Source organism: Dermacentor silvarum, chromosome 3, assembly GCF_013339745.2.
Source record: "Dermacentor silvarum isolate Dsil-2018 chromosome 3, BIME_Dsil_1.4, whole genome shotgun sequence".
Lineage (NCBI taxonomy): Eukaryota > Metazoa > Arthropoda > Arachnida > Ixodida > Ixodidae > Dermacentor > Dermacentor silvarum.
Genome location: NC_051156.1, coordinates 176,720,860 through 176,791,556, shown reverse-complemented (window position 1 = coordinate 176,791,556; position 70,697 = coordinate 176,720,860). Strand labels below are relative to the sequence as shown.

The 70,697-nt window shown below is 44.7% G+C and overlaps 1 protein-coding gene across 1 annotated transcript; it reads right to left on the bottom strand.

Moving 5' to 3' along the window:
- Positions 1–17,331: 17,331 nt before the first annotated feature.
- Positions 17,332–57,384, bottom strand: LOC119446136 (uncharacterized). The gene is made up of 2 exons (XM_037710495.2): positions 56,714–57,384; positions 17,332–24,236 (listed from the first exon to the last, which is right to left on the bottom strand). Exon 2 carries the CDS (start codon positions 24,157–24,159, stop codon positions 21,649–21,651), a length of 2,511 nt encoding a protein of 836 aa, XP_037566423.1. The 5' UTR covers positions 24,160–24,236; positions 56,714–57,384; the 3' UTR covers positions 17,332–21,648.
- Positions 57,385–70,697: the final 13,313 nt, after the last annotated feature.

Genomic DNA, 70,697 nt, shown 5'->3' with positions numbered 1-70,697 from the left:
GCTCGCACTCTGCCCGGGCTTTCACCGCTTATATATCTTGTTCGCCGCTAGCAAGACGACGGCAATGGATTGCTGCTGCGAGTAATTTTGGAACGTATTTGCTGCCAGAACAATCTGGAAGAGAACGACAACTTATTTCATAGAGTTAACTATGAAGCCGATGGTCTAGCACGACATTAACTGCAGCCAGGCGCAGCAACCGCTCTTTGCTCACCTTAACGACCGTGATTTTTCGAAATATGTGACACCCACCGTGGTTGCTTAGTGGCTGTGGTGTTGCTCTGCTAAGCACGATGTCGTGGGATTGAATCCCGGCTATGGGATAGTATCACTACTGCAGCTGTTTTTTTACAACCTGGAAAGCAGAGGCATATACTTTCGTCAGGCTCTTTGATTCGAAGTGGGCAATTCAGATACTACCATGTAATGAGTCTCCAAAGATGGTCTGTCATTGGGCGCTGCCTTCAATAAAAGAAATCGCCAGAAAAAAAATTAAATGATGCTAGAGTGGATACCTTCGCATATTGGTGTCACTGCAGGGTGTAACGAAAGAGCAGATTCAATTGTCACCAAAGCGTTTTCAAGACAGCCAGCAGTGAAAGCTATGGTAGATTGTACACTCCCTAAAAAGGCAATTCACGCCACACTCCATCTCTTTGTACACGGCCACATTAGCCTTGTATTGTAAAGCGACTTAGACGCAGTGTGATACACCTGCTGTACCGAAAATAAACAGGGTCGGCGTACACACTCCGGCATTAGCTTTTAAGGTAAGGCGTGCACTCCATATTGCACTGAGTGCAACAAAGCGGGTGACAGGCGGCACTTCATCTAATGCTGCCAGGGTTGTTGCGTCGCAAGGAAGGTGCTTCTGTGCAACACGAAAAGACGAGGGTTTCCTAACGCGGGCGCCGAACAGCTTGTTTTCCCACAAGGACCGCTCATAGTGCCCCAAGATTTGTCGTGCATTTTGTTCACATTTTGCGCGATGAACTAAATTGATGGCCTCCAGTCGACCCATCGTGACACAGAAAGGGACACTCAGGTGTACTTGCCGTCCCAGTCTCACGCCGCCTGTATCAATTTTACGACCACCGCCACTGCGTAGTAAAATAATTCTTCACTGTTTTTGCAGGTGGATAGTCGGGTAATCCATCCACTTGCAGGCTACATTTATTTGCACTTCGTTTCACCATCGCGACAGATTACGAAGTGTCACTGACAATTTTTTTTTTGGTATTAAGTTTATACAGATTACTTGTTGAGCCACGACTCTTGGCGCTGAGCTCCGTCTTCTGTTATTTTTATTTTTATTTTTAGATAAACGCTTGCCCACACATCGCAAACTCGCATCAGTGCACATTATTTCGCTAGTTCTGAGCCAGCGCTGCGTGTGACGAAAGCTCCATCTGATTGCCGCAGTGTGTCTGTCGTGGTTGTTTAACGAAACTATAATCCTATGGTGACTTATGGAAACTAGATCTGTTTACCAGCTGTATCTTTGTACGGCTGTAGACAAAAATAAATAATACTTGGACGTAACTTTCGTTATCAGAAGGTCAAGTTCTCATATTTCGATAAGGACCTCAGCATCATAATTGAGTATTCTCGAGCTAGACATTCAGAACCCCTTATGTATGCGTTCTCTGGAAATTTACGTATTATCAATATATTCATAATTCCTTCATCTCCATTTTGTTCAATTGCACTACGCCAAGTCAAATGAATTTCTGATATGCTTCTGCTGCTCCTGAAGGCCAACACTCTTTTTTTATTTGCTTGAGTGCCACGCGTCAGAACTTCAATATGAAATTAAATAAAGCATGCAGGCCCATTTGATGCAGATACTACAACAGTGTCTTATATACACTGTTGTCCATAATCCGTCGTTTATAGTCTTCAGGTTGGTCACTCTTTCATTTCACACGTCTAAGTACACTTTCGTGGACTGTCTTTATCCCAGGGCACGTCCGAAGTAGATGGCGGGAATCTGCTGTAGTCGCAGGAGCGGAGCACTTCAAACACTGGACATTTATCTTCACATGGCTGACCCCTGGTGCAAGTGATGGTTTTTGCAAGAGAAAAAACCCCAGCCCGAAATCTCCGCAGAGAGATTTCCTCCACCCGAGAAAGATCAACACGCTTGAAGCTAAGTTGAAACATCGAAAAGTAAATTTTGTTAAAATATTCAAAGAAATCGGTGAACTTCTTTCCAAAGCAAAGGCTTCATTTCATTCCATTCCGCTATCTTGCTCCCGTCATTGCAAACTTGCTCGATCAGGATGTGTGCAACACACGTGACACGTGTTATAGGCTCTAAACACTCATAAACTTGAAAGCTTGCTGCACCTCGTACCTTCTTTCGCCGATCGTAGGGAAAGTATTTTCTGAACTTTCTTATTAATCCAGCCAACGGCGGCTTTAACGTTTAGTGAAGAAGTATCGCCTACTGAGGCCACAGATGGAAGAAAATGTTACGTATGGCTGAAATCCAAGAAAGCGCGCTTTTCCATATTGCGACCTGTCTATCTAGCTCGTCACTTTTGATCTTACTCGAGCCTTCACCTAGAAACAAAGTTACATTGGGCTTGCAGGGCGCACCCTCAAGACTAGCGGAATGATAGTGTTTGGAAAAGTATCTGCCACTACTAACAGAAGCAAGAACATGCTTTCTTTTTTCTCAACTGGAATTCATGCAACACCGCTTGGAAGAACCGACGTAACACCGCTTGTGCGAACTCAAGTCGTAATATTGTACTCATGCAGTAAAAACGAGATGGCGGTGAGGACGCAACGGTAGCGCTGCCCGTAAATATCGAGTGGAAACTTGAAGTTAGAAGAGCGCTGAATTTGGGGGGGGGGGGGGGGGGGCGATGAAAAGAACACAAAAGGAAAGAAAACAGATACATATAGGCAAGACGCTCACTTGCAACTGCTTTTATTGCACCTTGAAGAATCCTGCGAACGCCTATTGCGCATGCGCGTGGATCAGTTTTTGGAGTGGAAAGTTGTCATCATCTGCGCCGTCGGTTGCCAGTATAGATCTGTTTCCTAGTAGCCTCGGCAATAATAATGATTGCTGGAAAGCACAGGAAAAACGCACCACAGAAGAAAAAAAAAGCAAGGCATTCGTTATCCCTGGCATCCTTTGTCCCAGTTAATTGGATAGCCAGAAAAACCTCGGATATCGATCATTTGGTACGTAAACAACTACTTCTTCGGTTAGTGGCAACCGCAACATTTTTGTTGGCTATTGTTGTATTAATGGAAAACGGAACGATCAAGGCCCCCTGCAGTTCCCTCGTGTCACGTGCCTTTGTTTGGTGCACTTTGAAAGCACACTGAATGGATTCTCTAATGAGTGCAGGCATCCATAAATTAATTACGCGTCTGTGCTTCGGCAGTAACGCGCAGCAACGATGCACAGTGGAGTAACACGCGCAAACACCCGTAAGTCCATATGGCGCAAGCGGCGTCCAGAAAAAGAAAAGAAACTAGAGAAAGAGCCAGGCAGAAGGGGAACGAAGAAACAACGTGTGCAGACCCCAGAGGTAATAGAGTTTCTCCGAAGCAACACATTTTTTTTTTCATTGCATCACTTTTGCAATTACTTCAATAGCTCTTGGCGTCAAAGGCTTTTTAGACGCTTGCTAAAAGCTCAATGAAGAATCAAATAGTGTACGGGAGATAGGAAGGTGCTTGTGGGATATGATTTGTAATAAGTGATAGACAGGGAGCTGAAAATTTATCTTCGAGTACCATACGCGTCAACACGGACAGCTGTGCGTGTAACGTTAGTTTTTAGACAAACTATACCTTCGATCAACAAAGTAAGCACTCGTTCGTATCAGTGGATCCAATTGATCACGCGATAGGAAGAGTAAATTCAAGTGCCTAGGGCTCTCGGATGACAACAATAAACTGCTATCTCTCAACATAAGAAGAAGAAAAAGAAAGAGGCAGCCATGATGTCCGCCCGACAAATTGTTTCATCGCAGCGATTAAACGCTAGATTTCTACTAAAGCTGCGGTCGCTTTAAAAAAAAAAAGAAGAAAAAACCTGCTTTGTAGTGCTTAAAAACGACCAACTTTATTACATATGAAAGGACAACTTCTCATATGACAGCAGTGAGATGTCTAAAAGAACATCAAGGTATTCTATCTCAACGACTTTATATTCTCGATTTTCTTTATCGTCTCCAATACGGTGTCTCGAATGGTAGAATGCACGAAAAATTAGCGCTTTTGTGTAATGTACTGCGCTTTAAAAGCTCGCAACTGTTTCAACTGTGTCAAAGGGGAACTGTGTATATCGAGTTACTTGACAGAGAAGGTATGTGTTAGAGGAATAAAAGCGGTAACTTTACGATGACTTTTTCTAGGCAGGTCTGCAGGGCCTTTCTTACTCATAGGCGGTAAATTAACTAGTCGTGTTCAAGTACGATTCCACCAAATACCCGATCAGAACTTCATAATATCTGTAAATTATCGGTTCTTCTATTGAATGGAATCCAGTGTTTAAAAAATACTATTTATATTTGCATTAAAATTAATCTCTTGTTGCTTTCTTGCATACTTTAGTGCTTCTTAATTTGGAAAAGCATAGTATTAACAGAAATAGGTCGTTCTTCTTGCACTGGTTTCATTCATTCCATTCTACAGGTGCTTTTACTAAAGGCTGTCAGCCCCTCACGTGGCAAGGCGTATATGTGGGGCAGTTGTTGGCTCATCAACGCGAATATGCACATAGAACACTGGACATGGCAGTTCCTACATCGGATCTCCCTTCAAAGAAAAAGAAGAACATTACCTGCATACTTAATAATTGCTAATGAATGATGTGCTGTTACCATCAAAGTTAGCGCGCAAACATTTGTACTCCAATACCTAGATATATATATATATATATATATATATATATATATATATATATATATATTGACCCATTATAGCATGGACCATGGATGGACATTGAATTCGGAAGTGTCTCGTAACTCCATAGTCATTACATTCCTCCTTTACGTACAAAAAGCACACAAACGAGCCGGATGCGAACAAAGAAAGAAACGCATCTAATACCGTTGTAATATAATATTTGGGGCCCACATACCAACATTCTAGTTTTACATCAAGGCAGCTGCACGCTTTAGGCGGATCGATACGGTACACATCGACATACACACAACCACGCGGCTCTACGAAGTATACATACGCCACTAACGCTATCACGAAGCACGCCTGGCAGCAAGCAGTAACGACAGCGTTTTTACGACCATGCCACTATATATATGCGAGGCTGAAACGCTCCAGCCAGCGAAGCCGCATCGGAAACAGCAGCAACAGGAGGCACTCCAGCGGCCCAGAAACAAACTGCCTAACAGCGCGCGGAGGGGCGGAGTTGCTTCTCTTATTCTCAACCAAGATTGTCTGCGTGTTTACACAGCCTTATACACGGTGTATTTTTCTTCTCTTCTTGACGTCTTGATGTGGGACAACTAAAGCGTTAAATTTGCTAGTGCTAGACCACTGCAAGGAAAGGAGAAAGTCGGTGAGAAAGCAACGTGAATACTGGAGAGAGGCAGAGACGGGAAGGGGCGGTGTCATTGTTGCCGGTCGACCCGCGGGATGATTTTTTTGCACGTGCCGCGAATGTAGGTCGGTCAAGACACGGGGACGAGAAAGAAGCAACACCCTTCCTCGGCGGTCGGTGATCAATAATATCCGAGCGTGCTTTTCAGAAGAGAACTGGGGCGAACGCTTGATTTATGCCCCATTTAACGGCTTCGCCCAGACTCCTCCCTGCTTCCCTCCCCAGGCGTGGTTCTCATCACGGACACGAGCGCGGTATATCTCACGTCGCCGGCGGCAGTGTCCGTGCATTTATTTACTCCAGGAGAACGGAAACGCGAAGCACGTGTATGACGCGACAGGTCGTTCGAAGATGTCGCAGGAGAATAGGGCTTGTTTCGGGCAGCTGATTATACTGATTCCTTGCGTTACTAGGTAAGGCGACGCAAAAGAAATGCAAATGGTTGAACAAAAGACACGCGTGTTTGTTTTGCTAAGGGGGGATGTGGAATGGGGGAGGGGGGATGTGTTTAAGGGGGTTGAGGACACATAGGAAAGTAAAGCACCTGCGTGGCTGTGACGTTGTGCGTGGAGGACCGTCTCTGCCTTGTCTTAGCAGGTAGTTTTCAGGTTTCACGACATAGTGTACAAATGGTGTATTCGCGTACTTTCCTCTGAAACTAAAAATTAAGCACCAACGCTCGCATGAGCATTAGCGTGCAACGCTCTCTTGTTGCAGTCTACCAGGGAATCGTGCCTTCCTAATCGTGATTTCTTTCATCCATCCTATATTACAACGACGAACTAGAACATATAGACAGATATTTGAAAATACATGTTGTAGTAAGGCCTGCGTAGCAGAGTAGCAACGGAAAAGCGACGACGCAGTGGCAGTGTACCGTGAACGTATACAGAATACGAGCTACACTGTTGAATTGACGTGAACATTGAAAATGCTAGTGATACTGCCGTTGATGCTAAGGTAATTTATCGCTTATTGCAGTTATTGCAGAAGGCAAAAGACAAAAATCAGCATAAGGGGACAAATACGCTCTAAGTTCCAATTTCGCTCAGTACGCTTAGGCTATGAGGAGTCGTAAAAATATTGGTCTCATCGTCAGGGCAAAAATGACTTCTATCCGTACAATGACTGCGGGAAAACAGTAACTCGATCAAGAGCCAGGTAACGATCGAATAACAGCTCTTGCGGTATAATTTGCAAGCACCAAACGCCATACGCCAGTGGCACCTGTTTAGAATAGTAAAGCATAACACCACGTCCTGAAACTGGACAGCCAATGACAATTGACGAAACCTAGAACATCTGCATCATTCATTATCCTTCCGAGGAAGACAAGGTTGGCGGGTAAGCTTCCAAAATATAGACTTAGTCTTTGTCACACTGTGATCCTGTCTCCTGTTTCACCGCGTTGTTACACTGGTGGAGGGGCGGGGAGTCAATCCCTATACATCTTTGTGCTTAGTTAATATAATTCTATTGAAAGTACACTAGCGAGAGCATTGTTTCACTACAAGAGCAATTGAGCCCTCGGTTCTCGGTTTACTATCTCTCTCCATCGTCTCCGCTGCACCGTCGTTGTCACACCGTTGTCGACAGGCGACGGACCTTCACCAACAGACAACGAAGTTAAATGATGAATTCGATAGCTCGCACTGGGTATCGAATTACAGATATTCGGTAATGTGTTTTTATTGCGATAGCAATTATATGGACACTCAAAAGCAGATTTCTGCCGTCGCCGTCGCCGTGAGGTTCCGTATGACGTCATTTGGAGATGAAATCGTCGCCGCGCGCCGAACGCTGTATGTGCGAGTGAAAGGGCGCGAGGGGCGCGTCTTTCACGGGGAGTGAACGCACAGCGGAGAACAAACGCGCGTTCTGCGCCGTGCTCGCTTAAGGGCTGCAGAAGTAGGCGTCTCTTTTCTCCTTTACAATCACCATATATGTAGAGCAAACGCGCCTTCTTCAGACGCGCGAGAGGCCGTGTGGGAGGGGGAGGGAAGGGAGGCGACGTTTAGCTGCGGCACCAAGTGCCTATTTATATCAGAGGCTCCAGCAACAGTCACCAACGCCGCACGCATTTTGAGCTAACGCGGGCAAAACGCCGATGGCGTCGACAACAGTTCTGCGTGTTGTTGCTACCAAAGCCGCTCACCTTACTTCGTATGACATTGCTGTGTTGCTATCGCATTCATTGCTTCGCCCTTAGGGCGAAACTGTGACATTTTTTTTTTAATTCGGCCATACATAGCTCTCACGCAACATGCGCGATGGTAAACGGTGTAGAGTCTTGAGCGCCACATAAATTCTGAGTGCGTAGGTAACATTAAGCAGAACCGACTGTTGGGCGAATTGGTAGGTTTTTTTTTCTTCGAAACGGCGGCTTAGCGCTTATGTTCGTAGTGTCATTCCATCGTCGTGTCGTCCGGTGGCACCATTTCCAAAAAAAAAAAACACCGCATATCCACGGGGTGAATGATGATCAGTGGGCGAGGCTCCGGAGGGAATCCTCGGTAAACCGTGAATCTTCCGTGTAATTCGTCCAGTCTCGCCGCACTAAATCGAACGATTGACTTCCACCAATGACACGCGCCATATGTGACGTCATTCCTATTTTATAACAGCGCCCTTCATTATAATTGCACCATCTCCCGCTTAAAGGGACGCTAGCACAAACGCGTTAGAAACGTGCAGTACTCTCTAGTAAGGGGGAGAGGCCACAGTGTCTTGCGCAGCCGTTTACACATGCCGGAACGTGCACCGCGTTTGCCGACGCCATCACATGACTGCTGAGAGAGTATAACCCCCGTATTCATAAACGCTCCTCGACTTGAACTTGACTTGCCACCACCTTCAACGCGTTTCGAACGCGCTGCCCAAGGTGGTGGCAAGTCAAGTTCAATTCGAGGAGCGTTTATGAATACGGGGGTAAGGCGGAGAGGCCACAGCGTCTTACACCAGCTTCTTACACGGGCCGTAACGCGCTAGCACAAACGCGTTAGAAACGCGCGGTCTTTCGTTAATGTTGGGTATTTATTGTCATCGTGGTGCGTGTGTCCGTGTGCGCTTCGTGGCGTAGTGGTTAGCGCCGCGCGTTCGGAAGCGAGGGGCCCCTGGTTCGATTCCGCGCTACGGACACAACTTTCGGAATTTCTTTTTCATGAAAGTAGACGTGGCTACCTACTACTACTACATACTACAGAGGAGGGACAGACCCACAACCTAAGGAGCTTCGCCCCTAAAAATGAACGTATGTAACCTACCTATATGAGCGCAAAATTTTGAATGCCACACAGGTCGGGGTGCAGGCGGCGTCTGTGCATGGATTTCGGAGGTTACAACACGCAAAATTTTAGCGCATGAGAACGATGCTGTGCATGTAACAAAGCAGTTGTTCTCGCGACAATGACGCCGTTCGCTGTGAAAACCTGCTGGTTTTGTAGTAAATTAGTTCAGAGCTGATGAAAGACTAGTAGTAATGGCAAATAATATTGAAGCAAGAGGGACAGAGGGATGTTGCTGCTGACTACAGTGCAACTGTCTAGCTTCCTCTGGGTATACCTGAATGGTGGTCAGCAGTGGAGGGATGCGGGTGGGGGAGTAAAAGGGTAAGAGCAGGGAATAGCGGTGAGGTTGAAATAATAAAAAGAATGACTCTTTACATATGCATTAGAACGCATGTGCAACGAACTCCTATGCAATAAAATCACGTGTATCGCGAATGATACTTCATGTCCCAGCCGAATTCCTTTGTTTATTGTCTATAGATTCTGAACGCCTCTACAGCGAAGGCAAATAAAATGAATTAGCCTCTACAACTAAGGAAATTAGATGCCTCCGACAGCTGATTTGTTGCTTTGCAACGAATGCACTTAACAGCACTGCTGCTGCCATCCGCAGGCGTCACTGAGTGGCAAGGTGCCTAAGGAACGCTGATCAACAGCAGAACAAAAACCACATGGGATCATATCCAACCACTGCCCTCCTTCCAACGACACTTTCACGAGTCGTATTAGTGTGGCGTCTTTGGCAAAGAAGAGAAGATAAAAAAGGCAAGTCTAGACGGCTCGGAAAGAAGATAGACGAAATTTGCAAAGCCATCGAGGTCTGCAACAAGGCTGAGGTCGAAGAATGCAACAGGAATGAGGATCGGGCAGGAAAACCATGAAATTTTACGGCAGGAGTGGCAATAGCAGCATTCGCCGCTGCGTTGTTGGGCCGTGCGCCACTTCTGAATTTCGCTGTGGAGCTGCTGTGAACATCGATATCGTAACGTTTACAGCAGTCCCACATTTTGCAGGGCGAAGTGCGCGTAAAATAAATAGCATCGTTTTTCACCAAGTAACTGTTGCATTCATGGTAAATAAACATATTGATTTACTGAACCTGCTGTGCCTGCTATATTGCAAGCTGTACGGTGCGTAATCTTCACAACGAAGTGACGTGTACACCGAAGGACTTCAGAGGTCCCAAGCGCTTCGTTATAAAAGGATTTGACTGTATACAATAGAGCGACTAGGTAAAAGTTTATCCATAGTTCGCTTGTCAAAAACTTCCTCATGACAGATTGTCACTCAGCCCAGCACACCGGCACTGTTAGTTCAGATAGAGCAGCAGAGTGGTGAGTCGCAACTGCCCGAGGAAGTCACCATGTTTTGTGAACTGCTTCTGGCGCGCAACAGGAATCGCCTCGCCATTTAGGAAAGCCTCGGCACGGTCAAACGGAGACGGTCTCCACTTGACTTCAGTCTTGCAATTGTCCAGCGGTGAGATCGAGGTGTTGCCTGCACACTTGGGTTCATGTATACGCACCGGACACTCAACCGTAACTCCTTGCTGCCGCTAAATATTCCTCGTGGTGATCGCGGGCAGTTTCTCCCCGCGCGCTGTACGTGGTCCGGGGGCTGTTATTGGAGGTGGCGTCGGAAGGCGGGCCGCATGTCTTCGATGTTAATCGGAACGTCGACTGGTGCTAGCTGGCGTACGCTTGCCGCTGGTTCATGAATGCGCACATTGCCCGGCACCCCGCAATGGTTTGGGATCCACTGCAATCAGACCCTGACTGCCATCTGTACAAGTGCGGTAAGCGTATTACGTATTGGAATAAGTATACTGCCGCGGATATGTGCCATTGGGGACGAGGTTGAAGTAGCGCGGGTCTTTAGGTTAAGCGTGGAGACGAAGAAGACGTTGTTGGTTTTGTTGACGACTGATAAGGTGTCTTTTTGGTGCTGCTCCGCGTCCTCGTCGATCCCACGTCGTTACAGTATATCTTGCGCAATAAGGGCGAGCCGGAGCCTTACTCCTGCGATTGCGGCTGAGAGCAGCGCGCGCGCGTGGCACAGAACCGTGCCTTTCGGCGGCGGGGACCCTCCAGAGCTTTATCGCTGTGTATTACGAACCCTGCAGAAGTTATCCCGCTTTCTTGTAAGAAGCCTAAAATATTATTAGTAAGACTTTTATAAAATTGAGGATATTATGGGTGTTGTGCACGCAAAGGTCATTATCTCTGGATAAATTACGGCTCTTGGAGTAAATTATTTATGCAAGTGCTTGAAAACTTTACGTAGCCCGTATCCACACGTTATCTGCAATGTTTCTTAATGTGTATGTGCACCGGGGGGGGGGGGGGGGGGAGAATTATACTTTACAGGGACTTCACGTTTGGTGCAAATGTGGAGTATCTTAATAATAATGTTTCACCGAAATTGAAAATGTCCGTCTAATGTAATTTATTTTCAGATAATTACTAAATAACGCATATCTCCATTTATTCAGGTGTTAACGAAGCGCATAGCCTTATTCATCCATCCTTTGGAGTCATACCTACTTTTTACTTTTTAATGGAGGGGTGGCACGTTCAAACTGATTTGCGTGCAAAGTTTATTATGTTATTATGTATTGGTTAATTCCAGCATTATACACAATTGTTTTCTCTGCATACTGAGACAACGAAATGTGACACAAAGCATAGATTGATAGTGATATCCGGAGTGATATGTGCACGAAGTGATATGAGGACACAGTTTTAAACTAATATTTGTGGATTACTTACGGACAAATATAATTCTTAATGCTACTGCTCGATAAAAACAGCTTTGCTAGAAATTAGGTTGTGATGTTGCATGGTAGGACAAGTTTTCTGTGTTTATTTATCTCTCTTTTATCTAACTGTGTAGAACATCATTTCTGATGGCAAACCCGGCGAAAAGACCTTCCGTCAGCAAGCTGTCTGCTACCACCCAGAGAAGTGGACCGTAGTGAAAAGGCGCAAATGGAAACGCCCTTTATAAGCTGTTGATAAATTCGACTTAGCCCTGCCACCTGCTCGCTGCCTGGTTAGCTCAGATGGTAGAGAGGCTGCCCCGGAAAGGCGGTGGTCCCGGGTTCATGTCCCAGACCAGGGCGAATTTTTCTTCAACCGGGAGGCTTTTCTTTCGAGGAACACGTATGGGTTTCCTTTGTAGCAATTTCTACGATTGGGTGGATGTCTCATTTTCCATTTAATTGCCTCTCTCCACCCAGCGGGTTTCCGCTGAACTATTACGTCAAAAACTTGTCTTTCTTTCTAGTTGTTGATAAATTCGACTTCGCCATGCCATCTGCTAGCCGCCTGGTTAGCTCAGATGGTAGAGCGGCTGCCCCGGAAAGGCGGTGGTCCCGGGTTCGAGACCCGGACTGGCACGAATTTTTCTTCAACGGCGAGGCTTTTCTTTCGAGGAACCCGAATGGGTTTCCTTTGTAGCCATTGCTGTGATTAGGTGGATGTCTCATTTTTCATTTCCATTTATTGAAAGAAAAATTCCTTTATGAATATCAGCGATTATCGGGCCAACTTATCCTACCAAAGCCTTTGACCCTGTATTTTTAAATTGACGAGATATAAAACATGTGTTCAATGATAAAGAAAAGTCGCGACAACCTGCGAGAAAAAAAAAGTGCCACTCTGTCGAAGTAGGTACCTGGCCATCCAGAGCAGGTTCTGTAACCAAGTAATCTAGTGGATGCACGGCATTCCTGAAATGCAGATCCTCGACCTCGTAAAGAAAGTGAAAGAGAAGATAAATGCAAGTGCGGGTGGTTGAGACAGTGAATCTCAACGAGATTCCCCCCACTATTCCTGTTCCTTTTATATGGTTGTTTTATTAGGTGTAAAATCCTACACCTCTCCCCAATAGCGCGTTCAGTACTAGCTACCGAGTACGGTGGCAGCTTGTCTTGACACGTTGCCCTTCTCATCGTTATTCGTGGATACCTTTGTCCTTCTCATCCCAACACGTGAAGCTTCTTCTATCTTTTGTAAGTTAGTGTGCCTCTTCGAAGTACACGTGAGGCACTTGCCTACTCAAGCAGTAGGAAGAAAATTCATTGCTCCCTGCGTTCTTCACGCCTATCACGTGGCGACCACGGGTTCCAGAGACCTCGCTTTCGAAAGGTGCTTGGCGAGCACGTTGCCATGTCACTACCCAGTGAGCTGTTTCTGACACGCCGTCCCGTTACGCTATTTTGCTTTTTTCGAAAAAGAACTTCACGTCTTCATATTTTTTCATGGGTCATCATTTTTCAAAAGAAATTTATATGCGAATGTACAGTTCTTTTTGTGAATTGCAGATTTTTGACAGCTTGAACACGTAAAAGAAACAGTAACCGGTAGGAAGGGCTTTGCTTACTCGGGTATGTACAACTGCTGCACATCCGGTTGAATTTTTATTATAAAAACAGAAAAAGTTCGATTATTGGCAAATAACATACAGTGTCCATTCACGTAAGCATGCGAACAACGTAATTACCATACGAACGAAGAATTGAAATTTCATATCTAATTGTCCTCCTTTACTGTTTGTCTGGTGTAATTTGACAGAGCATAATGCGTTGATGCATTACAGACGAACAACAGTAAGAGAACAAAAGAATGAAATCATGCTAAATCATACAGCACATATTTTCTGATCATATAGGTTCCTCGAACACTTTGTCCATCATAAACTTACCTGTTTTTAACAACCAAAGGTTGACATTTATTCTGGTTAGGGCATTAGGGAGGTTATGACTCTAGAAATGGGAAGAATACCGTGCGTGCTATTATGTGTCATGGCCCATGAGTGGACCTTTGTCATTAATTTGAGTTTAATTAGGACAAAGTGGCGTAGAATAAAATAAAGCGTTATCTACACACCGGTCAACTCTAGTCATCATATTTCTAGACTAATGGAATAATGAATATAAGTGATTGCCAACCATGTTCCTTTTTTGTCTTTAGGGCCAATCAATTACTGTAAATTTGTTGTTCATTCCACACGACACTTCATCGAGCTCAACACCTAAGTAATCTTTGGAACAAAATCAGCGCTCAATCTAGAGGCGCCCCTGGCTCATTGGTATACTCGACCAAGCGCCGCTGGTCTGATTGAGCTACAGAAATTTGTTGAAGGAAGTCTGTCTTGGCCGTAAAGGTCTTTACCGGATGCGCATGCAGTCAGCTGGTCATAGAGGTACCCCCTACCATGTTTCCATCCCATATAGGATACACCCATCACCTCACGGTCGTTACTTGCACTCGGCACTCCATACGCCACAAAACAGCAGCACTCGTCCACTCATCTTGTTATGAAATACGCACCTCCGCACACATTTGCGAGATTTCCTCTGACGAAATTCTGGAACATTATAGAATGACAGGGTAAGGAAAGAAATATTCCGAAAATGTGTTGAGAGATTCAGAAAGCTCATTCTGTTCAAATCTGCCATGGTGATGGAGTGACTTTTAGTGTTGATTTGATTTGTAGCAATAATACATTTGTCTACTTCCTTGCTTGCAATACCGCATGGCAACAGAATTTGTTTTAGAATGTAACCTTGCAGTTTCTTGCATTTTAAGCTGAAGTTCTGATAGTTAAAGACAATGCCAGGCCTTAAGTCCTAGCATTTATTCCAAATCACCGCTATATGTCGTCTTCGACATGGAGATTTGTTCTGTCTAAAGCACTCCTTATTAAATAATTCGTTTGCTACAATGTTGTTGGAAGAAACAAAAAAAAAACAATAATGCCTTCTACGCGGCACATCGAGTTTGCAAGTAGCACGGCGTGCAAGTTGCATGCAACACACTCGCGCTCTCCATAAAATCTGGCACAGACTCGCATCACGCGGAATGGCTGCCAACAAGATTGTGCTGCTAGATTGGGAAAGCAAGCGATTTCAAAACACGAAGTTGCCATTGTAATCACGACGTGGCTTGTAATCGGCATTGCCGTTGCACATGTCTTCTGAGGGAGCACCGTTCACTCAGATGAGTGAATCCGTCTGTGCAAGAGGGTCTATTTCATTTTCTTATTTCAACTCGTGTCATGGCACCAGGAGGAAAAAAAAAAAACTGGAAAGACTGCGTTTTAAACTATAACATCTGTCCTGACGGATGCAAAAGCTACCTGGAGAAATCACATGAGCATCTCGTGGCTAAGCTTGAATCGGCTTCAGTGGCATGTGTAACGTCCTGACATTGCTCTTACCAGGGGTAACGGGGCATCGACTGCAGTATCTAACGAATGCACGTGAGTGCTCTGGCTGAGTTAAAGCGGTGTTTCAAAGCATGAGTCCGTCGTGAGAATACGCACAATTGACGGCAATATGCTCAAAGGTCAGAGTTAGGTTGGCCGGTAAGAGGGCGCCTCAGGGTAACAGTCTTGTCCAGGAAAAACATTGACTCACAGTAGAGGAAAAGAACTAGGAAGCTTACCAGCAAATATGCGACCGGTATGGTCCGCAACATGGCAACAAAGAACGTCAAATGCAAAGTGAGAGTGGCTGAGACAATCTCATGGGTGGTGGCATTGAAAAATTAACCTGCTATGACTAACTACCTCAAAGAAAAAAAACGAAATAAAGAAAAAAAAACAATTTATGATAACTCAAAGGGAAGCTCCTTACTTTTCGAAGCGAGATCAGGGTGCCTTAGAACGCGTAGTTATAAAGCGAGTTACACCAAGGACGAAGACGCATGTGCTTGCTGCGGCAAAGGTAGGAAAACAATGGAACATATTTTTTGGAATGTGAAGATATCTACCCAGCAGCCAGTTTAGGCTCCTCTGGCCTCCTTTAAGCCCTGGGGTTCATTGATAGCAGTCGGAATGTAAACATCTCCGCAGTAGAGATTAGTATGAGGCGATTGGAGGTTTGGTGGCCGAATTGTAGGGAGACCACAAACAACGGAGACATACAAAACCGAGTTCCCAGTAATGGTTCCAAAAGTTTGATGCTGGGAATTCTTTGTTTCTGTGTGTTTTCTCAAAAATTTAGGTAGGACATTAGGCAAAATAGTAACAAGAGCTTTGTGGCCAACCCACCACCCTGTTTCAAAGGGGACGCTCACAGCATCCATACATCCTCTCAGGGCTTCCATATGAGGACGGAATCTGGCAATCGTGCATTCTGAAACCATCGTCGACCACGTGCAACTTGCACATTTTCTGAATACCTTCATTGGTGTTGAACGACTTCCCAGTCTCAGATTCTGTAGTCACTAGGTTTGGTTCAGAAGTAACTTCCAAAATTACCTCATACATTTGGAGTCCCAGTTTCGCATTTCTCCACAAGATAATGTTCAGAAAAAAATTCACGCATTTCCGCCTATGCGTGGCCGCAAATCTTGTGTTTTGTCACAGCGTGTAGTCCTGATTTTGTTGAACGGCTAAATGATTTTTAAATGAATTATTTCCCTGTCTCCTTACAAAAAAAGTTGGCTAAACTTACTTTGCTTGAAGCTCATCATGGTCTTCCTACCATGCATTCTTATCAAGCTGGTGGCAACATTTTTTTTAATTTGTGTTACGTTGCCAATTTACCAACAGTAATCATGATCCGTATCACGTCCGGCTGGAATAGGCCACATGTACACGATGTCATATTAAGAATATAATGGATGATGCTCCATAAAATGACTTGTTCTACGAAGCCCTCTAAGGAATCTAGATATACGTCATTTTTTTACAGCGCTTCGTTGTTAGGTAATACAGACAATACAGCAACTACTTATGTGAGTCGCAAGTACTGAGGGGTCCAAATTTTTCAGGACGCGTTGAAAAGTTTCAGGAACACGTGTTTCTGAGTAAGGAATGGAAGTTTGTGTGGCCCTGCATATGTCTCTTGTTAGTTTTTTTGTAACGCTTGTTTGAATGAGCATTTAGTCATGCCACACAATAATGCCTGAAGTGGAAAAAGTGACTTAACAATTGTTCTGCGGATTATGCTTGTTATGATTATATTTATTTTCGTAACTACAAGATGAAATATGGAAAACATTTGTAATTTGGCCACATTTCATTAGCATTTGAACGCGCCCTATGACATACTGGAGCTCGATAATCAATTGATCAGTAGAACGGTTATAATTGCAATGCGTCGTTGAGTTTTCGTGATGCGAAAATGCTCAAGCCAAAAATAAATGTTGCCTGCCTAAAATATCATGTCTACCCGTGCAGGAGGGTACGAAACTTCCTTTTAAATAATTTGTCCACCAATTCAGATACACTAAACTGCAATATTTCACCTGCCGGAGAAGCTCAGCATGCGCAAGGTGTGGCTCTATTTTCTTTGAACGTCTAGCTTAGTCACGGGTACTTAGTGACCTTAAGCATGAATCCACTCCCATTTGGAGTGCGGAAAGAAGCGAAGGAAAGAAGAACTCATGAGTCAAGCATACATCACGGACAAATATTCAAAACAAATACATTTATTGTGTCTTTAAAACTTCAAAAAACACGTGGCATGTGTATAAACTGTAAATATTCAACTGGCACCATCTGTCGTGAAACCATTCCCAGTCCAGCACGCAAAAGAAAAAAAAAAACCACACGCGTCTTGTACGAAACGACTCCGCAATAATCAATTCAGGTTCCGGAAAAAAGATACTTATCGGGGAAGAAATGACACAGACATTGACATTCAAGATAGCTAAATACCAAAAGCAGCTCGCACTGCTTACGCAGTTTCTAAGCGAGCACATCCAAAGTAACTCAAAGAAAAACAAAGAACACAACGGGCACACGAGTGACTCAGCCTAATTATTGAGGGAGCAGTCAAGGGAATGCACACGTGTTTCACTTCTTCATAACGATGCATCAAGTCAACCTCTTTTAGGGAAGGCATGAATACAGTTCTTATCAATGCCTTTACAATTTTTGACAGCTTTCTATAAATATATTTCTTGTAAATATCTCCTTTCTTCATACTGGTACCTTGATTCGATTGTCAAAATACTATTCTCAAGAGAATAGAAATAAAATGTTGTAAATACAACAGTCAGGTCAAAGTGACATTTGTAAACACGCTCCGTATAATATCTTGCTCCAAAAACGCTGTTCTGAATATCATTACCAGGCAATAGGGAGCTGCCGTGTTCATGTGCTAACGGCGCTCATATATGAACTTGCGGTAATAACCGAGGTAAAGCAGAGGTTTCTAAGTGTAAAAAGAAATAATATACACGTACCTTTGTATGCCGCCAGCTTAAAGAATAAATCGCCAATAACAATTATATTTAGGATAGAAATGAAAAAACTACTCATGGGGTGCTTCAGTTTTATAGATTTTTTGTTTTGCATTGGAACACCCAAAACAGCAACAAAATAGCTACTATTCTTGTTACCAGTGACAATGTATCCATTGTTTTCCGTTTGAAAAACTGGCTCCCACCATGGCCTTCATAATGTAACTCGCCGCTTGCTGGAAGTCACCGAGCCATAAATTCTCTGTGTGTGCAGAAATAAACGAGTGATGTTGGATCACGCGGTCTCTCTCTTGGGTCTTTCATCCTTTCAACTATAGACAATCTTGGACGTGTACGTCGCTCTGTGCCTATCAATCACGTGTGCTAGACGAAACAAGACAAGAACGATGTGCGTTTTACAGAGATAACGGAGGTTATCTTGGTGAACAACATCTAAACAGTGAAAGGAACGAACAGCTAAAGCTCGAGAACATTGCGGCAGTGAGTGGCAAATTTGGCCCCTTCTTTGTAGAGCAGCAGCCTCACGCGCTAAATAGTGCAAGGCAGATGGCCCAAATTGAAACATTCAGTTCAACCATAGTCGCATCTGCACTTGTGCTCGTTGGTGACGTCCCTGCCGTAAATATGTTGATAGTGTGGCAAGAGCCTCGCCTCGATGTACTGTAGCAAGAAACTACAACTACACCCGGGTGTTCAGTTTCTGGGACACTTTTTTCTGCAGTTTGATTAGAGCCACGTTTGGAACATTTCCTATAACAGGGCGTTAAACTCGTGTACTGCAAGTTTAAGTTTTCAAGCATGTTTCCATTACTAGTCAGCATCGCTAACGTTCTTCAAATCAATTTTTTTCAGGCAGCTATTCAGACTTTAGCTATTTCATTAGGCAGATCTGTACTTTTCCTTTCTTGTTTTGGTGCTAGAAATAGGGAGACTTAGAAGTTTACAGAATTTACAGTTTGCAGTTTAGGTTTACAATTTAAAACGCCGGGTACAAATCTTAATAGATTTTGCAACCATTTGTCAGGCGAGTATTCAACATCGTCCTAGAGGTTTATTTCTCTCTCATTATATTTCCACGTAATGGGCCACCACTTTTCTTTAAAATATAGGCCTTCTAGCTTTCGTCGTAGTAACATAAGAAATTCGGTAATGATTATGAAATTCGGAAGCCAACAGATCGGCACTATTTGCGAGTTACATTTCTAATACCGCGCATGAGTCGCCTTGTGACAGCACGAAATAACGTATTGGGGCTATTGACTATCCAATAAATATGTGCAATCGGCTATTTCACGGAAAACGCACACACAAAACCAAGGGACACCGGCACTTCAACCACCACAACATACAAACGTCTACGTGGCAAAAACGTACACATTTGTTAGCTGCACTACTGAAGAGGGACAAAGTGTTGAATACAGATGACAGCACAAGCAAGACAAACAACGGATAAACGTTTTTACAAAACTTAATTGATAGAAGAAAAAAATTATCTTAAATCGCACAGACATAAAATCACGTCGCGCACAAGCGTGGTGAGAGTACACCTAGTAACAGTTTATCGAGTGAAAGCATTACACGCTGTTTCGATTTATGTACAATCACAGGTGCTAGAAAACAATGTGGCTCAAGCGAGTTGCAGTGGAATGCTACGAAAGACGAAAGTTCCGTTTGGCGTAACGCCACTCTCACAGTTAGTTGGCGTTTACCGTTTGATTACAGGCAAAACCCACACGCGGACAAAAGAGCCACACATAGCTAAGCTTTAAAGAGACTTGTTTGTTGTCACCCTGTTGTCCTTCAACGCATTCTCTTCTATCATATCGACAGGTTCACCAATATACACCTTGCATAACACAGGTCGGCACGAGAGGCTCAGTTCTGGTTCCACTTTAAGCAGAAGTAAAAGTTCAATGTTTCAGCAACTATACTAACAGAAAAAAAGAGTGCCGCGTAGGACACTCTCCACCTAATTATTAGTTATAACCAGAATTTTTGTAAAGTTCACCGTACTCCTCCTTCTCCCCTTCTCATCATGCTAGTTGTTCTAACAAAATGATTTAAAATTATTTTATTGAGGTATTTCCCTCTCAGATTCGATCATTGGCACAAATAAGCGTTTATGGTGATCATGGTACAGTTTTCAAGTGTTTGGCATGTGCCCTGTAGCGTACATTAAAAATACTTGTGCGCCTCAATGCAACTGTAAAATAACAGGTGTTATACGCAAAACCTCAGGTATACCCTTTCGTTTGAAATGAAAAAAAAATACTCTTTTAAATATGCAGTGGCTAGTTTGTACGTCATCGATTACTTGCAAAATGGGATTTTAAATGCAAAGTAAAACAAGGACTCTTGATCATCACGAGTTGAGCTGAATTATAAAATCAAGTTAAAAATCCGGCAAAAATATGTAATTGTTCCATGCACTATAAGGGTTCATCGACAACAACTTGTCGTTTAGTACGCGTACACACTGCAACATTAGCATTGTAGCAGCGTTAAAATATCACGCCACGTTGTTATATACCATGAGTTATGGCTGATTATGCTAGTGATTGTAAGAAACAATTTCCATCAGGGTCTGCGTTCCCTACAACATTCATAAACTTTGTAACACAGATTCACAAAATATGAACAAATATTATCAGCGTATCATTTTACACTGGGCGCTTTAGGCACGATCATCTCTTGAAATGCATCACGAGATTGTAACAGACCAAGTGAACTTTCTCTGATTTTCTGCTTGACTTCCGTACCAACACAATCAATATTTACACACAGCACTATAACACTCACGATAAGGTGAAAAAAATGTCCCGCAGTCACACAGGTGTTCTTCGGGCTTGCAGATCTGTCCGATGGATTAGTGCCAAGTTGTCGAAGTCCCGCACACACAGCCACAACACAGGTAACTCCATTCTTTGTATCTTTTCATTAGTTGTGTTACAGTTTTTCAAAACCACTCTCGCATGGCGATTGTTTGTGCCATGATATGAAGCGAAATTAAGCTTATGAATATAGTAGGCATATCCGTTCTTTGCAGCCCTGAATATGTCATAACCTTTTGCTGGACGTCTAGATAGCAGATGCAAATTCCCTACCGTCACGTGCGAACTGCTGATAATAATATCCGGCTTTTAGAATTTTGCGCGTTCTGCTCTGCTCAATATGAGAAATCTTGAGAGTATGGGAAAAATTAACTCGTTGCCTTGAACGGGTAGATAATTATTATCTGATTTACGAGAACGTATATAGCCATTTGTGTATTTAATTGTGAGCTTCTCGACGGCGGTGATTGGTGATCCCCGCAAACAAGTACAATTTGACACCTGATGTGCAGCTACCACTTCACCGGAACATAAATTCGGTTGGTCTGAAATGTGTGGCTATGCATTCACAGCGCATAGACGGTCATGTCACTTGCGTAGGCGATAGTGACCAGACGCCAGCTCAACATTCCATCTATAAAATGAGGTTTGCCTTAGTCTCAGTCCCGTAGAGCAGTCTCCAAAATTCGGCGTCCTAAACAGAAGTCTCCTTTGTATAGTAACTATACATGCTCTATAAACTTCACTGCCTTGATAGAGCCACTTTCGTTCACAATTGTTTCACAGATGTCACACCTCCCCAACATAGTGTCCTCAAAGCCAGAGTCCCTTCGATCCTGACACTCGGTGGGCAACTGGGTGTGCTGCTGCTGCTGCTGCTGAAGGGCTATTCCGCAGGGGAGAGGTGCTGAACCATAACCCTGGGCCGTTGAGTGAAGATGCGGGTGCATGAATGGCGTGGGCGGATAGTGGTATGGTGTGTTGAACGTGGGTGACATGGCGCGTGGAGACGCGATGATGGGAAGGTCTTGAGACTCCGTCGACGTCAAGGATTCCAGTGTGGTAGTAGTGGTGTCGCTGGAGCCATGCTTTGGAGAGTTCCTCGCCACGGCAAAGCGGGACTTCCTGAGTCCCCCGGACTGGGAAATCCTTTGCGGAGGAAAGGCCACACTCATTTCGTGCTCGTCAAAGGCGAAGGACCGGCCACGTTTCAGCACCGGTCGGCAAGGGTATCCAGCCGCTGTTGAAGCAGCAGACGCAGAGGATGTGCTGCCGTAGTGGTGTACCTGCGCGATGCTGGCAGAAGCAGGAGGTGCTGGGTATACTTCGACACTTTCGACTATAGCAGATACGCTACTCTGTGACTCGCGTCTAGCATTGCTTGTTCTCCTATGCTGCGAGGAGTCAATGAAGTGTCGACCCCATTCCTCCTGACTGTAGCTGCTGTTGCACGACGTGTCGCACGTTTCGGTCGACTCTTCTCGGTTGGCGAAGCGACCTCGAATGCGGAAGGACATGCTACGATCGCCGCCTGAGCCACTGGAGGACTTCACTGATGTGATTTCGGGATCCCTCTCGAGCGTGCTAGGATATCGCGCGCACAGGATCTTGGAGCTGTCAAGGGAAGCCCGTCTGTAGAAGCCGTTCCTAATGGCGGCGCCGCGTAGCCCGGGTCCGCATTTGTGCTGGTAGTAGGACTGCTCTTGCTGGAGCTGCTGTTGCTGCTGTTGTGCCATATCATCCACACACAGTGGCTGCTGCAAGATAAGGGACGACCGGCGAGAAGGGGGTCGCCTTGGGTCAGTTGTGACGCTGACGATCCTCCAGTCGCCCGACTTGTTCTGGTAGAGGGAGTGAGTCACCAAGGGCCTCTGGTAGTCGACGCTGCCGCCAGAACGCAGAGAGACTGTGCTTCCGGGCACCCTGATGTCTTCGGAGCACTTTCTCTCCTGCGGAGGACTCTGGTGACTGTAGTGGTAGCCACGTGGAGAGAAGAAGCTTGGCTTGCGCTTTAAGCAGGTGAACATCTTGCGGACATGTTTGCGCATCGCCTTGTTTCTGATTACGTACAGATACGGACTGATGAGCGAGGAACAGAAGAGGAATAACATCGAGATGGCTGGCAGATTCCTCAGCGCGGTCTTACGTGTTCGCGCATGTGGCTCCACCAAGGTCATGGAGAAGAATGGAAGGAAGCAAGCCGTGAAAGAGACCACAACCAGGACTCCCGTGCGCACGGCTTTCCACTCGTCGCCAAACAGTGAAGACGCCTGGCTCAGCGATGACGTTCGTTTGGACCAGGCCGCCCGCCTGTGCACATAGAGAGGTGGGTGGCCTCCGCCGTCCAGCCCCGCCGACGAGGGCGGACTCATCTCATTGCTACTGGTGTTTATGTTGTGGAGCCGGGCGCGAGCGCTGTTGCGTCGAGCTGCGCGAAACATGGACGCGTAGATCCACGTGATCCGGACGAAAGGCAGCAGGAAGCCCACGACGCAAATGACACATGAATAAGATATGGTAAGCAGACCGGTGTCATACCACGTGACAGTACACATGGCCCAGCTTTCTTGGTACTGGATATCGGAGACTCCTACGAGTGGTGGCAGCGAAAGGAGTACTGCGAAGACCCACGTTGAGACGATGAGCCCACTCGTGCGCTTCTTGGTGATGGTCATTGAGTAGTGCAATGGGCTATTGACGGCGCAGTTCCGATCGACGGCTATGAGCAGGATAGAGAAGACATTGGCCATGGTTAGGCACACGGACACTGTGCCATGTATCTTGCACCAAACGTCGCCGAAAATCCACTCTTGGAACATGATTGAGACGAACACGAACGGCAGCACGATGAAAGTCTGAAGTAGGTGCACTATCGCCATATTCAGGACGAACTTGTTGGACGTCATGCGCACCGACGGGCGCTGGTAGAAGAGGACGAACACGAGGCCGTTGACGGCGACGCTCGACACCATGATGATGAGAATCAGGGTGTAGTGCACTTCGAGACTGATGTAGGTGGGCGACGTCGACTGGCCACCCTCTACACCACCTATAGATGCGGAAGCGGCGGCGTCGGCTTCTGCAGACGGCACAAAGCGCAAGGTACCGGATGACTCATCCACTAGGATGGAGTTAGGGAAAGATGGAGCTTGGTTCTGGGCAGTGAGGTTGGTTCCAAGTGAACCGACGTGCGGAATTACAGCGGGAAGCTCCGGGTCAACGTGCAGCTCCATGGCCTCTCCTGGTCAGGAACGCAAGGGGCCGGCCTCGAAAAGCACTATGCGGCTTCTTGTACGCCTTCCTGAAGCACCTGTGAATGGTAAAAAAGAAATCCGCATCAGTGTTAGATAAGGCGAAGCTGAGCAACTCAGCAATTACTTGTCACTGGCAACAACTTAGAGCGTACAAAATCAATTTCTATTCTCTTGTACTTTTAAGAAAGAAGAAGTGGTTAGATGAGACCCAGCAACTTGCCTTCGTCCAAAAAGAAAAAAAAAATATTGTAGCTGAAATAAATCAACACCAACCGAAGAGCGCAAGTCAAGGAGATAAAGTGCGATATTTTTATCCGAATTTGTCGCGCTAGCCATTAGATTCAAATGTGATTTGGGCAAGCAAGAAGCACGCATTGTAACTAAATGGTACCCAAATTGCACCAATCGTTCAAATTAATGACCGTTCACGTTGATATCAATAGATCTTCAGTAATCCGCACGTACTAGCGGTTCGAAGATCTATGCATTGTCCCGAAGCGAGCCCATAGAGCGAACGTGTTTGCCTGCGCATACGCAAGCACGTATTGCCTGCACTATAGGCGGCAGCAATTGTTCTCTTGCGAAACGCTAGTTCGGCGCGTGAGCGTATTCAACGTGATTTCAACAGGAGGCGAAGGCGTCCTTTCACGGCCGCGTTGCGTACAACTGCATTGTAAATGTGTATTACGTAACGTGTAGCTCTTCAGGCTTTCTTGGGCAGCTTACGTTTTGTTAGATTAACACGTGAATAGAACCTTTGGGCCTGTTCCATAAAGACTGCTTGTAAGTGCCATTGCTAGGATTCGAATTTACGCATTACCGAAGCACAATAGCAGTCCCTTAGGTAGCGTGCCTCAAACAGCGCACAATTGTGTGTAACGGTGCAGCTTTTAATTGAGTCCTTGCGTAACTCGGTTGCATCAAAAGCTCTATGCGTTATTAGTATGGCAATAGATTTGTAAAATACTTCCTCAAACAATTATTTTCTGAATTGATGAGAATGCGGGTGCCTTATGTGACACCTCTTAAACATTGTCACTACATGCGAACTTTTCTGGAAATATTCAAATCAAGCGCTACGTTACCGGGCATTCTACAGAGAGGGCAAAGTCGTTTCTTTCTTCATTTACTAGTTATAACGCTTTTGTTTTCCATTCTCAATAATAATGCTATGCATTAGACCACCACACCCTTGAGCGGTTGCTTTAGAGGTAGCCTACCTTCAGATATTGCAATTTATCAGGACGTTAATGAAGAAGCTATGAAAAGTAACAAAAGTAATAAAAGCGTCAAAGATATACTGTGGAACTGTCAGTTACTCTGAATATCGTGTGCGTCCAATTTCTTTCAGAAATATATATTGAACGGTATCTTTTTATTAGAAATAGAACCCCCCTCCCCCTCCCCTATTATTCCAAAAAATTTATTTTTGTGCTGTTGGTCCACAATTGTTCTAAATTTACCTCCGAGTTTCAAAAAGTGACATCGCATTGTTGACAACGGTTGCAAGATACGTGCAGTCAACAAGGCGAAATTTCTTTAGTTCCAATTATCAGTAACGTGAGAAAAGTTTCAGCAAGAGCCGTAGCCAGTTTTCTCAGCTTGATGTAGACGCAACTGGAACAAAACAAGGACCCACATTTTATGATAAACAGCATTTCATTTATTATGATTTTTTGTAAAAGTCTTGAGAGAGAAAGGAATATTCTACAATGGATCACACCTATGTCATCTATCATATAATTGAGATAAATCAACTGAAAGTTAATTTTGTAAAACGCAAACAGTTCGGGCAGAGCTACTGCAACCTAGCCTTCCGTACTTTGTGATTTAAAAAACAGGGAAAATGATCAGACAGAAATAGTAATAATTGTCCCCGAGAACAGTATTGTAAGTATGAAAACTGCGTGGTTCACTTACAAATTTCAGGGACGTACCTATGGCGTTGTAAACTTTTGAAACAATGAACATAGTGTTGCTGAGCATGCATGTTATGCAATTTGTTTTTTTGTAATTCGTTTTCGTAAAGGCGCCCAGCAAGTCTATTTATTGTAGCGTGAAGAGATTGCATTAAAAGATCCAGTCTATAATTAACGAAGCATAAATGGGCACCTCAACTTCTCTGAGTGAGCAACATGCACTTTCATTCCCCCCCCCCCCCCCCCCCCCAAAAAAAAAAACTGATAAGTGAAGGACCCATAATTCTCCTTCATTGACATGTATGGGACAACAGGAGAACATCACCATAGCAGTGTGCTGCTTTTACGCCCTTTATTCCTGCAATATACCGAAGTTCACGGCAGAATAGGTTGGTGTACTTCCCCAGCTATTTTACTTTGTGTGTGTGTGTGTGTCACAAGATGGAAGTTAAGACAGCTTGTTGCCAATGCCAGGCAGATTGTCCTGGGTACACGTAAATGCGGGCGCGTAAATGCAAAAAGTTATTTTTCGCGCGCTGTTTGTGGCACCTTAGAAGACGAAAACACCACTGCCAGCAGCCGATGGAAATATATCGAGACGGGTAACTCCGTTCATCACACTAGACATAAGGCTCTCTAAAGCGCACAAAGATTAATGTTTCGCCACCAGCCGGCTAAGCAAGTGAACTGCGAGAAAGCGACGCCTTCGGTGCGAAAGAAAACAAGCCGGAAGTGTAAACACGAGGGCGAATATACTTTGAACCTCGTAGTCAGATGCAAGTGAGCAAAACAACACGAGAAAACTCCAGTACACGAAAAAAAAATAATAAACGTGAAAAATGAAAGAAAAACACGTGCAGGAATGACGTTGCCCGTGGTCCAAGGAAACGACCCTGAATCTCTCTCGCAGCTCGGGCGCTCGTGCGAGCCGGCATGTCTGAGCTCTGGTCAAAACGCTAATCCTCAGGTGGCCTTCGGAATGAGGAATAGTCCGTGTCGCTAAGGCCGAGGTTCCAGTCATACCACGTGGTCCCGCCGGCTCGTAGTGGACAGATGGAGAGAATACAGAGGGGAGACTCGGGCCGGCAGTGTAGCAGAGAAGGAGCTCTATATCGGCCTCAAGGACGGCCAGAGAACGCGTGCACACTGGTTGGGTTGGCCTTCAGCGCCGGAGGCTTTTCATATTCTCCTATAAGCTGAAGCATGTTGTGTGCGTTTTCGCGAAGACGCTTGCACGCAGCCTCCTCTTTCGCTCTTTCTTTCTCCCTCTCTCGTTCTTTCCTTTACAGCGCAGTGCATTACTGCCTCTCAATCTTTCCATGGCAGAGCTGTATACAGCGTCGATCCTTTCAGGGGCCTAAGTGGTCGCCTCTGTCTCAGCCTATGTAATCCTTCTTATCTTGCTCGCGAGGCTGATTTCCACCGTTTCGCGTTCGAGCTCTTATACGGTTGTCGTTGTGGTGACTGTTTGGTGGGGGCTGCGATGTTTATTGCGTATATTGCGGCAAGCGGTGTTGTTTGCATAATAATGAATGAAAGGACGTGGATCGCCGCATGTGTGGTGCACGAGACCATTACAGATGCTGTTCGTCCTGCTTTCCTTATTTTTACACTTCAGCGAGAGCAGTTGTATATTGATGGTGGCCAGCATAGTGGGCTTTCTTTAGTAGAATGACTTATTCAGTCATCAATGGGTGCCACTTACTTTCACCATTGCAATTAAAACATTAAATGTGGTTATACACGTGACGGCAGTGATAACTAGTATCTGACAGTCACAGTGATAGTGATAGGGATGACAGCGATAGAAGCGTTTATGACTACGAGAAAAAGAAAAAAAAATTTTGCGCTGTCAATGTTAGCGATTACCAAACATCATAAGAGGGCTATTTGAACCAGAAGGACACTTATCGGTTAAGCCTCTCATACTGTACAAGCAGCATAACCTTGCAATATCACTTTTACTGTTATTGCTAATCAAACTCATATTATTTTTGAGACACTTACAATCCTAACATAAGCCTAAAGGGTAGCTTTATAAAGTTAAACCGAGCGTTTTCTCGTTTCTATACCTAAGATCTTGTTAGCAAGCTGGAGTCGTTCGCGCCGATCTCGGAATGCGTTGACATGTTTGACATGTCTTAGTGAAAGACGGTCTCAAACAACAACTAAATGGGAGTTATGTAACGTAATTTTGCAGAATGAGAGCGAAAAACATCCTTTCTCACGCGACTTTTCGTCCGATTCACATATAACCGAAGGCCGGCCAAACGTTGCGAAGTCAGTTCGTGTGCAAAGCGGTATATCACTTCTGTTCGCAATGTCCCTTCCTTCTTTCGAATTCGGTAGACTTGTTTTCAGTTTTTGTGTCACCTTAAGTTTAATACGTTAGTTCAGTGCGCATCTTTCACGAACTGCTTGTATTGCTCTAAGCCATGTAGACGCTTGGTTACGCTGGCAAAGCATTCAGCTTCGCGCTCTGCATTTCGAAATACTAATAACTAGTTCATACAAGAAACAGGTCATGTGTCTTTCAAATTATGGACCTATGTTATTTCCTGTGTTTCAAGGAATGCATCAAAAATTTCGAAACATCACTCGAAAAAAAAAAGAAAGAATGAAAGAAGCGTTGAAATTAACGTCCAGTGTTGCGAAAGCTGCGTCGTAATTGAAGAGCAAATAGTCCACCATAGTTACACTGGGCGCTTGCTTAAAGTCCAATTAAAAAGAAAAGAAAAAAAACACCTATTAGAAAAACAAATGCGCTCTTTGTGTATGCCCGCGATTCCCTAAAGACGCTAGAAACTACTTTCGCTTTGCATAACGCAAGCCCCTTCATCACTCGAGCAAATTCCATGCCTCGTCGCGCGGTGGCAAATTACAAAATACACGACTCGTCACAGTGCACGCCACCGCAACAGCGCTAAAGCCAAGCACACGTATTATATGCTGGGCATTTACATATACGCCGTCGCCGGCGAGACTAATGCCTCAAGCAAAATCTCCATCTTCTCGCGAAAGTCTTCATGCAAGTTGCGTAACGCATGCGATGACGCCCCCATTTTCTGGGTTCCTTAACAGCCGATATTTCTTTCTTTTCTTCTTTCTTTCTCTACCTCTCTCCCTCGCTTTCTTTCTTTCTATTTGTTAGCTGTTAAGTTTTCGATTCTCAACTTCCTCACTTTACCTGTTTTCAGTTGTCTTTTTCTGCTACCTCGACGTCATGTCTTGATTTTCTAGTTGAGAGCACGACGTAGAGACCGCGCGAATAATTTCGCGCTGATTAGGCACATGCTGTTGCATTGGAGACAACGCCCCGTGACCCCTTCTTGAGAAACCAGTTGACAATGTGACAAACTTCGGCGTTATTCCGCAGTAAACTGGAACCCGCGAATGTTCGCCGCGAAATGTTATTATTACGGGGATGACCTAGAACACGAAAATAAAGCTAGGTTGAAGCAACGCGAAGACAAGACGACGGCTTTTCGTCCCTTGTACTCCAGCGTTGTCGACCTATGTGTTTCAAGAGCGACGCACATCAATCTAATTTAGTAAAGATCATGGTTCAAACAGGCCACTGTTTTTCATTTCATCGCCTTGTTGAATTTATTCTTAATACTATTATTATAACTGTATTATTATTATTATTATTATTATTATTATTATTATTATTATTATTATTATTATTATTATTATTATTATTATTATTATTATTATCATCATCATCATCATCATCATCATCATCATCACTTGATGGTACTGGCTTTTCTTCGAAGCACCAGGCACAACTTTAAAGGCACTGCGCGAAATTACTGAGGAGAAGCAAGGAACGAATAGGAATCCTTTACGTATGCAAACACACGTTATAACAAAGATGGGCGAGTTGCTGCGAAAGAAAAGAAAAATACCTATAGCAAAGAGAATTGCAGGCGGATCTTTTGTCTCCTACTATTGAAAACACCACCGGATCAAAATATGCTGCTGCGTCAAGACACGCCTACGAAGCCGTCAGCATAATATTAAGAAATAGAAGGCAAGTGAAACTGCCACGGAAGTTAAGGCTGTGCAATAGGAAGGGAAAAAAATAAATCAGGTCTCTATTGTTCTTCTTTGCCGTTATAAAGAAAGCTATTTGCTTTATTGTTTTCTTCTTTTCTTGCCCGAACGCGCTTCCGTGTACAAAGGAATGGGAAGTTTCAATCCAACCCTCTTGTGTCCCACGAGAAAACGCGTCGTGAATCTTTGCAGGCCAGAGTAGCGAGATTGCGGAAAAGCTCAGACGATAACAGGAGCGATAGTTGTGGAAGTTACATTTCATCAAGCGTTGTTCCCCGGTGTGTTTTAAGCCACTTGTAGTAACTGCTAACTGGCTGCTAACTAGACAAGATTTGAAAGTATTTGTCAAGAAAATCAAATCCCAACATAGGCCCTGCTGCCGACAGACAGCAGAGAAAATAAGAAAAACATTCGTGACTGGCTTCGCCGAAATTCAGATTATCAACCCACTCGAAAGTCTCCAACAAGCAATGGAAAATAAAGAGCCCTTGACCTGTTTCTGCATTTGTATAAAAGGCGTCTCGTGGCTTGCACAGAGCTTAAGAGAAACAAAAAAAGTCGAAGATACACGAAGTGCTGAAGTGGCGTAAGTCACGCCTTCCCTTCGACACGTTTTTGTTTCTGCGCATAAAAGAAATGCATTGAGACAATGTCGCCCCAGTTTCAGCGAATAGCCACACTCGATTCTTCTGTCCGAGGGTTTTTGGAGAGCCCCACACTAAATCATTCGCGCGCAGACCAAGGAGGTGCCATAGAGAACGCCCGCCCTGAAAGCTAGTCTGAAAGGCGAACTTTCACCGCCTAATTGATGACAGCACGGGCGCCTCCACTCTGTGGTTGGCAAGCAGGTGCAACGCTTTCACGATAAACTTCGCCCACAGCGTAAACACAATACAATAAAAAAGAAATAACCATTCATCCTTAACAAACTTGCTAGTTTCATGCTTGTCTATACACACGCGCTAACATATGCTTACTGCCTCTTCGCTATTCCTTTTTACCGAGATTAAGTTTTCTTTGGTGATAATAAAATGCATGCGTTCGTAGTATTAAATGTAACCTTAGTTCACGCACTTTCCTAAAATTTTACTTTATGTGTATGTTGAATCGGGTGAGGCAAGTGTGCTCTAGTTGGGTCAACGTTTGTGTTCGTTCAACACCACGGGTATATCGCTACAGGATTTTTACACCTTCGCTCCTTGCTTTGAATCATAGAAATTGCATTTAGTGCTGAACGTTTGTGCTAATTGTACATTACCGGCAAATTTTTTTCCCCAATTTAACCGTACGTCCGCGGCTTAAGGCGAACAGTGTCGCCAAGCGTTCTTCACAATACCTCTGCAGGTTTTTTTGGAGAATCCTCACCGTTTTTTCCATTCTTTACCCTTGGTTCACAGTTGACTATAGCCTATTTTACCCAAGCGCAGGGCGATCAACGCGGGCATTGAACTGATATACTAGACATGCTTACCGAATACTATATTCATGATCGGAGGAATGTCAAAGCTTATGCCACAAGGCAAAATACGGCATGAAAGCACTGAAGTAGCAGATTGTTTTGTTCAACTCAGTTTTTTTCGCTGCAAGAGCTTATACCTAGCCATGTATGCACGCAAAAGTACAAACATTGAATATATATATATATATATATATATATATATATATATATATATGTGTGTGTGTGTGTGTGTGTGTGTGTGTGTGTGTGTGTGTGTGTGTGTGTGTGTGTGTGTGTGTGTGTGTGTGTGTGTGTGTGTGTGTGTGTGTGCGTGTGTGTGTGTGTGTGTGTGTGTGTGTGTGTGTGTGTGTGTGTGTGTGTGTGTGTGTGTGTCTGTGTGTGTGTGTGTGTGTGTGCATGTGTGTGCTAGAGCAAAACTTATAGAAATGCTAGGCATGCTAGAGATGCAAGGTCACACCTCTTTGAGGGTGCGTGCTTTGGTCTGTGTTGCGTTGTTCACGACACCTGTAATTGTAATTCTCATCAGCATCGTGTTTTATTAGTGGTACAATAACTTCTATTCAGAAACACTGCACCGTAATATGTTACGTCTCTGGCATTACCAACGTTCTGTGACATAATTTCCACTCTCCCCTTTTTTAATTTTTATCTTCCTCACGAGCACTGAAATGAGCTCTATGAAAGGCGAAGCCTCAATAAGCTTTCCCAGTTGTCCAGAAGCGCAACGTACCATTCAACCAGCGCCGCTTCTAGCAAAAAAGTCGTCACCAGGAATTCGTTTTGAGAAGCTTCTCGGATTACCTCTAAGTATCTTTCTTATTTTACTTTTCTATATAATTACCTCTCGTAGTTGAGAGAAGCCTCTCGATTGCAGCAGGAGAAGCGCCTGCCGAGGAAATTTCTCAAGCTGAGAAGCACCAGAGAAAACAGTGTCAAGTGGAACGCGAGAATTTCTGGAAGCCGTATTGGTTGTTCGCTTTCAGCAGAATGTCGGCAAATGGCAATGAAATGCTTAAAAGAAATACGACAGCCCTGCTGCCTCGCATTCCATTTGCCAATTTCCACGAAATTTATAGGAACTCGTTTTGAGAAACGCGATGCGCGATGCGCGCTGAGGAGTTGATGCTTTTGAAGAAGCTACATTCTCGCAGAGATTCCCCCCTTTTTTGTACACTGCTCTTTCCTTTCTTCTTCTTTATTTTTTGCGCAATCATTCCTCACTCGCAAAATGGTCGGCATTAACAACGGTTTCCGAGAAAGGAAGAATTTGTCCCTAGAGAGCAATATTGGGGCCTTTATTTTTCTGACGCGTAAGCAATCTAATTTTTCCGTCACCCAAGAGTTCGCCAGTAAAATGCTGGGTACGTAGCAGAAATATAGCAGTAACTATACAGAACAACTGATGGAAAAGAAATAGCAGCACTCACTAGCACGAACTCATTATCAACCGGTAAGGGCATGATTAGAGATACCTCGAATGCCTCGAGAAAATAAAATTCCTAGCATTAAGAGGAGAAAGAGAGCGCTGCGCCACATTGACCAAGGTCGCGATTGCGCAACGCACCATCCAAATGAGAGCCGCGTTCCTAAACTGTGTACTTTTTTTTTGGTCTTAAAGTGGCCCCAATATTTTAACTCTCACTCGTGATGGTACTTGCTGCCGTACCGGGGGAGCGGTCACATATGTCACTTTGATTCATAGAATAGTTAGAACTGCAATTCACGCTTAAGATGTGGCATTAACGGACAACGTTTGTGATAGCTTATTTATATTTTTGATGAATATTTAAACGGCAAGAATTTCGGGCGGTCACGTTAAAACAGTAAACAAAGATTTTATCAATAACCGGTAGGCCAAGTAGGCTTGAATATTATCTGGAAAAATTATCAAAACATTTGCTCGTTCCTCCGGTTCTGCGCTGCTTTGCTGCACAAGGTTGCTGCTTTTTCGCTCAATGTAGTGGAACATATTTTTTTTTGCTTTCTTGTCGAAAACATGGATGTTGGTACATCCATGTACGTAAGTGATACCCTAGAGAGCGATATTGGGGCCTACCTGTATGTAAGTGATAAGGGACACGACCATTCGTGTACCCAAGTACTTGTGATATATATATATATATATATATATATATATATATTCATTTATAATATATTGATATTATTCATGATATATTTATTTTATAGATCTATTAAGTGATTAGCAATTCTGAATGATTACCAGTAGTGCTAAAAATTATTAATTTCTGTTCAGTTTCAGCGGATACAAACTTTGTATTCAGGCATCTTTTAACTACACAGACTTCGTAAATTGACTGAAGTTTGAGATGCACAGTGTTCATTTACTGAACGCCAAGCTTCAAGGAATTTGCTTTGGATCTGTGTGATCTAAAGCACAAGCAGCGTCCACACGCTGACTCATTTTAACTTTAGTATTTGGAACATCTTTCTTGTAGGTAACGCACTCACTGGGGCTCACGTGACTCAAATATATTGTTTAGGGACGCTAGCGCGATAGCTCTATTACGTTTCTCGAAAAAAAAAAAACACATTGTTGTTAGACGTCTTATTACGCATATCGGTTTTTTGTACTCTTCACATCAGGTGCGTGATCGGAATTCAATATTAGGTGGCTCAAAATACCAAGTAAGGTCAAGTCGTAGCATAGGCACGTGAGTCTGAGGTTGAGTGTTTTCGTTATCGCACGGCCTAAAACTGCAGGGTGGTTCGAAAACTGTGAAAGACAGAACCAGACAAAACTTTATTTTGAAAGAGAATTCTGTTTCCCGATGAGTAGCGTATTGGTGGGACACATTGCTATTGGCTGTGTTGCTTTTGGTATACTATCACAACTTTCGAAGTTTCTCCAATTTCATCGAATTGGAGGAAATGCATTTTCTCAGGACCATACGTTGAGGGACGGTTCGCGACTTTTCCATTTCCAGCCTTAACAATCGACTCTGCGAGTATGTTTCGCGATAAGAGAATACCATATTGATCCTACGCTGGAATATGCTGGGTCGCATCCTACTATTGCCGGATTTTCGCAGTTTCTCTGAAATGAGAAACTCGGAGGAAATTTATTCACTCTAAAACTATCCCTTTGGAGTCAACGTGCCGCTTCTCTGTATCCGACCTAGCCAGTCGGTACAGTGCTAGAGGAAACATTTCCGGCAATTGCTTGAAAAAGTAAGAGTTTCTACAAATTCTTAATGTTTTGGATGCTCTTTGGAATTCTCAAATGCACGTGCATGTGTGTTCCTCCAAGCTATAATTTGCTTACAAACGTAATAACCCAACTTCTGATGACATATCGATCCAATAATGAACCAATAGGTGATGTATTATAAAATCAATGCACCAGTTTCTCACTCAGTCTGCCACAAGATCAATAGATGCAGGGGGGTGATTTAGTGAAGTAACGATGAACCAGTAAACCGCTGAAACGATCAATCTACCACGTCGTTTACTCGTTTTACAAGGGCCATCGGCTGCCGCACGCTATGTCCGATATCGCTCAATGAGGATTTTCCTGAATAGTAAAGGATGTTGAACCACAATACAAACAGTATCGGCATTTCTTTTTGTCTGGAAACCACCATTATGTGGCACGCGGAACATGCCGGGCCCGGCGGGCACTTTCCTCTGTTCCTTAGTCTAGCGTCTTCCGTGTTTTTTTTTCTTTTTTTTCTTTTTTTATAATCGTGTTCAATAAGAATGAGCACCGACTCTCCAGGGATACATACGCAAATCAACAATGCAGGCTGTGCATCACTCCGTCCCGTATTGCAAGCGAACGCCAACTATGAACTACAATGCAATCCATAACCAATATCGACGCGGCCTTGATGGAAAGTTGTGCTCCTTTACGTGAAAAAGCAATTCCACCGTTTCTCTCCCTGCTTTATTACACGTTACGGCGCTTTCACTCTGTGGTTACCGTGGGATAACGGGATAACAGCCTGATTTAAACGACAAAAATAACAAAAAGCACACTTGAGCAAATGTTTTGTTTAACAGAAAAAATGGATATACAATCCAATAGAGGCTGTCCTTCTGGCGTGCTTGGCGGCTGGTGCAATCTGTTAAGCCTCTCGTGAGCGTTATGGTCGTCAATTGTCTTCATGTTATATTTTTGACGACTTCTCCTTACTTTCTTCTCTGAACGCGATGCGCCCAATAAACAAATAGCGTTTCAGAATTTTCACCGACACATTTTTAAACATTTCTTTCATTTGTTAATGCTTGCGCATCGAACTGCCACTGGTCTGACAAGCGAACGTGGCATTGGCCTCGTACAAGGAAGGTACGCACATGGTGGCTTTTATTTCGAGCTTTCCAAGAGCGCACCTAATTATACGAGCTGATAGGCCTAATAGGCAGCATTTGTCCCGCCAACTTCTTCGGTATTTGAAGTTTTTCGGTGTGCAGTATAATATGGATTTGTCCCGCCTCGCCTGCTTTAGGATGCTTTCGAACCTTCAATATCATCATTAGTTTTAAGAATTTTTTTTTGCCATGACAAAAAAAAAATGTGAGCAACTTGCTTGTTCTCTTCGATGCAACTCGCTCTATATAAAGGCAATAATTTGGTCTCACACACTAAAATATCTATGCTCCAAATGCATGTTTACCTGAACTTTGCATCTATTTTCACCTAGAAAAGCAAACGATGCATAAAGAAAGACTCCAGAAACTATGATAAGCATCTACAAATTGACTTTTTTTCTTTCCCATGTACCTACATATGCATCTGTGTTGTATAGATGTATGCCTTCGCATGCGCGCGGTAGTTTTGTTACAGGAAGAGAGAAATGAAGATTAAACTTCTGAAGTTGAATACCGCAGCAGAGTACCCTCAGGCATGCTCAAAACATTCATCGGCCTCTGTGTATGTTTTTGACGTTACGCTGACTGCAGTTTGAGTATGTACGCTTTTATATAAGGAAAGAACCATAATGCCTTGACGCAGTTTGAAAAATTCGTGGAACCGGAAATTTGTCAATCTAGACTGTCTCTACGTAAATTCAGCCCGACAGCTTTAGATACGTATATATATATATATATATATATAGATAGATAGATAGATAGATAGATAGATAGATAGATAGATAGATAGATAGATAGATAGATAGATAGATAGATAGATAGATAGATAGATAGATAGATAGATAGATAGATAGATAGATAGATAGATAGATAGATAGATAGATAGATAGATAGATAGATAGATAGATTTAGGTTGAGGATCAGCTGAAGTAGTTGGCAGCCCGTGCTGCCTGCTACTCCATTTCAATTATAGAAATGGGTCAAAGCTCTATCAGTGATGAAAGTTAGCAAACAAAATGTGCATTAACATGGAAATAAACAACAACAACGAAATGGTGTACATTGTAAGGTCAGACTTAAGTGCGTGGCTGAAAAAATACAAATAAATCAAATTAAAGTTTGAGCGCATCCACACTCTGTACAAAGTAAACAAAAATAAAAAAAAGTTCGGCGGCATGTCGGCTATTATTATGAGACATACTGGTGGGACTGGTTGGTTAATCATGATGGACTATAGCAGCGCACTTCAAAACAAGGACATAACACAGCGGAAAAAAAAAACACCTCTCTTGTTTGTTCACTGTGTTACGTCCTTGTTTTGGAGAGCGTTGCCATATTCCATCATGACTATCAGTACTTTGAAGCAACGTTACGGCAAAAAAAGAAAAAAAAAGATATCCGCACAACACATAATGCCCTCTTTGCAATCATTAGAGGAGGCCACGGTCCTAAAATAGTTACAATGAGAGCATACGACTCCCCATTGTTCTAAACTAGGCCCACAACTCTTGCCTTTGCTTGGCCTAAATCACGGACGTTACGTTCACTTGTGCCTCACACCACCACCTAACCGTAAACAGCTAGCCTATACGTTCGATACCTCCTCTCCAAGCTAGGCGGTGTACATGCTTCTTCGTGGAGATATCCCGTCACAAGCACTTTCTCGCAACGCAGGTGTCACTATCCGGTCCACTGGACCGCGTCCGCGAACTTCCGGGTCTATATAGCTTCGGTGTGTATATCTGTCGTTTGCGAGGACAGCACTCTGCGAGCCGAATTGATTTCCGCCACTACGCTTCACTTACTCTTTCCTGAGCGGAGTTTGTGCGCTCGCCGATAAGTACAGAAAGCTGCTGGATGTATTCGTTTTCTTGTTTTGTTTTCAACTGCTCATTCCTTTGTTTTGTGCGCAAGAGTGAACAGAAAAACATACAAAAGCAGCGCTCTCTAGCAATGACAGGGAAAGTGGGATTCGGGATTCTGCAGCTTCTCACTGTTTTCGACACCTCCTTGCTGTGGCTTCCAAAGAAGTTCAGGCAGAACTCTGTGTTGCTCAGAAAGTTACTTTCACTGTAGTGGGAATTCAAGTGGAAGCATCAAATAGTATCTGAGGGATTGTTGCAAAGCCAGCATGGGGCCCTTGCGCCATAAAACACCACACATCATCATTATCATCATCATCATCAAAGCCAGCATGTAGACACATGAACAGATGATTGTGGTAAGAGTGTTTCTTTGCTACCTACCTGAAGAATTAAGGCCATAACATACGACGCTTTCGTTCACTGCTTGTCGGCATGAAGCCTGTAAGCATCTTCTCCCAAGGAGCAGTCTTATCATGTTTAGTGCGGGCAGAAAAGAAAGGATCGGCGTGCATGCTTCCGGATAGCAACTTTGTGAGTTTTTTAAATTAGCAGTGTGTGCCTTCTTAAAATTAAGATTGACATCTTTAGCAACATGGTAACTACACGAAACATTAAGCCTATCATTTACGCACAGTGAGACTGAGAGTTATCCGAGCACAACGAGATGAGCTTGCTAGTTTTGTCGCGTGCTATACATTTGGACTGTCCACAAAGCTTGTTTGATGGAGATTAAAGGAAACTTGACATAATGGTCACGTGCCACAGAAAGACGGCTCCAAAAAGCACATTTTTGGCTATAGCTTTAGGTTATTAAAATATTGTGCTGTACTCAGCCTCATTAACCAACTTATAAAGTTACATGTTGAGCCAAGTGAAAAATAGATATTGAAAAGCCATAAAACAGGTTGAGGTGTACCAGAACTACTACTCTTACATTTTTTCTTCTTTAGGCTTTCAGTAAAGCTTCTTCAGTAAAGAAATCATACAATGTGGTCGCTCGTCTCAATTAAACTTCTTAAATACCAGTACATAGACTTTGTTCGTGTCACGGCATTTGATTCAAATGAAGCGTTATGAGATCTATCTCTTGATAGTACCTCAAATTCGGTGCGCAAAAGTAGGGGGGAGGGGGGGGCGTAACCTTTTATTATTACTCTTTGTCTAAATCAGAGTTCTAGAACTGCATCAATAATAACGGCATGGTAAGAACAATGCTCGATTTTATCATTGCATTCGTTATTTGAATGAGTGCCCAAAGTTTTGATGTCTTAGTTCAACTAAATAGGTAATTAAATTTTTTGCAAGATTGTCTCTAATTTTATTTCCTTCATTTATTTCGGCTACCCGAGAAATGACCGATCGTAAAGATGAGGTTTTGCTCCCGATCATTAGTGATAAGAAGAGGTTAACTGCAGCGCCATTTGCTTGAAGTTTATGTTTACATTTGCGCTAATATTGTTAAAAGGCTTTTTTATTACTTCGCCCAAAGATCGGTCTGTGGCTCGCTATCTTTCTCGAAGTGGTTAGTGGGATCACTATTAACCCCGGCAATTACTTGAGGGAGTCTGCGATAACTCGGCGCCGGGTAAGGAATGTACAGCAAGATCCGTTGGTTTTGATAGACAAAGCGCGCTGGTTCCACAGCGCTTATTTCGTAGCGGCCTTTGCAGTAAAGTTGTTCACTTCAGCGATAAGCCGACGAAGCGAACCCTGGCATTAGAGCGACTGCCAGTTTGCGTTATTATACCGCTCTTCTGCTTCGTTCTTCGGGGCAGCGTCGCTGACGTCAAGGGCGCGGTTTTGGCCTCTGTTAGAGTCTAGCCCTCACTGTCGGCCCCTGCTCTGTGCACCGTTGGTGTGGTTAACGCAGATCCTTTCGTTAGGCTGCAGCGCATTGTCGTTGCGACCACTGTACATTCGATGTGTCGTAACTTACCAGCATCTCGTGCCTATCGGTGTTTCCACAACGTTTTTTTTTCTGTGAATCGGGTGCAGCAATTACACGAAGCGACTAATTGGTATGGAGATTGCGACGCCGAAGGCATCACGCGGGCTTCGCCACAACTGTAAAGATAGAGAGCGTAGGCTTCCGACCGCGAGTCACTAGACGTGGTCAGGCGGTTAAACACCCTCCATGTCGCTGCCACACTGAGTCCAATCGAAGCCAGATGGAAAAGACGTTATATAAGAGAGCATCGAGACTCTAGAAATTGGAATCAACTCCCCCCGCCCCTCCTTTCCCCCTCCCCCCCCTTTTTTTTCTCTTTTGAGGCGCTGTGGTAAGAAAAGAAGGCAGTTTCTGATTCGAAGCTGATGAGTGTAGCAGAGGATACTCGGGTCTTTTTATTCTCAAGTTGCTAGATTTGATCACTTACACGCACAAGGATATCCGTTTGAGTTTTCTGTTTATCAGCTCTCTTAGGTCCAATTTTCTGGACGGCTGGACACGAATCTGATCCAGACGTCGTAAAAATGTTCACTGTCTTGAAGGGCTAACAAAACATGAATACCCGCAGTGGTTGCTTAGTGACAATAAAGAAAAAAAAGTGGTTGCTTAGTGGCTACGGTGTTGGGCTGCTAAGCACGAGGTCGCGGGATCGAATCCCGGCCACGGCGGCCGCATTTCGATAGGGGAGAAATGCGAAAACACCCGTGTACTTAGGTTTAGGTGCACGTTAAAGAACCGCAGGTGGTCGAAATTTTCCGGAGTCCCCCACTACGGCGTGCCTCATAATCAGATCATGGTTTTGGCACGTAAAACTCCATAATGTTTTTTTTTTTTCAAAACATGAAGGCCGTCCCCACGCGAAATTGCAGATTCGTGATGAAGCGAGATGCGTAGCTGCATTCGCGACAACACAAAGTGGATAGAATGCGGAAAAAGCGTGAAACAAGTGCTTTCTTGAAACCTTTAGGGCCATGTCGCAAAAGCGAATAAAGTGTGTAACATATACAACAGATGACAAAACTTAAATTACATATATGCATATATATATATATATATATATATATATGTAACAGATTTCAAGATATGTAATTATTTCAAGGTAATCGAAGGTACTGCCGCTGCTTGCGGGATCACTTCATTATAGGATGGAAATTATGTACTGCAACATTTTGACTTCTTTTATTTGCTTGCCAAAACTGATATGTTACCAAACGTTACGCCGACATTCCCCACTGACACATATCGAAACCTTGGAGCAATCACTTCGGGTCACATCACTTAGGGCCGGCTTGCGCAAAATATTTTGCGCAAGGCCGGCGCTCAAATTTATCATTCACATAGACGGTGTGCACGTCATACTGTGAATTTAGCGCACCTGGCAGTACAATTTTCGTACATTTATTTTTTTATGCGTTCAACGTTACGCATACTTCACATTCAAAAGCGTGGACTCAATTTGATGTCGAAGCAGCGCCGTGCAAAAGACAATCCCCGCGTTTGTTCTCATCAGTTCTGCGATTGGGCATTTCTGCGAATCTCTTGGTCCGCATTGTTTTGCTGGCGTGGTATAATCTTACCGGACAATTATGCTGTCATAAGGGCTGGTGCGGATTCCTTAAACGAACACCTTGCCATCATGGATTCACGAAGTCTTCTCGGGTATTTCTCGCTCTTCTTTTTCGAGAAACCTATAGTCACCACTGGTAAATTGAGCCACGGTAAACCGACGAAGTCTAGCATGAGGCCGCCCAGGGCCTCATCGGCAGCAGTCTATTCTCGTCCGACGCGTGCTTTTCCCGGGAAGGCGACTGAGCTAGGGGGGAATGAGCGGCAGTGGAAGATGCCGAACGCGAACAAACTGCGCGCAGCGATCGGGCAAGGGTCTGAGTGGTCCGCTGCCGCGGACTGACTGGCAGAGGAAATAAACAAAGCTCGCGCGATCGAAGGCATGCAAGAAATGAGGCGGCTGGCAGTGTTCATGGCAGAGGAATTCAGGGCCGGGGAACTAGCGGCGCGAAAGAACCTGGTCATCGGCGTAAAGCAGTACAGGCATGCGCGCCGTGGTATACGGTGCGCTGCGCTTGACTTTTCGAGGAAAGGCCAGAGCCTCTGTTTTGCACAGATGACGTTGTAAACGTTCGCCCTTACGCAGGACGCGGGTATCTCGGACGGAAGGAGTGCCGTTAGAGGGCCGTTAGAAATAAGCGTCCAAGTGCACGGTAATAAACAAATGCTCGCTGCTTGTGGTACGCTTGCAAAACGCAAGCTCAAATAAACACGTTCAAAGTAGGATCAGACGGTGAACTAAGAGCGCGGAGGTCGGCGGAAGAAGAGAATAAAAAGAATGGGAGCCCATTTTTTTGAGATGTGCATCTATCTTCACGGAAGTATGTTTTTTTTTTTGCCGGCGCTGGAAATTTGCTTAAGCCATATTAATTAGAAAAGCTATTAGAAATCCTTTCGTCTCCTTTCTCGAGTATCTGTATATTATCTAAACAGATAAGTCGCAGTCAGAAATGCCCGATGTTTCGCCCTTTCTTTCAGAGAACATTCGGCGACTGCCTTCCTGAAAACTGGTAGCATATTATTATTCTATCATGTAATACAAAAACGCGCTTATACAATGAACAGAAAGAGAAATAGGGAGGAGGCAGGCTGGCAACCGCCCCGAGATGGGCACTACGGCTGCATACTCTTTAGGAGGGAAGATATGGCATGCCGATAGTTAGCAAGCCACTCGCATTTGGCCAATCGTGTGCAAATTATTATTATAATTGGATTGCGTGTTCTATATCAGCTTTCGCAAATAATGTTCGCATGAGTAAAATTAAGCCTACGAGAACAGTCATGTACTAAGATACGGCTCTATAGTGGTTAACACCGTCTGCCGCACTGGCAAAATGCTGCAGGCGTGGAGTGCCACCAACGATTCCTCCACCGCTCAAGGTTTGGTGTTCCGTCTAGTCTACTTATCGATAGCCGTTAGTCACCATTTCCCGTACTCGCATTTTGCTGTCTGCCTATCTATTTCATTCCAATCCAAACTGCTTAACAACGTAACCTAACATGATGACCGGTTCATCGTGCACACAGTGCTTTGTCGGTTGTCGACTTTTGTCCTCCCTATGCGCCGATATTTTGACAATCTATCTGCAGGCTTAACGCTCTTCCGTTTACGAGCCCCTTGTTTTGCGACCATCACATGGCGATTGCTTCGCACTCCGCAACGTTGACCATTCGATTAGAGCGCCTGCTATCACGCTGCTAACAGGCTGCTAACACGTCGACATCTTCGCTACTACCAAACTTTTTCAGACGGGAAACTGAGCAGACCAGTTCCGTCTTGCGTGTGATGCCAGTCGGGCTCTTGCCATTCTTCTATCGCGCTAGATAGATCAGTCGCTTAATTCCCATGGAGCAAAATCAGCCCTTCTTGTCTCAGCGCAACGTACTCGTAGCTTCTTTGCCCATTGCAGCTTCAGAAAGAAAGTACGTGTTGAACATACGCCATGGCTGTTGTAAGTACGATCCTTGGAAACAAAATATATATTTGTAAGTGCGGAGTACATTCGATTAAATAAATCGGTGTTCATGTCAAATTCCTTATATGACCTTGCAGGGATTGACCTCGTGTTACCAACTGAAGGTGATGTCACAGAATCTCAAAAAGACTTTTCAAAGGACACACTGCCAATCTAAACTAATTCAGTGTTTCTCCTATGTTTTCCATTCAGCCAGAAATGTGCATGTGCGCTCACTCGACATGCACTATTGAGACAGGTAAGAATGCAAATGTGGGGAATAGTACATGATGTAGTATTTTGTACTTTATGTGCTATGTACTGGGAGAAACAGATTGTTCGAATACTACGACGATAGGTTGCATGACAGATGTGTCTACGCAAAAATCGGTTAGAAAAACACTTCGAAAAAGATTTGACATGTCGTGACTCTTTTTTATTCGTTTTAAATCCTAGGGGGGTAAGGCTACTTTCATCAATACATGCAAGGTCTCTGTTTTAGCATGATAGAGTGTATCTTGCGTTGAATAAGCTTTGTGTGACATCGCTTTCCAGATTTATGAAAAAAAACGTGTTTTTGTGAGCAAACTTATTGAAAAGAGAAGATTTCGATCACAGCTGCAATAATACACTAACTAGAAACAACACTTGAACAAAGCTTGATAACATGGTAAATTCGAACAAAGTAAAGCCTGCGCTTCACGAGCCTTAACGAAGCCTTCATTAAAAATTGCATCTAAGCCCTAGTCTTTTGCTGGCGTTTTCAGTCTGCGCTAACGCTTCAGTCTTTTCCGTCTGCACCACACTTCAACTCTGTTGACATTATCCGGAATTCCTAGAAGGAGTTACCACTCGCTCAACTCCTTTGGTTAACGCTGATGATAACTGCCGCCAAAACAGTTTAGCAGCCTTGAGGACCCAGCTGACGCCCAACCAAGTTGTTGGCTCTCCAAGAGGCTGAGCGAGCATTACTCGGGGTCAATGGCCCTGCTGTCATGAAGGAAAGGCGCCGAGCTCAGTGGCTGCTGGCAAACGTCTGCAGCAAGCGATCGCCATTGGATGCTGGGCAGACCGGGGAAATCCTTTTTGCGAAGCGACGTAAACAAGCTGCAAATATTGTGCGACGTCTTGCTTAGCAGCACGTCTTGAGGTGAAAGAAGGGATTATCCTCCCTCCCGGCATATCAGCGATAACGTCTCATCCTGCTTTCCTAATTTCTGCCTGCCAGGCACATTAGCCCCCTACCAGACTTGCAACGCACTACCTTACAATGGGCTTGCAGCTTTTGTATGGCATTGCCTTTTGCCGTTCCTTCCATGTGCCTGTACACTTCACCGCGTGATCGTGTGCTTGAACTTTCCCCGTGTATTACAAGAATTTGTCAACCAACCAAAAAAGGAAAAGCACGAAATTTCAACGGAGCTTGGTCAAGTGCTTATGGCACCGCTTCCTTCTGACTCGCATAAGACTAGTTTTTTCTCTCTCAAAAGCAACCACCGAGGTAAGCATTGAAATTTGTATATATTCGTTAATAAGCAGTTTCGTTCATAAAAGAAAATCCGCCTAGTAGGAATGTGTATAGCTGAAAAAGTTATCAGCAGAGGCAGGCGGTCAACGTCCAACAGTTTCTAAGAGCTGTTTGACGTTGAGCGCCCTCGTTCACTAATAGTGAGCAAGCTGTCATGATCGCCTGACAGCCATGATTACGAAGTAGTCCGCCTGCTTGAGCGATTCGTAAGAACAGGCATCAATCAATCGCGACGAGAAGCATGCTAAAAGCGATTGGGACCACCCAAATAACAAACACTACTCATAAGAAAAAGTAAACAAAAAAAACATGAATTCTGCTAGAGGGCCCTTGCGCGCAATACTTCGCTTATGTAAGAGTGTTTTCTCATTGGTCAGTGTTCGGGCGCCTGTCACACTTGACAGGGATCAGCTTAATAACGAGACAATAGCCACGGCGACGTCCAGACTTGTAATACTTACATAACAGATTAATTTTTTTAGTACATGCACTGAATTTTTTTTTCTCTGTATTCGTGGGGTTGAACCGAACGACGCAAGTAAAGAATTTTGATGGTCGGACTACGATGTGAATTCTAAGATCAATGACACCTAGCGCTTGCAACTTTGCAAGAAATGCAACTTTGTTTCTAAAACATTCGGTGCAAAGAATGCAATAATTAGGATGCCGAAAGCGATTAGCGATAGAGTGTAGATTGCATGATGAAAGGCATCAGAAGCAAAGAAATCAATATAAATGGTTGTTTTCAGATACGCGTTGGAAAGCGAACAATGGAGATTTAGCAGCAGTTCTTGGAATAAGCGGGACCAGAGCAGGCAAGAGCAGCAAGGAGAGGCCTGAAATGAGGCGACAAAAAAAAAAGAGCGAAACTAAACTAAATGCAGAAGTTCTTAAAAAGTGGCGCCGTAAGAAAAACAATGTGAACTCTTCGGCTGATCCGCAAGAAGAAAAACATGGAAGAAGAGCCTAAGTCTAGCCGGACAAAGCAGTTCTGTGTTTCCAAATGGCGTCGTTCGGGGAAGACGGCTTCCTTGTCATTCCGGACATTGTTTGAGACTGATGACTGATGAATAACCGTTACCGTACGGTGCATTTATCGCTCTTTGTGTTTACGTCGGATACAGAAGTTCAATCAATCTCCAGGCGCAGGCGTTTCTTCCAAATTAAGCGCAGGCGAGCTTTGAAGTTATTTGCCCCGATGCACAGCGGTGGGAGATAAAAAAAAAGAAATTTTCTTCTCTGACCAGCTGTTTTCTGCATTCCTGTGACGCTTGCTTTGCCTCTTCTCCCTACTTACCATATTTTGACTGCTGCCGTCCTGCCGCTTATACAATTTTGGTGACTGGGTGTTTGCCAATGTGTATCTTCCCGAATGGACAACTTGGGACACTGGATATGTACAGTTTGGCATGAGGGACTGAGTAAGTGAACATCCTCGGGCAATCTCCCCAATAGATATGTGCCACTGTATATCCGCATCACAAACTCTTTCTGCAAAGTTACGCTCCCTGGCCTGTGCCGGTGGCCCTTGACTCGCAAGTTACCAAGCCAGAGTGCTGCTCGAATAGAAAGGTAGAACAAGAGAAAAGACGCGTCAAGTAGGCAACAAAAAAGCAGCTTAGTATGGAGCGAAACTTTACAAAGAGCAACCAGAGCGCTCATTGAGCGAGAAGAATGGTCGAGCTAGGGATGTTTGCTGAAACACATTTCAGCAAACATCGAAGACAGTATCGTTTTTCACGGATTCTCACATAAGCATGGAATCCCCTTTCTTTTTTGCTTGATCCCCTGAATTGTGTGCTATCCCTAATGCACCTTCGTACTCACCCTGTTTTTTTTTCCCCTAGCCTACCTAGTGAGTACAGGCTCAGCAGTTGGTTACTTAACGAGATCTACTAGAACGTGTGCCCGGATTATTTCTTTAGCGCTAGAGAAGGAGCTCTCTCTTTCGCGAAAATAAAAGTGGGAGCTCCACTCCACTATTACACAACAGCCGATACTGCACTCCTTGGCCGGATTAATATTATATCGCCGAATTGCATCAATTATGCCAGTTACAAGCCTACATAGCGTGTTACTGGCAATTCCTTCCAGTCCAAGTTCTTACCAGCGACGGAGGACATGGTTGAAGCTGTCTTTAAAGCATGATCCCATAGAAGAGGCGGTGCTCACGCCCAGCAGAAACTTGCGTGTGGCTAAGCCGACCTATCTAAATTTTGGACGCATTATAGAAAGAATATTTGCATCAAAGCGGCTCAATCGGCTATGATTTAAAATGAAACCACAATCCCGGTTTTCACTTTCTATAACAGCCGCGAATTTTGGACGCTCTTTTTGAAGCGCTTCTCTATTGGTTACTTCCACAGAAGTGCCAACAACTGCAACGTGATTGTCACTACTGACAGTTCAGGTTGAGGCATCTCTCTTTATGCCTGTCTCCCTTTGTTTCACTGTTGACACGTCCACCTTTTTTAGACCAGTTGGATTCACCGTCAAGCAACTTCGCCAAATTCCCTCAGTGGTCCTGCGCGTCTATAGCTCAATGCTCTGGCTCTTCTGAAGCGGTTACCAGTATGCTTAAGGAATGCGAGGACAACGTTCATCCCGAAGAAAGCGGGAGCCTCGCAGGCCGGAAACTTCCGGCCTATCAAAACTACCGCTTATGTCCGCCTTTCTGCCATCCTACTAACTTTATTTTGACGAAGGTTTGCAGCACATGATGCTCCTAAAAAAATAATGAGTTGTCCGGCGCGACTAACGCTGAATGCGACTAACGCGGAAGCGAATTTCATGTCACTAGCGCTGCCGTTGTCTTGACGCAGAGTTCATGTATGGCGTGGAGTCCAAAATAAAGTCAATGAATCAAGTGGAACAATTTTTTCCACTTGTCTTGGTAACACAAAGTCAGGGACAGTAAGTAGAAGTAGGCCGCATGACTAGACAAACAAGAACGCTGGATAAAAAAAGAAAAAAAAACAAATAGCGGCTACGCCAACGACATAGAATAAAAATGAAAAGAAGACAAAGGCAAAAGAAAAGGAGAAAAAAAGAAAGAAAAGAAAGAAATTGCGGTATATTCGGCAGCTCTAGAGACGCCGGCATGCCGGCATCGAGCAAAGAAAATATTTGCCTTTGTTCCTTGAGCACGGCCTGCCTGCCGAATATTGCTGCGCGTTTGCCTCCAGAGTTAGTAGTGCCAAGCTTTATGACGTAAGCAAGTGTGAATGAGAAAGGGAGAAAAAAATAAAGGGATGAATTGCATGCTGGTCACTATAGTGACCAGAACAATAAACCCTCAACGGAATACAGTACTAGCATACGCGAGCGTTCCCAAGACGCGCTTCAAGTATCGTCCACGCTGAACAATATGCAGCGCAACCACTCATGCAACTTGAGCCGGTTGCCTTAGAAATAACACGCGGTTTCTGTAGTTTCATTCTGCTTGCACAGTTCCAAGATGACAGCAACACAGTGAACTAGCTTAGCGTGCCAGAGTGCATTCACTCCAATCGCGATTGAGCGCCAGGCTAAGACAATTTCCGTCCGAGCGAGTGCCGCTTGGTAAACAGGCTGTCGCTTTTAGAGCTTCATTGAGCACAACGAAGACTCCTGCAGCGGGCGACAGACCACGTGTCGCAACGAGGCTTAGCCTTGTCTTCGCGACTTGACTAAGGTTAAAGCTCGTCCGCAGTAAGGTTATTGATGGAGGACGCCATGCGAGCCGCATCAAAGCAGGAGGCGCGGACGTTGGCAGCCAACTCGAGTGCCAGCGCATGATCGAAGCTTGCTGCCTTGAACCTGTGTTCTACGATGGACTGTGCAAAGCTTACAATTTAAAATTGCGCCCTAAATATTGCGGCGGTAATTGTATAATTTATATATAGAATATTGGCGATGTAGATGTCCTTCGCTGTAACCGTTTATATCTTCTTCTTGTTCCATAAATTCTCCCCCCCCCCCCCCCGCCCTTCTTTACCATGGTATAGTACGTTTTACTCTTTTCGGGACCAGTGCCGCCCCAACACCGAGAACTGTAATTCGTAGAGACGAGAGAACACTTCAGAAGTAATCGAAAGTGCCTGCTTCTTAACTGTTTTCGCAGGCTCACTGAAGAGCATTCATCTCTGAACTATACGACAGTACAAACATATTTTCTAATCGCTGCTTTTGCCATTATTTAGCGCGCATGTTCGGACGCGCTGACGTGCAGCTTAGCTGCCCGTGGCAACGCAGTAGAGTAGTTTTTACACATTCTTCATTGCCTTCTAGGTTATTACGCATATCACTATGAGGGTGAACGTCCACAGCCGCCGAAGACGTGGCTACTCAATAGCAATCTGTTTCTCCGAAGCACGATCATCCATTGAAGCAAGCAGTAATTGGGTTCGAAAGAAATGTAGCGCGTTTGATCTCCGGACCAGGACAATTTTTTTTTCAACTGTGCAGAAGTTTTCTGGGAAATCCGTCTGGGTTTGCTTTGTAGCTTCGTGTATCTTTCAGGTGGATGCCAATTTTTATCTTTCATAAAACTTTTGGACCTCACGCATTTTCATGGAACCGATTTGCCATAGAAAACTAACTACACTACGGCCACTGTTAGGGGCAATATAATTGAACGACAATTACGTTAGATAATTACAGAAGCGCACATTCACACTGGACTAAGCAGTATCGACAGGCCAGGATATCGTTAGAGAAGTGTAAGCACGCGAAAATTATTATTGGCTATGCTGGACTATAGGCTGAGACTGCTCTACCACTAAGGCAGGCTCTATCAGCAAAAAAAAGAACAAAAAAGAAAGAAATGAAAGTAGAGAGAGAGAGCGAGGGTGCAGAACACGCACACGAGTATTTAAAGTGGCACTCAAAAACAAATTGCATCGCCAGTCGTATCGCAGAAACACTAATTCACGATAGAAAGCTGCAGCCAGGCAGCAGCCGCTGAATTCGGCACATATCCCTGCAAATTTTGCGGACAGAAACAAGAGGGCACTAACGAATCTGGCCGCCTCTCGTGATACTTAGCAACTCACACGTCCCGTTCGTGTAACGAAGGTAGACGAGACGATTGTTCGCCCGTTTACTCCGCAATGTTTATCTTGCTAATATGGGGAAAACTACTTTACGATATTAGGTAAGCTACAGAAACAAATGCCTCGGATGACCAATGCCAAAGGCGATGAAAGGAGCCAAACAAGTTGGTCAATGCAATCGAGTCACTCATGCTGCGCCCAGGCAATCAACCGAGGCGCCATCAAATGCCACCAACAATGCCGCCACGAGTGGGAAAAATGGGAACAAAGGATCGGGGGGCCTGAAGGCACACACACGCCCCACGCGTTAACAAAAGAAAAAAAAAGGTTGCTTCTGCAACGTGTCGAAAACAAATAATATATATGCGCGCCTGGTAATGAACGTTCTAGCTGTTTTCTGTCTGAGGGAGCCGCTCTCGGGCTGCTTCCCCATGAGGGCTGTGGTAACAGGCGCAATCATCTGGCGCAGGCACGCCGCCGGGCCTCTGCGCGAAAAAACACAACTCACCGGTGTAGCAGCAGAGGCCGCGCATTGGACGTCAACGACCCTTGCTTGTGCGTCGCTTCTCTCCCTATATGTAGGTGAGGGCAGGAGTCAAATACAAGGTGGGCAGAGAATACATAAAGTGTAGAATGCAGCAGCGAAATTGACTCGGCTCATTTGGCTGAGGAATTAGGCTTCGCATCTGTTTTTTTTTTTTGTTTTTTAAGCATACATTATGCTCTTGGTGTTTAGGCAGCAAGAATTTGGCGGCATAATGTGGTTGGGCTGCACAGGGGAAAGGACCCTTTTGTTGCGTGTGCAAGGTGCCGTTCTACCATTAATGAGCACTTAGTTAGCGCACTGAAACTGCTTTCATTACGGAAAGAGATTGAAGTGCAAGGACACTTTTGTCGTTAGAACTTCGTACGACCTTAACGCCTGATTAATGTTCACGGTAGTTTATGGCCAATTTATATGAAATAATAGCATCACTACGCTTGCCGCTAGTGCTGCAGCAGTTCATAACGATTTTCCAATTTTTCTGTGAATAGTACTCGGATGAAATTTTGAACTTCTTTTAGAGCTAAGGAATGGCTTCATGAACCAGAATACTTCTTTCTTCATTGAGTTCTCACTATTACCCGCCGTGGTTGCTTAGTGGCTATGTTGTTGGGCTGCTGAGCACTAGGTAGCGATATATAATCCCGGCCACGGCAACCGCATTTCGATGGGGGCGAAATGCGAAAACACCCATGTACTTAGATGTAGGTGCACGTTAAAGAACTTCGGGTTGTCCAAATTATTCCGGAGTCCCCCACTACGGCGTGCCCCATAACCAGATCGTGGTTCTGGCACGTAAAACCTCATAATTTGTTTTAGCTGTCACTATTTCTTTCTCACCACTATAATTTTACGTTTACCGTTCCTACTTTATTACATCTCCTCCAGGTCGTATGATGATGCTTAGGAGAACGATGCGTGTAATGATATAGGATTCTTCTTTCTGGGGTTTTACCTGCCAAAACCAGTTCTGATTATGAAGCACGTAGTAGTGGAGGGCTCCGGAATAATTTCGACCTCGTGGGGTTCTTTACCGTCCACTACAACGCAAGCACGGGGTGTTTTTGCATTTCGCCTCCATCAAAATGCGGCCGCCATGGCCGGGATTCGATAATAACATAGGATGACGCGTGTGTCAGAACCACTATGTGAAAGCCGTTTATGTGATGTCATTAGAGCGGTGAATTTAGCAGTAACTGAAATATAAAGCCACTGGCTTCACTCCTTTTCATCTTTAGGTCTCATTTCTCCCTTCCCCAGTTCAGGGTAGACAACCGGGCTCCAACTCCCTTATCCGTTTTCTATCTTTCTCTCTCTTTCTCACACACATCCGTCATTTTTTTTAATACATGGCATTAACTCGGTACAGGAACATTGAAGTGCGAAACTTTCGAAACACACACCTTTCCTCCTTTAACCGCATATCGCAATGTCCTGCGCACGTTTGTCCTGTCTTTTCTTTCCGCACATATTCTGGGCTCCACTATTCGTATCGATAAAGTGTACCTTTGCTCTTCGGGGGACTTTGGGTCTGCGATGGGGACATCCAGGGACTATTTCAGCCAGCCCGGAAAGCAAGCTCAGAATAAACCCGTGGTGAAATGACTAGTGCTCGCCACCTTTAGGCGGGCGCGGCTATCGAACACGGCCAGAGTTGCCCGTGTTTAGCACATCGGTCACGTCCGTCGCGCGTTCGCTGTCGGCACATTTGTGGTGCCTCATTAGGCTTCAGGTCACTCGGTTCAGGGTCGCCGATGTCCGGAAAGGACTTGGATGGCTGCTAGCCGCTTTTCTGGAGACGAAAAGCACCATAATTCCCGATCGATTCAGGCGCACTATTTTTTACGAATGCGCGGCACACTGTTGTAGTTATTTTTTTTTCTCCCCCCCCCCTCCCCCCTCTTTTTTTTTTTTTTTGCACATTATGCATATGCTTTCCTTGGGTTTCTTGTTAGGGGCTGGATACTTTTCTGGAGTACTCGCTTGAGACGCAGAAAAGGAAACTTACGAAAGAAAAAATAAAAAGACTGCTCACTTTCGCTATCAGCTTACCGACGCAATTCTAGCCATATAACGGTCTGGAAGCTATCCCTTGCGCCACCGCCGCAATCACTTTGAAGTCTATCGGCGAGTTGATGGAAGCAGCGCTCTTGACCTACTGTTACTATGTACCAAGACAATGTTGGTAAAAGCATGTTGCAAGGCTACGTTTTAATTACCGCTGGGCTTGCGCACTTGAGACAATCACAGCAAATGACCTAGCACTTCTCGTTACGTTGTCAATGAGAGCGATTGTTTCCTAAGCCAATTGTAGCGACGACGAAATGTCCTTTTACTACTGGGTAAGAAAACTTAGGCGTGGAAAAGATAATTACGCGGAAGGTCAACGCAATCCATCAAAATTTTAATCCCTTTGGAGCTTATCTTGTCGCACAACACTACCTTGTTTCATGTACCTTGTTTGCACTTATTTTTTAATATGTTTAGTTTTACCGCTGCGCTCCTGGTACGTTCAAGTCACGAACAGCGTGCTTGTGTGAGCGTGAGAATGTGTTCTTTTCAAGGAAGTAGTTGTCACTGAGTGTTAAACAAATGAAGTGCAAATGAAGTTTATTCTTGGGACAGAGAATAACCGCCAAATGTGGAAAGTTTTTTCGGAGTGCAGGGCACATGTGGGACGATTAAGCACTCTCGAGGAAGTTGCCTCGCAAGGCTTAGCAGTTTTTTTTTCGTCCATTGATGAGCACGCTTTGACGTTCCTATAGAAAGAAACTCTTTGCATTATTTCTGAGATGCGTAAACGGAGAAAGGAGCATGAGAGAATAGTGATATAAGACAAAGTGGTAAGAGGAATTGTCTTCAAATGAACCAGAGCTAAAAGCAGGATTAATCTAATGGAGCGGTAATTTTCTTGAAATGTAATTCCTATCGTTACCGCCCGCCACGCCATCCCGCTCGTCCAAGGCTTATCGCGAGCGTAAGGCACGGTGACGTTGCTGAATTACTTCCCAAAGCTCAAAACATAACCTCTGGAGACAGAATCAATCAACAATCGGGATTTTATTTCGATGCGGCTACGTTTGCTTATGAAAAAAAAACTAAACAAGAGAAAACGTGGCAAATTAGTAACAAAAAGGCACAAAGAGAACACATTTCTTTCAAATGAGGACGAATTTAGGTCTCCTTGCTTCATTTTTTTTTTCTCCGGATGGCTTTTTCTCCGAATGGTTTTCTCTTAGCGAACTCCTGTCGTTAGGATGAACTAGATAAAGAAAGATTTCAATGTACGCTTGTCCGTTAACTGATGCACTCATCGCATGACCCTGTTGTAGCACCTCCGCGTGTGGACGCAGGCGTGACGCAAAGCACCGTCAAGGCTGACATCACTCTGCCCGTAACACGCGTCACGGTCCAGTCCGCGGGCATTGAATATTTTAATAGAGACCACCACCGTTTTCACGATTCGTGCCGCTTTATTATATAGTGCCGACGCTTGTCGCGGAGAGTGCCCACCGTAGGAAATCAATAATTTCGCGGTTGCAAGAACGGCTCCTGCAGCCGGCGAGGTTTACGATATAGCAGGGAGGGACAAAGCAAGTTCTCCACGAGATAAAATTTAACACATGGGCGAATACCAAACCCAGTAGTATCGTGAATCCACGCATTCGGAGCAGATGGCGCGGGAACATTATGACTGGCTCGAGAGGTTTGTGTTTGTGTACGTGGAGGCCGGATAAAGGTCGAGGGGGAGAGGGGAGGGGGGGGGGCGTTAAATATGTTTTTCAATGAGCTCACGTAGCTTACACTTCGCTTAGCAATTACTCCTATAGAAAAACTTACAGTAGAAAATATAATGCAGGAATCATACCTCACAATGTGCAGAATTAGCACGGCGGAATCAGCTATCCTTTAGCTATGAAAGTTTTATGTTCAACTTTGCCACATATATTGCTTAAAGTACATTGCAGCATAACCAGAAGCACGTATGAAGCCAATTGTCTTTGCTTTTGCTTTTTTTATAAGTTTTACGGAAGCTGTAAATTGATATACCAAATTTGTCCGCTTTAGATCTACCAACAGATGCCGTTTACAGAAGAATTCTGATGTCTGTTCTTGTTACAGAGTTACAGATTTGTAAACTGCGAGCTTGAATATTTTAGTTCTCTAATCTTTAGCAGCATTAATAAAAACAATCTAAGTTCTAAAACAATTATGCTTGCTACAGCTAGTAGAATTTTTTTCTCTCAAATGGAACAAATTGCAATTATATCGGTGAAGAGATTCTTTCATAAAAGCCGTTTGGCGTTTTGCATGCATTTGTATAGGGAAATCGACGTTGTTTCCTACCTAAAGCTTCCTCTCAAAGGCCTTCCATGATTGCTTGTCGCAGCAGGGATTCAAACCGACCTCTAGAATTCATAGCGGTCTCCTCAACATTGGCCAGTGAAAAAACGCTCTTACGTAACCAAAGTTACGTTGTTCGTGTGCACGTCCGTTCGATTCGCACGCTCTTATATTTTAGCGTTTTCTAGCAAGGGGTAATCAACACCTACAAAAAAAAGAACAAGGAAAATAATCGAAACGTACTAAGTATGCACAGGGCGGTATTGTTCACATTCGCACAGAACTATTGTTATCATGGTGTGAACGCCCACTGTAAATGGAAAATGGTCTTAAAAAAGACCGGCGAGCTGTACACCGTATTTCGTGCATCGATCAAGCTTGCGACATTGCCGAAATATTTTTTACACGGTTTTTCCCGATATCAATCGTGTGGAGGGTGCCACCATTAGCGAAGAACGGGTCCAATTCTTGGCTTAACAAGAAAACAATCATACGAGCGTTTGTCACGCTCCATTATCCTGTGTGGAAAAGTTGCCGTAATAAAGAAGAAAAAGACAGAAGCCGCCAAACTTTTTCTGCTTAATGAGGCAAACGAACTTCGTAGGTCACTTCCTCTTCTGCCTCAAAGCGAAACAGACATCAAGTTGACAGTTGAGCCAGCATTGTTTATGTGACATACGCCACTTCAATCCAAAGAGGCTAACAAGGGATAAAGCATCTGCGTAATATAACATGCCTTGGCATAAAGCATAGGATGATGCGGCTCTTTGGCATTACCTTAAAATTTAAATAAGCAAAAGAAACATATGAGAAATAAGGACACCTCCGATAAAAATGGCCCTAGTACTGCGACATAACTTTGCCGCAATTTCGCTAAAATTCTAGTTGCACTGCAAATATTGTGCCATGTCATGGCGAAAAAAAAAACAAGATACGCATTTTTCTGTTTATTTGTTCATGTTTCTTTAGTTTTACAAACTTTCTTTTTTCACAGAGGGTTTGATTCTGGTCTACCGACATTTCAAAGGGTCGTTTGTACGACTACCAATATTACGAGGCATTAAAACGTTAATCTTTTTGATGCTACCTTAAGCGATATGTTTGATGAATTCAATATTGTTACGAAATTTCAGTTGTTGAATCCGCATTTACAAAATGGCCAATAAATCTCACAAGCTCGCTAAAGAAGACTTTTTAGGTCGTATTTTCAGTTTTATTTTTGTTTCAAGTTCAGCAGACACACAAGGATACCTTATGTTTATGCTTAACCTTATACCTCATCGTGGTGATTAAAACATAAATTCCGCAGTAATCTAAATATTGATAATGTTTACTACATTTCGCATTCGCTTTTATATTTTACGTGTAAAATCGATGCTGGCGGTGTCATTTTCTTCTAAGAAAATTTTGAACCAAACCACTCAATTCTCTTTGTAAGCTTGCTTCCTGTCGAGCATGACTACCTTACAGGCAAAGCACGCTTCGCAGGATTCTTGACCATATCATTGTTTCGCAATGTTAGGAGCGGTCATTCTTTACAAGCACCACTCCGGAGATTTAAATGTAATCTAACATTCACTCGAAGATCAAATTAACCAACTATTATTGTCTTGAAGTTTTTATAATTAAGGAGTAGCTGTAGAGGAAGAAATTGCGCGGCGTTTCAAGAGAAACGATCGAGGTGGCAAACAACGCCCGCACTGTACTTGGTAATCCCGCCAGAATTATCGTTCGTGCAAATATTTCACTGCTACGCCTCACACAATAAAAAGATACGATATGTTGTTTTAAAAATTACACTTGTGTAAGGGTTCCAAACAGTTAAGTAATGAAATTCCGCGAAAACTACGACTGCTGGCTGTCATTCTATACACTCAACCCCCCTATCAAGTAAAAAAAAAGAAACAAAAATTGCGCCTTAAGGGCAATGAAAAGCCGATTTAAATTGAAGTGCAGAATGTAAGCGGAAATGCAGTAAAATTCTTACCTCTTATCACTTTCGAAGGTTTTGACGGTCACTTCGCTGTTTATCAGCTGTTGAGTCGTGTAGTGCTCTGAACAGTTCAGTCAGGTAACGGATATCACAGATTGCAGAAAACGTTGAAAAAGTTCAGTACGAGCACTCTCACGGAACTTCCTGTGTGAAAACACCGAAACTAAGCTCTGAGCGATATCCAGTGGTGGCAACGCTCAGCCAACGAGCAGGAGCACCGTCGTGCGGGACGGACGCGACCGAGTCTGTCCGTTCACACGCCGTCACAGTCAAAGTCACACGAGTTAGTGGCCCCTGGACCACAGACCGAAAGCGTACCGACACTCTCGTGGTGGAACGTTTGCTCTCGTGAATTTTCAGCACCCGATGACGTGGTGCAACCACGTGATACAAAGTGCAGTCCTACAGCTTCCGCCTCTTGGACGAATGACTCCGAAGTAACGGGGAGAGCATATCTGCAACTGTAGATGACTTCCGCGAAACTTTCGCAAGACAGTCGCGCAGTGGCAGTTACAAAGTGTTGAGTCCTTGGATAAATGCCATTCGGTGGTCCATCTTGGGTAAGACTAGCGTTGCTGTAGACGCGCGGCTGTCGGCTCCGAGTCCGGGCAGCGTCGGACGAGGAGAGGGGCGCGAGAGCTCCATGGTCGCACCTTCACTGTGCTCGTCCCGAACGCGACTGGCAACGTGTTCGGTTCACGCGTGGACTTCTTATAAGCGCCGGGCCCCCTCCCGTCGCGGGATGGATCGGACACCGGCCCGTTGCCAGGGCAACGCGTCCCGGGACCGCCGTCGGTGGTACTGGAGCCTGCCTGGCGCCTAACGCCATCTCTCGGAGGCGAGGCCTAGCCCCCGTAAATCTCTTTGGCTTCGATAGACTGATGTTCTCTTTCTATTTTGCTGTGGTCGCGGCCTGTGCGTCAATATTTTTTTCGCTTCATATTTTTACGTCTGTCTGTTCTGTCTGCATCGATTTCTCATTGCTTGCTTGCTTGCTTGCTTGCTTGCTTGCTGTTGATTTTCAAAAGTAGTGAGCACCACGCAATGGGGTTTTGTTTGGTGAAGGGCGAAGGCCTCACCAAGAATACATTGTTGGTGTTAAAGCCTGCAACCAGGAGTCCCTGCGGTGGAGAGGCCTCGTTAAGATCTAACTTCTGTGAATTCACACCCCACTGCGTACGCAGTTGTGCTACTCTCGTTGTCTCTTTTAGGGAAGGTATTAACTAACATTGTTCCTGTCATACCTCCCCGAGCATAGTCATGTTACTGCGGAGTAGTAGGTCTTGGGGACATATCACTGTAGTGTACTCCGTAGTGGCTTTTCTTTCTACATGGCCTTTTAGGACTCATTGATACTGCTTTTGGGTATTACCAGTTTGATGCATTGTATGACATGTGTGAAGCATGAAAGTGACAGCAATTAATCTTCGTCATCCTATAAAACGAGAAAATTATTCGCGATTGGCAGTCTTCCTCCAGCATGGACTGTACGCGCCCAGGTTTCAGTGCATGTCTCAACGCAGGGCGGACTGATGAATAGGTGAGGCAGCCTTGTCTAGCATGTTTGCCTTTGCTCACAAAGCAGAACTATATCCGTGATTTCGCATACGCCGTCGAAGCTTGTATATGGGCTGGACTCCACGTCAGCGGTTTAATGCCCTGTGCAGCCAAATGCAATAAGAAAATCGCCTGTGGCTTCGTTTCATAACTTATGCCTTGATTAATAATTTCATTCTTTCGCAGTGGCACTGCATTAGCCACAGCATCGTGTACTCTTGCCTGGCTTGTCAAATGAATTTTATTAGGCGCACCAAGAACAGCGCACCAAGTCCTTATTTTTTCTGTGTCTTCGTGATCTGTTCCTTTTCGCAAGGAATCGGTTCACTCAAGGAACACCAACCACCCAAACACGACGTTCTACTAGAGCTACATTGTATAGCGGCGGGCAACACGTACAACTAACGTTGGACTGGATACCTGCACAATAAGCACGGTAATAAACGCTGCTCCATCAAACTAAAAACAACATCGGTGCGAAAAGCAGCACTTATGTTTCTCAAGGGTACTTGTCTCTCGTTAAACGCGTGGTCTCCAGCACATTGTCGACCCACTCGCGAACAACGGGCTGAAGCTGTAACCACGCTGGGGCTTCCATGCTCGAGGACTTGTCGCGGAATTGCTTCCGCCGACGGGCCTTGGCTGCATTCCAAAACAACTATCGAGGACAACTGTCACCAACACGAGCTTTGTATTGCTTTGTAATGTAACCGCGGCCTGGCGAGTACCGTGCAGGCTCCTCTAGTATGCCTGTCTTTTCTTTATTATGTTGTTCTCCATTATGTCGTGGTGTGTATGTAACTCCAGTAAAAACGAGAGGTTGTTTTTCTCTGTGAACCGAAAATGTTTGTTTACGAAAAGTAGCCCTGCTGGTCTCCGCGAAATAGAATTACTCCATGAACTCATAAATTTTGGCTGGAATAATTTTGTAGCATTTATCAGGCTTGCCACTGTAAAGCCTTATATTATCGGAAGTTACACGGTCTTCGCACGCAAACTGTGTTTTATGTTTAAGTGCGGAAGCTGCGTTCCTTTCGAACTTTTTTTTTCTGCATGCCTAAATCCTCTGGTTCGACGCGGCTCCTGTAATTGTATAAATTGGATTGTCCCTTTATTCTTACTGTTATGGCTGTCTTAGTTGGCACTGTCGGATAAATTAGATTACGGTTGATTGATGTCGCCTTCCTAACTATCACAGCACTCTTCCGACGTCTCCATCTGCCCGCAGCTATGGTGTCATAACTGCAGAAAAGCGATAAGCCTTGAACAGCTGACGTCACATTTGGTCTCAGCATATAGTTGTGCCTACGGCACACGAAGTGTGCAGGCGTAGGCGTCAATCTATCGATCTGACCAGGCGACCGCAGTGTGCTGACAAGAAGTCGATGTTCGCTTCTTGGGCGTGGAGTGAAGTAGAGTAGTTGTCAAGGCCAGCAATGCTTGCCGCCTTCGGTAAGTACACCGCGCATTTTTTTAACCTGTCAAAATCCAGTGTTACTGAAAGAAAAAAAATAAGTTTGGTAAACTACGTGTTTTCCAATCTTTCTTACTTAAAAATTCAGAAGACCCAGACCCTGAGTGGCTATTGATTATTTCCCAGCAAGGTTCGCAAAGTTCTCATTTTAATTTTTTTTTTATTTCTTAGGCTTTCTATGTTTTAGTCACCCGTTCAGGCACCGCTTTTAAATAAGTTTGGGCCCATAATAACTGCACGGACCTTTCCTTGGCTGTTAAATATGCGCAACTAAAACGAAATTCCGGCAGAATGACTGTCTAGGTTAATGTGATTACCACTGAAGCAATTTAATGACACACCATAATGCCACTGCCGAAACGCGCAATATAAGAGGCGTGTACTACAGCCGGGTACCTTCTCGCCCTTTCCTCTGGACACGCCGCGGCGCCGCCGCGAAGTCCGCGCGTGGTGCGTGTCTGATTTCAGACAAGCCTCCCAGCCCCGAATAATTTTGAAATAGCTTCTTTTTTTTTGCTGTATAGTTTTTTTTTTTTTTTGCTGTCATTGAAGAGCAGTGCATACCCAGTGTCATATACCCAGTTACCCAAGTTGGTCCGACCGTTTGTTTCAAACTCGGCTCCCTCAACAAAGCAGCACGTTGCTCTATCCCTTAGTCGGTGCGGTGACCCAAGCTGGCGGGAAAGGACAACGGTTAGTTCCGGACATGGACAGATACCCCACAAGTGCGTCATGCTATCCAAGAATGCTAATCGCATTAAACAAGCTACAAATCCCCTCTCATTAAAAATTCACGCGGAACTACCGATAGCCAGGACTGCCAAAATTAGTCACTGAATTATATATAAAAAAAGTGTCAAGCTATTTTCTATACACGCATAGTAGTCTCGTCCATGGAGTCTCTGGCATCATAGAGCCCTTCTAAACAGCTGACTCTTTACAAACGATATCATGTGGGTCTCTTCCTACGTGATGGTTATGAGTCAGACATCGCCTTTTCCTTTGCATGTACAGCTGGCATAAGTGCGCGCGTGCATGCGGAGTCGTGTTCGTGTGAGAGAGGCGAACTATCTCAGCTTTTCTTTGACTGCCCATGGACTGTAGGCATAACCGTGTGTATCTTTAGTCTTCGTCTCGCGTTGTGTACATTTTATTTTGTCTCGATGATATTTTTAAGAGCTCCATTGATCAGCTCACCACGTTTCGCCTAACGCGTGAAGGCTACGGCGCACGTTTGCAGCGTAATGTTTTAGTGCCTACGTGACGTGAAGAGCTCCAACAATGCTCCTCGTTTCCTTTCGTAGCCGTGTGACTCTGGAGAATACGTTACGCGTATCTGCTTACAAAACCTTACCGTTTTTCGACAACAGGGGAACGTTTCGAAACAGACAGGTGTTGTTGTGTTAGTGGATTTGTAAAGAAACAGAAAAGCTTCCATTTTTGTGTGTGTGTGTCTGCTTTTTATTCGTATTAATTTTGTTTATACGATTGCGCGAGCAAACTGGCGCGTTCTACCCAAAGCGTTTGATTTTGTGGGCATTCTTCAAAATAGAACTGGAACAAAGCTACTTTGGAAGGGATTCACGTGTTTCCAAGCGAATGGAGTGTTTATTTGTATGGATCTCTGACAATAGCTGGACTCGACGCGACGCACAGTGTTACGTCATGGGGAGGCTTATGTATTGCGTTTTCACTGTCACTGCGCTGCGACAGGTATGCACGGTTTAATTTTATATTTTTGTTAACCATGTCCTCTGTTACCTTTCAGTGCTTCAATTGTGAAAATTACAGTTCATCCAAACTGTTGCCTCGCAGTGCTTCAAATATGAAAATTACACTTCAGTCAAACGCGCATTTTTTATAGTGCGCCCACTGAAGAGTTTCTGAGAATGAAATTTCTTTTACGCGGCGTTAACACGTGGCTAAGTTCAAGTGATGATGATGAGGTGTTTGCTCCGTACTTTGTGATTTTACACGGAATTAGAAGAATCCCTCGTAGGGTAATGATTTTCGCGTTCGTACGAGTAATCCACATCTGGAATTGGCCGACGATCTACTTTCAAAGCTCCAATATTCGCCTCAAGTTTTGAGATGAAGTTACTGAGCTTTTTTTTTTCTTGTTTCACCTTCACGATGCCCGCAATGCGCTTCCTCTGCACCTTGAAGCAATTGAAGTTGCGCCAACCTAACAGCGATCTTTTGCCCTAGACAGAATCTGTGTGTGAGCATTCCGTCGAGGCCACAAAGCGAATTTGGGAGGCGAATGATTTACGTGCACACTTAACGGGGTTAACGGAGACCATACGACGCTAGTGCCACATTGGCGCCACGATGTCAATGACACCTCTGTATTAGTTCATTGCAAAACTGCTAATGCCCGCGATCTAAAACATGGCATACGAAGACGGCACAATGTTTTACAGCAATAACCAATTGGGACATTTTGTCTCAGATTGCATTTTTCCGTGATTGTCACCAAGCTCCCTCATATGTGAAACATATGTAGAAGGCAAGAAGAGCTTATTGACAAATCTGACCAAACCCTTTACCTTACCGAACACTGAGGACAACACATATAGCTGCGCGATTGGGGTGCTGCGATGCTTGAATCACCCGTAGATGTGGGCACGGAGGGCGTAAAGTGTTATAGACGTTCCTTTCACGTTTAGCCGGCGACATTTCCGCGAGAATCGAAATCTAGCCTTCCGATTATTAGAGGACTTCACTCGACTAACACACCCAAGTGACACTGGTTGCTACTGTACAGAGTGTCAATTTTAGGTTTTGCGCAATTTTTAGAAATCGCCTGTGGCAGGTAGCACAATTCTTATCATTTATCATTTAGCTGGCTTATTCGATGAGGCGGACATTAGTAGCACGAGAAATCTAAACACATATATAACTAATTAACAAAAATTTACAAATAATTTCTTAGTTAATCACTTTACCACACGTATTACAATTTACGAATTGTAGCTGGTGAGCTTGTCAGGCGTTTCCACTTGAAATAAATGTACAGAATGACACCAGTTTGGAGATATTCGCCATCAAACTGGCCCTGAAAATACATTGTTGTTCCACTTACTTGGTTTGCCAAAATGCTGTTTTATACATTGAAGCACAAAAGTAACTGGAACGCTCACGTATTTCATCCCACACTTTGGGAAATAAATAATAACGAGAGAAACCAGAACTCCTGCTCAAAGCTTCCCTCAAGCAAGAACTCTAAGTTGCGCCAGCAGCTTTCCTTATCCGTCGCGTCAAAATAAGGGCCACTTGTACTTAGTGATACGATGTCGTTATGCACAGCTGTGTTTAGACGTCAATCAATGTGACTCGCGCAGAGGTGTCCTAGATTTCTTCCTTTTACACAATCTCATTCGATTTAAAATGCTCTAAACACGGCCTGTTATAATCAATCATCCCTGCCAAGGTGCCACAATCGTAGCGCAAGGCGCGCCCTAATTTCTGGGGCTTTTAAAGGAAGCGCAATTTAGGTCACTGCAGCGCTCTTCTTCGAGATTTGCCCTTCGAAGTACAACCAAGCGTACGGTACTTGCTCAGGGAAACTTTAACGGTACGGGGCTTCTGCAGTGAAAAACCGGGGAAAAACCTACAAGCGCACATGACGGATCGTGGAAAGCGATACGTATGGAGGGGCGTGTGTTGGAGACGCCGCAGCAAAACAAGAATGCTCATCACCATAGAGACACGTCACGGAAAGACGACATGCGAAGAGAGTTGCAAAGAAACGTAAGAAAGTGCCTGCGTAGAATTACGGTATGTTTGTAGTCTGCCGTCCTAGTTCCCAGTTTTTCAACGTACAAAAGCGTCAGCGGTTTCCCCCGAGGCGTATGTGGGTCAGAGCAAGAAGAACGCCATCTCGCCCGCGTCGTTACTGTTTGCCGTCACCACTCGCGTCATTTGCCCTGTAAACGTTCCTGACAGGCTGCGACCCACGCAAAGCTAGCGGCAACCTGTTTGCGAAGTTCAAGAGCAAAACATGCGAAGCGCGCGAAAAAATGCGAAGAACTTCAGCTGGGCGTGTCGGTAACGCCAAAGGGCTCAGTTTTTCCGTCGAACACCCCGAGCAATTTCCGGTAGAAGAACCCATCTCGACCCGCCTTCGCTTTCAGTTCCTGTTGACGAGCTCAAAGGATGGTGATAGAAAAGAAATGCCACTATCGCTTTTGAGGATGCCATGAGTATAGAAGATTTTCGAGGGAGACACGCTGCAGGAAACATACAAACAAACAGGAAGTGCGCGATGAACTGCAGAAAAAAAGCTCTTCTGAAAAATAGCACGGCCATGAACTCTGGATAATCAGGTCCTTAAATGCAAACGTTACAGCCATCCATACACTTAAGAACCTGCCAGGGTTTGTAGCAAATCGGTGAGCTTTAGTACATAGAATGAATGACGTGCCGCTGACAGGCGGTTTGTACAGGTCTGTTCCTTTTGAACGCCCTCCTGATATATCTTATATTTATCCACAAACTCGCTCGTAGGAAATTACAACCTATAGTTCATCGGATCAGGAAAGGTGAGGCTAGAAAATTATACATGCAGGAACATAATTAGAAAGCTGTAAAAAGGAATCATAGGAACACATACAGTTTTGGTTGTAAGTGGAAGCAAGTAGTAGAAAGAAGTCTGTGGTGTTTTAAGAAACTGAAAGGAACTTCATGTTCTTGAAAGACACTTTGTGGAGTTATTCTTCACCAGTATTGTTGGACTTCTACAGCTGCATGATAGTCAGACTAAAGCTTACTTACAATTTTTGGTATTTCCCGGCGCCATTTATTGGAGTAGATATTATTGTACAGTCTTCAAGTTGGCTTTCTTGGCGGCGTCTTCATTGGCTTTTACTAAAACTTTCATTGCTTATTGCAATAGCAATTATAGAAACACTCCAAAAGCATTTCCGCCGTCGTCATCAGCGTCGCCGTGATGTTCCGTATAAAGTCCAAGTGCGATAACACCCCAGCATCTCGCCGTATGCTGTATGTGCTAGTTAAAGCTTGCGAGGGTGAGCCGAGGATGGTGGCTCGATATCGCGCCCGCAAGGGAAGGCAGGGAGGAAGTGCGCCGTCTTCCATCGCGAGCTAGGCACAAAGGGGGACGGGGTGGTGGAGGGGCGAGAGGACGTTCTGCTCCTGCGGTGGCTACGTATGGCGTGGCAACGCGGATCCTATCTTTAAACAGATCTGCGGCTAGGGACAGAGCCTAAGCTCACCGAGCGACTGATAGCTACATGTGCGCTGTGTTCTCGCAGCTCAGTTCGATTTGAACCGAGAGGCAACACGAGCCACTAAGGGCAATTAGCTCGCTGCTGCTGTCGCTCTTCCTCACGCCAGCGTTTTCACATCGAGTTTCCGAAGTCATCGAGAAAAATGCGTTCATGTTTGCCTGTGCGCGCGTGAAATCATGCTTGTTAATTTAGTTAGTCAGCGAATGTTCACAATTTTATACGGCCGATAAAACTACTATCCTTACTTCGTATAGCTGTCTAATAATTTGCTTTAGCAATCGATGCTTTGCCTTTCGGGCGAAACTTGGACTTCTTCAACTTATATTTTTATTCTTTCTCAGGTGAGGGACACACTCTGCGCTCCTCCAGTTAAAATTTTCTGAATTTATATGTGTTGTAGATGAACGACAAAGGATACCAAGTGTGCCCACCTTGCTATCGCTCTCTTAAATTTATATTTTACCGGGATAAGATACGATTTAGAGACATCGAGCTTCGAAGGGCTTTCCTCAATCTCTGACTTCTGTTATATTCTTTTTAATGTTTGTAATTTTTCCGAATAAGCTTGACTTTTCAGCATACACCTCTTTACAAGCCACAACTCACCGCCTTTTACCGATAATAAGGACGTGGGAGCCTCCTCACTGCTCAACAGCACAAAAGGCCAGATGGGCACTTCTGCAGGCAGCGTCTGAGGCAACAGACTTGAGTGCCCTGCTGTAGACACGCTATGTCTCGCCTAGTGCACAAGATTATTCTTAACGCCTGTCTTCATTCTCTCCATTTTTCACTATCCCGCTACCTCCCACATAGCAGAGTATACCGAACGTCCCGGCCTTTCACTTTTTCTTACTTTATCACAGAAGTCATTGAGGAAGCTCATGTGGCTGTTCCCGACTATCTAGGGAGTAATATACATATACGCGTAACATATTCCCCAGTTCTCTTATATCTAAAGTCCCAAAAGTAAATACTTTTATCACCTGTATTTGATTTTCGTCTATATCTATAGAAGCAGCCACTCACATCGTCAATGATTCTTCATATTTCTCTGAGAACATGACAGAAAATACCAAGAGAACCAGCCAAGGGAACTAGTCTTCCCGCAGTTTTCGAACATGCATAAAAGATCAATAAATATAGTGAGAATAATGTACGCCATTGTTTGTTCCCTGTCCAGACCTAAAGGACGGGTCGTAGTAAATTTTGGGGCTCCATGGCTTAAAATAACATTTACCTAAGAAAGTGAGGCTGTTGAGCAGAAATCAGTCACAGATCAACAACGCCGTTCGTAATCCGCATTATAATAAGCAATACACCAATAAGCACGGAACGCGCGTTTGATTTTAGCTCAAGCAAGTGGAGCTAGAAAAAAAGAAACGAAAGACTTCTTCCTGAGACATGGCTACGAATAGATTCATTCAATATATTGGTGGCCACGATCGCCAGACGAAGCCCGCCTGTTGCTTTAATCAACCACCAGCAATATAACAATTTATAACGAAAGCAGAAGAATAGAAACGCAGGAACTCGCTTCGCATTTTCTGACTACTTTCGCTAGAGCGTTGTCGACAGCTTGAGAAGGAAACGTGAAGCAAACTATATTTTCCTTGCAGGAGCCCTCCATCAGACCATTCTTTGCTACAGCATCGTCGCCGGCAGTTCGAATTTCAATCTGTCACTCGGGTTTACATGCAGAGCCCGACCTTACAGAGGAAAAAAATTAAGCAACCCTACAAGACGGGCCAAGGGGTGTGCAGGGAACCACGACAGTATCCTCACTAGGCGAGAAGAGTGGTCGCGCGTCACTCAACGCAACCGGGTCACTGGGGCGGCGGTAAATTTGCGGTATCCGGTTCGAGCGAGCGAAGTAAGCTCCTGTTAGCGCTACGACACGCGTTGAACAAAATGGGGAATCAGCTGACCCTGTCACGCATCTTTGTTTCCCCGAACGCCCTCCTTCGACGCGTGATTCACGGTGTGGCGAGCCACGCCGCAAAGATCGCGATGGTACCAGGCGCTGGTAATTGTAAGAAGACGCGACCGGGTCACGAGAGAGCTGGCCTGATAAGCTGCTGGTGTAAAAAAAAAAATGTGATGCATTGAAAGTACTTTGACCACCGCAGCTGAGCGTCCTGTCCCCGACCCTAATTTGCGTCCCCCTTCGGTTTAATTTCGGCGTCGACGCGTGGACGGCGTGTGTGGCGCCGATGCCACGGCCGAACGGGTGGACGGACACGTGCGTCGAATATCGTTTATTGCGTGCCGCACACGCTGTGAGAGCGCCATGGTGTTTCGCAGCAGGAGGTCTGAGGATCAACTGGGGACCTGCGTGGAAGCTTTCCATCCAGGCTGGCACGCCCGAACACGTAGGCTTGCGAGCGGAGAGAGCATCTTTCGGGCGTACGTGTCAGTAGACGCTATACGCATGGCGGGTTTGGTACAACAGCTGTCATCGCCTGCCATCGCCTTCTCCCCGTACTGAGGAAGGTGCGAATACAGCTGTGCCACTAAGAATTGGCACGAGATCAAGAAACATGACTTTGACCAATAAATATGATTATTTTGCATGAAATATTTTCTGAAAATTAGGTCAGTTCCTTTCAATCAGCTTCAGTTTTGGAAAGCATGCGCAAGTGTATATATGTAGTTGTGTTGCAAGGCCTATATGTGAACGCATTTATCATTTATTTGCGCTTTTCGTATACAACGCACCAACCTTTCCCCTGTGGTTTGGGAGACCAGAGTTTTGTCAAGTGGAAGTGTATTCGACTTTGAAAGCGGACCTTTCTTTGCCACATCCCCCCCCCCCCCCCCCTTCCTCCCAATTTGGGATGTCGTCGTCGTGGCGACTGTCTGTCTCTACGAGCAAAGAATAAGTTTCTGTGGGCGATACGATCACTTTCACGAGGTTTAACGAGACTCGGCACCGGCCTTGTCGTTGTAAACGGCTAACAGTGTTTCTGGAGGGGTGCCAAGCTCGACATCTTCGTATACGGCCAGATACGCTTTCGGCCGTCTATTTCGACGCATCCAATGCAGAGGCACGCGAAATCTCGTGAAAGTGATAGTATCAACGAAAGGGATCGTTCAAGAACATCGCCCCTGAATAAAACGTACTTTTGAGGTGCGCACCGTGGTTGACGACAGCCACGGGACGTATACGTCGCTGAAGTCCTCTGCGCGCTTCTAATTCAGATGTGTTGTTCTGACTTGCCGGTCATCGAAGCTTCGCTTACGCTGATTTCCACACTACATGGAATCTGCATAACTTTTTTGCACTCCTTTCTATGGGCATGTCCAGCATTAATCAGCAATACTGGGGTCGCGGCCTCCAATGAGGGCCTTCGGGCGCGTTGGGGGACTGCGCTGCTCAGTTCAGGCCTGGACCAGCAACTGTGGGCTATCCAGCAGGCCGAGGAAGCTGCCGGGAGACACGGTCTCTCCGCTGGCTCCTAGGTGGGAACCCAGCCCAGCAATCTGCCGGAAATAAATAAAGTTCTTCTCTCTCTCCTTTCTTTTTCAACTTGTGTTGCTACTAATAAAAATAAAGCTCGATTGATTGATTAGACCGATTTATTGATTGAAATAAAGCTATCACGTGTATAATATTGTTAAATACGATGACTCATTTCTGTCGGTGCCCGACCGACTGGCGTTAGGAGATCTGGTGGCAGACAGAGGCAATTGGAACGCACTCAGGCCAATGCGACCTGCCTATGAGTCGTTGAATAAGGTTCTTTGTTGAAGGCTTCTCATTTTTTACTTCATCTGGTGGCAAGCAAGACAATTCAATTATCCTGTGGGAAGTTTGAAGACAGGTAATTCAGCTGGCCAATCGAAGCCAACATAATTCAACGCAAGTATGCCAGATATATAACAAAAAGCGTGCTCATCGGCTGCTTCGCTTCTTGTATGTAGATTGGATATATGAATATTTCAGTTACGAGTTTTCTTTTATTTAGGGGCTACAGCACATTGTTAGAGAAGCTAAAAACTTACAGTAAGACTTCGTGTTGTAACTTCATAACCAAGAACGCAAAAATATCATCGTTTGTCCGAGCGCTGCCCCGGAGCCCATATGACAAATATAATTACGCTCGTTTCGAGCTTTGCTATTGTTTTCTTTATTTATTGTCCATATGAACCAGGCGAAGTTTGGCTAATGTCTCTAGAGACGTCCTGTACCCAAGCTGTTTTCGTCGAGGGCAAAACTAACTCGACTGGAGATCGCTTATGTCCACAAATAAAAGCCCATTTGATTTGATTATATCTGTTATCTGTAGTAGTTGACTCAAACGTTTGCAGTGGTACGTAATCCTGCACTCAAATGACTGGATGGATGATAAAGATCATGCAAGGAGACCGCCGCACCACGTCCTTTACAAATGGTCGGAATGGCAGTTATCAGACCATACCGTAATACCCTTTAGATCTGCAAAACGAACCCGGCAATTTTAGAGCGTTAGGGCGGCGAAACAACAAAAGCGATGGAGATAATGATGATGATAATGATGATGATGATGATGATGATGATGATGATGATGGAAATAATAGTAATAATCAATCGATGGATCAATCAATCAGTCATTTCTTTACCATGCCCAGGAACAACCTTAAGGCCTCAGTACTATAGCGCGCGCATACGCAAAAAAAGGGCAGTTGAGAGAGAGAGATAGAGAGAGAAAAGACTTCATTTAGTGTCCAGCAATTTAGGGGTACAGGCCCAAGCCTAAACGGCAGCCTGTACCCCTTGGGCCCTGGTGGCATCTTCGGCCAGCTGGACAGCCCAGAGTTGGTCTTCCGGGGCCGAACCAAGCAGCGCGGTCTCCCACTGCTCAACATTAGTTAGTATGCGGCCCTGTCGCGTCGCCTGAGGGCAAGTCCATAGAATGCGTAGCAGGTCCGCCCGTTCTTTACATAATTTACACTTGTCAGAATAATAGCTTGGGTTATTGTGGCTATAAGCCATCGGTTTCGTATACGTATTGATTTGAAGGAGGCGCCAGGCCATCGCTTGTTGCTTAGTAAGTGTTGGGGGCGCGGGGGGATACAGGGCCCTTCCCGATCTGGAATCCCCCTGTACCTAACCATGCGGTCTCCCCTCGACACTATAGCGGGGGCAGCTCGGTGGCTCGGCGTGTAAGTCCTCAAGCCGTGGCGTGAGCCGCCTAGTTGCCGGGGAGGGAGGAATGGCGCCCAGATGAGTTGGACGGCCCGCTAGTAGCGAAAGTTAACCAGGATCCATTGTGCTTCCGGCGAGATGCGCCCATTGCGAAGTTGCGATTACGGCATTGAAGTCGCTGATTACGTATTTGACGTGTGGAAGCTATTGCTAAAGTAATGGCCGATTCCTCGGCTACTGCGGCCTTTGTCGGTTCGAATCTAACTGCTTACTTTGGGGTAACCATGTGCCTCTATTGCCACAATGGACATGTTGCGGTGGGCCATGTATTCTGCCGCGTCGACGGAGGCCACGTCCTCAGAGTCTTGGAATATTTTCTCTATACCTTTAGCACGCTCTTCCCTCCTTTCCTTGTGGCGTTCGGGATGCATGTTTCTAGACAGAGGGAGTACCTTAGGATGCTTTCGTAGGTCATGGGGAATGTCTACCTTTATGCCTAACTGTGATGCGTAGCTTATATCGAGTTTGTTAGGTATGTGTATGCCCGTAGCGATTTGTGTGAGTCTTTCG

What these genes read in the sequence shown, in the direction of transcription:
- LOC119446136 (XM_037710495.2), bottom strand. Translation starts at nt 24,159, where the DNA reads ATGGAGCTGCACGTTGACCCGGAGCTTCCCGCTGTAATTCCGCACGTC.